Source organism: Haemaphysalis longicornis, unplaced genomic scaffold, assembly GCF_048455015.1.
Source record: "Haemaphysalis longicornis isolate Haplotype H1 unplaced genomic scaffold, Haemaphysalis longicornis Haplotype H1 scaffold_2, whole genome shotgun sequence".
NCBI lineage: Eukaryota > Metazoa > Arthropoda > Arachnida > Ixodida > Ixodidae > Haemaphysalis > Haemaphysalis longicornis.
In genome coordinates, this window is record NW_027526295.1 from 135,215,223 (window position 1) to 135,287,311 (window position 72,089).

Genomic DNA, 72,089 nt, shown 5'->3' on the forward strand with positions numbered 1-72,089 from the left:
TTAGTGAGCCTCCAAGTTTCTGCCCCGTAGGTGAGTACCGGTAAGATGCACCTTTTATACACTTTATTCTTCAGGGACAATGGTAGGCTGCTATTCATTATCTGAGAATGTCTGCCGTATGCACTCCACCCCATTCTGATCCTTCTAATTATCTCTGCCTCATAGTTGGGATCCGGGGTCACAACTTGGGCTAAGTAGATATATTCCTTTACCACTTCCACAACTTCGCCCCCTATCCCCAACAGTTGTGCTGTCCCGAGGTTATTGATCATTACTTTAGTTTTCTGCACATAATTTTCAGGCTCACGGTTCTACTCCGTTCGTCTAGTGCGGAAAGCATGCTTTGCAATTCGTCCCCCGAGTTACTTAGCAAAGCAACGTCATCAGCAAATCTGAGGTTACTGAGGTATTCTCCATTAACCCTTACTCCACCTGATCCAAATCCAACGTTCTAAATACTTCTTGCAAACATGCTGTGAATAACATTGGAGAGATTGTGTCTCCTTGTCTGACGCCCTTCCTTATAGGTATTTTACGGCTCTCCTTATGGAGGATAATGGTTAGCTGTGGACCCATTGTAGATATTCTCTAGTATTTTTACATAATGCTCATCTACTCCCTGGTTCCGTAATGCCTGAATAACTGCTAGGGTTTCGACCGAGTTGAATGCTTTCTCATAATGTATGAAGGCTATATATAGGGGTTCAGTATACTCAGCGCACTTCTCTATCACCTGATTGATCGTGTGAATATAGTCCATTGTTGAATAACCTTTACGGAACCCTGCTTGTTCTTAAGGTCGACTGAAATCTAAGGTTGCAGAAATTCTGTTAGCTATTACCTTGGTAAGTACCTTGTAGACGACTGACAGTAACCTGATCGGCCTGTATTTTATCAGAACCTTCATGTCAGTTTTCTTATGGATTAGGATGATGCTCGCATTCTTGAAAGATTCCCGTACGCTTGCGGTAATTAGGCATTGTGTATACAGGTTTGCCTGTTTTTCAAGTACAATTTCTCCTCCATCCTTCAAGAGGTCTGCTGTTGTCTGATACTCACCAGGTGCTTTGCCCCCTTTCATTTCTTTCAAAGCCATCCTTACTTCTTCGGTCGTTACTGGTGGGATGTCTATCTCCTCTGAACTACTTTCTCGTTCGGCATTATCCTGGATGTCCTGGCTACTGTACAGATCCCTGCAGAACTCCTCGGCCACTGTAATTATGTTATTCCTATTTGTGATGACATTGCCTTGCTTGTCTTTAAGTGCATACATCTGATTTTTCCCCACGCCAAGACGCCTCTTTACTGCTTTCAGGCTACCTCCGTTCTTTACAGCATATTCGATCCTCTCCATATTATAGTTCCGTATGTCAGCTGTCTTACACTTATTGATTAACTTAGAAAGCTCCGTTAGTTCTATTCTGTCAGCTGGGGTGGAGATTGTCATGGTTTGCCGTTTCCTAATTAGATATTTCGTCTTCTGGGAAAGTTTACCAGTATCCTGTCTAGTAATCGTGCCCCCGACTTCTACTGCACACTCCGTGATAATGCGTGTAAGGTTGTCGTTGGCTTCCTGGGTCGTAAATTCGGCTTCCTCCGTAAGAGCTGAGTATCGGTTCTGCAGCGCGATCCTGAATTCTTCTACTTTACGCCTTACTGTTAGCTCTGTAATCGGCTTCTTTCATACTAGCTTGTTACGGTCCCTCCTCAAATCTAGCTTAATTCGAGATATTACCATACGATGGTCACTACACCTTACCCTTCCGAGAACTTCCACATCCTTCACAACGCCAGGGTTATCGCATAAAATGAACTCTATTTCATTTTTATGGTCCCCATTCGGGCTCCTCCACGTCCACTTCCGGCTCTCCCATTTACAGAAGAAGGTATTTATTATGCGTAGGGCATTCCGTTCTGCAAACTCAACTAGTAGTTCCCCCCTGCTATTTCTACACCCCAGACCATCGTTCCCAACTGCCTTGTCTCCAGCCTGATGCTTGCCTACTTTAGCATTGAAATCTCCCATAACTACGGTCTACTGTGTTTTTACTTTAGCCATTGCCGATTCCACATCTTCATAGAAGCGTTCCACTACCTGGTCGTCATGGCTGAATGTGGGGGCATAGCCCTGTACCACCTTGAGTTTGTACCTTTTATTGAGCCTAATTACAAGACCTGCTGCCCTTTCGTTAATGCTATAGTATTCTTCCATGTTGCCAGCTATGCTTTTATTGATCAGAAATCCTACGCCCAGTTTTCTTCTGTCCTCTAGCCCACGGTAGCATAGAACGTGTCCATTTTTGAGCACCGTAAAGGTTTCACCTGTTGTCCTAACCTCACTAAGCCCTATGACATCCCATTTGATGCCCTTTAATTCCTCGAACAACACTTCTAGACGCGCTTGACTAGATAAGGTTCTCGTGTTAAACGTTGCCAGGTTCAGATTCCAATGGCGGCCTGTCAGGGTCCAGGTATTCTTAGTACACCCTGCTGCGTCACAGGTCTGACCGCCGCCGTGGTCAGCTGCTTCGCGGGCACTGGAGACTGAGGGCCATGGGTTAATTGGTGTATTGTTTGGCCGTGGGTTCTTTGACGTATGAATACGTTTGTTTATACCATGTCACAATTTAGCGATGGGATAGACGCGGTATTCATAACGCCCGGGACCATGTTTTGTTTCCGGCCACGGCAAGTGTTTTAACTGTTAAGCTGTTTAGCGAATCGGTATTTGTTCTGCCCGTAGTAAAAATAGCAAGAAAATACCGAATTCTTCTGAGCGCGCTCTTGTGTGCGTGCCTCGCGGCGACCGCCCCGCGTCCCCACGCACGCTTGTCAATCCATGCATATCCACTTAGCGAAATTGGCCAAGATTCGCAAGAAAAACTTTCGAGCGTTCATTGTAATCCTGGCAACACTTGCTCGAAACGGGAAAGAAACTTTATAGTATACGCCTAATGATAACGTGCGCTAAAAACTCCAAATGATATCCAATGATTTTCACTTACAAATAAATAAAAGAAGCTCCCACCTATAGCAACAACGATGGAGTAAAGGTTATTGCGGCAGCGAGAAGAAGCAAATCGGCTGTAGTCTTGGAGTTTAGCCGTCGTGATGGCCGCGAAGGTTGCCTACAGCTTCGCTACCTTGGAGTCTTAAGCGTTAGTGTGAGGTTCCTTCATTTTTTTTCTTTCAGTTTACCCGGGATTACACATTATCGTCGTCAGAGAAAGTTGGCCGTCCTGCAGGGTGTATTGGTATACAACGGCACCGCTGAGGACGCCAAAGATTCGCTTTAAAACCTAGTAAATGCACATTCCTCGTACGGCTATCAGCAACCCAAGATTGTCACTCTTGAAATGAATTGCCGCGAAGACGTCGTCGCCGCCGACAGAGTCAAGTTCACTTACGTCGCCTCCGTCCGACAAACCCAGGGCCTCACCCTTTCAGCGACTCCGCTCCGGACCCCTCAACTTAACCGATCAAAAACGTCACGTGGGAAGAACAACGGCCCCTACAGTTCTACGGGCAGGAGCCCTGTAGCGACCCGCGCGCCACGAAGCCGCCGCGCCGAAGACAACGACGAGGAAGCCAGGAGGTCGCGACGAGACTCAAGCCCACGCAGAAGCCCGGACGAAGACGTGCGCTCCTCACGAGAGCAGGCTTGCTCGGCCTTGTTTGCTAAAGCCACCACGCGACGGTCGTGCCGGGTGCCTTGGGCCGGGGGAGTTTTTTTTTTTGTGATTTTTTGATAATGCCAACGGTCAAGCTCAAGCTTAAACAGCTACACTGTAAATTCCCGAATCTGAATACCTCTATAATAGGGCGTAGGGTCAGCAGTGTTCTCACCGTAACTTCAGTAGCGCCGCAAAGCTTTCATCGTTTTCAGTGGCTCGAAAACCTGGCACCAGAGTCCCTCTTTTACCAGGATATACCCTAGGCAGGACCTGTCCGTTACTAGAGAACGAGAGATAGAGAGAATAAACTCTGAAAAATTATGCAGAAGTTCAGAGAGGTATCTACCAATGTGTACCATTCTTATGACGCCTGCATTGACTGTGAGCTTTTTACAGACCAATTGTTTTGTCTGTTTAAATCCTGTTTGACCAATTATTTACATTTACGCTATTGTAACGATTCCCTGAGGAACATTCGTGAAATCTGCATTATTGTGGAAATGGATGGCGCAACACGGTACGCCATCTTCGGTAACTTTTAAATTTTTTGTTATTCTCTACTTTTTCAAAATTTTGTTCGACCAATCATCTCTATTTACGATGTTATAAGGATTCCATTCGGAAGTTTCTGCGAAATCTGCTTTATTGTGTAAATGCAGGACGTTACACGCGTCTCCACTCCCCGTACTTTTTTGAATTTCTGTTATTATTCTCTGCTAAAGGTTCAGGTGTAGCATAGGGAGGGGGTAACGCACATGTGCGACAGCGCGACCACTATAGGGCTAACATCATGTTCTCATTTGAACCCATAGACAGCCCTTAGCGACAGTTCGACCTACAATGAGAATGATATTGTTCAGCATGCCTTACGGCTGTTAGCCTCGGACGTTATGCCTAATGTCGCATTTTTCTGTTTAGGACGTTTAGCCGAACGTCGCAATTTGAGTTTTATGAACCGGCATTTACTTGAGAAATGGCCGGGCATATGTTCCTTTCGTTTCAAATCTCGACACAAGCCGATAGTCTTTATCGAGTTTTGCCATGTAAATGCCTTCGTTCGCTTTCCCGCTCTCCTGTCATGTTGTTCCTCTTGCGTCGCGCCCCTCCCTAGGTTAAGACGCCCAACGTTTGATTAAATCATTTTAAATTTACCGCGTTCCACTTCTCCAGGCCGGGTGTCTTGATGCTAACGCTGCCGTACGGTGGAGACACGCGCGAATTAAGGCACCCTACTACAATGTTTATAGAACCGCGTTGCACTAGTCCACGTGCGTTCCAAGCACATGAAACCTATCTAGCGGAATCTTTCGTAACTGTTGCGGCTTGATTTCTTAAAATTCCGCTAGAAGCTATAGTGCCGCGGGCAACAGCAGGCGACGGCGGAGTGGATTTGTTTTCTCCAGTTGATGAAGTATTTTTGGGGGGAAAAATCAAGCATGTATGATTTTTTATAAAGGAACACTGCAATTATCACTTTTGTATTAATTTGTTGTGCTATATTTGCGGAATATCTCGTTCTTCTTCAACAATGTTGACAAGCATGAACATTACACCGGACTTAGACGGGTATATTTAGCTGTGACTATATAAGAATACTGCTCAAGCCTTGTTTTATTTTGGCCGGGTGGCTGAATCGAGTCACAGACAGACAGACAGACATGGAATTCGCGGGGGCGGCGTTCCGAACGCACGAGCAGCGTCGGCCACGGTCGGGCTAGAGCACGGCGGCAATACAGCGGCGGCATCCGCCGCTGTCCCCCCGCCATGAATCGGGAGAGAGAAATCGGAGGAACGTGTCTGGAAGGGTGAGACAGCGGAACCTAGCCATCCTGATGTGCTAGCTTGGGACTACACCACCTTGCGACACAAGTGCAGCCACCAAAACATGTGCGCGTAGTGATTCCCATTTATACCGAATTAAACTAGTTAGTTTGGTTAATTTGAGAACTGTGAGAAAGCTCCCGCACGGGGCACCTTGAGTATTCATGGTGACGGTACTGGCGATACCGCGGACCCCGAGCCCCCAAACATAAGCTGGATCCAACCGTGGCGATGTGTTTATAGGTGGAGGGTTAGAAACCACGAACGGTGGCCGTCGGAGCCCAGGTCAAGCTCCGGCGGATGGGCTCCCTGTCTGTTTACCAGGCAGGGAGCTCCGGGACCTCTCAGGCTATCAGGGTAAGGTTTGAGAAGAAAGAACCCCCGTCCCCTGCTTCTATACTATGATGTATGGCATTCTCTAAACCCCCCCCCCAAACGTGATCGGTCCCTGAAAAGGGGCCGCACCGAAGTATCTTTTCCATCCCTTCCAACAATCCACAGTCCGAAACCTGACAACTATCCTCGATTCTTGGTTATCGAGGCAGTTGACAAAACAAACCCTGTTTCTTCAATGTCCGTATTCCTGATCACTAAGTTCCTGGAAGGCATCCTCGGAAAATCGTTCGATGCTAAGAAACTCCGTACCGGAGAAGTCCTTGTCAATGTCAAGACGCAGCAACAAGCCACTAACCTCCTGTCGCAAACCTGCATGGCAGATCTGGCCATCCGAGTCACTCCCCATCGTAGCCTCAACAGCTCTCAGGGTGTGATCTCGGAGACCGATTTGTTGAACGAGACCGAAGCTGATCTGTTGGAAGGCCTGAAAGATCAGGGTGTAACTGCAGTGAGGCGTATCACCATCAGACGAGACAATAAGGAAATCCCCACAAAGCATATAATCCTGACATTCAACAAATCAAAACTTCCTGAGCACATCAATGCTGGCTTCATTAGGTGTGGTGTACGTCCGTACATACCTAACCCGCGCCGCTGCTACAAGTGCCAGCGATTCGGGCACGCTACAACTTCTTGTCGCGGCAAAACGACCTGCGCGAAATGCGCCGCACATGACCACCCTACTGAAAACTGTGACTCTACTACCTTCACCTGTGCAAACTGTCAGGGGCCGCACGCAGCATGGTCCCGCAGCTGTGAAAAGTTTCAATTAGAAAAGAAAATCATTAACATCAAGGTCACTGAAAACATCACCTTCCCAGAGGCGCGGAAGAGGTTCGCCTCTTTCCCTCTGGGGAGGTACGCCGAAGCAGCTCGCCGGGGGGCGGAGCGGCGCCTGGTTTCTGCGGGGACCCAGTACCGCGAGTCGGACTTGGTCCCACCCCCGCCCCCGACTGGGTTGCCTCAGGCAGCCCAACCCGCCTCCGCACCGCTCGCTGAGTCAGCAGCGGCTGTGGTGGCATCCACGTCCAGTGGGGATGCTGCTGCACCCACCGTTTCCCCCTCTCCACCGGCCCGAAGCACGCGCGTGGGCCCAAACGAGATGGAGGCGGAGGCAATCGCAGCGACCCCCTCCCACGCCTCACTGCCTGTGCCATCTGGGGTGCTCCCCACGTCTTCGGCACTGGCAGCGCAGGCAAAGAACACCCGAAAGGGTACCATGTCAAGGGGGCCCAGTCCGCTGGGCACCCCCCTGCCTTCAGATGACGACATGGACGTCGAGCCCTTCCGGCTTCCATCGCAGCGGAAGGAACGGGCTGCGACGTCCAGGTCAGTAGAGAAGGTCAGAAAACCCCTTCCAAGAGTGCAAGCCCCGAAAGACCCTACATAAATAGTCACACTCCAGTAGCTCTGAACACATAATAATGGGAAGAGAAAATATTGTTCAATGGAACTGCAGAGGCCTTCTGAATAATCTTGACGACATTTATGAGATTCTGCATGCCAATCAGCCAAGTATAATGTGTGTCCAGGAAACACATCTGAATTCCAAACACACAAATTTCTTGAATAGTTACCTGGTATACAGGAAAGACAGGGATGGCCGCACACACTCTTCTGGGGGTGTGGCCATAATCACCCGCAAATCTTTAGCATGCCACCCTATCACTTTAAACACTATCCTTGAGGCTGTAGCAATACGCTTAATAATATTTAATAGGTTGATAACGGTATGCTCCATATACATTCCTCCTGATGTTACACTTTTGAGCTCTGACTTCGAAGCGCTGGTTGACCAGCTGCCTGAACCATACATTCTAACAGGCGACCTTAATGCTCACAATTCTCTTTGGGGCTCTTCTCGAACGGATGCCCGAGGTCGCCTTATAGAGAAATTCCTTACATCTTCAGGAGCATGCCTTTTCAACAATAAACAGCCTACATACCATAACATAGGACACAACACATACTCATGTCTTGACTTGTCGATTGGCTCCGCAGTTCTCTTTCCTCTTCTCGAGTGGGGTGTGGGCACTGACCCATACGGTAGTGACCACTTCCCCACCTCACTCACATACATAGGTAAAGGCCCATGCAGTCCATCTTCCCATAATAGGTTCAATGAAGCACGAGCTAACTGGAATACATTTACAGAGACATCCAAACTACACCACACATCCATAGGACACCTACACGTCGAAGAAGCTACCCAACTCCTCACGGCGCACATCCTCGACGCCGCCGAAAAGTCCATTCCCCACGCCTCTGGTGCCCCGCGCAACCAGCGGAGGCCGTGGTGGAATGAGGACTGTAGGCGGGCGCGAGAGGCCCAGAACAAGGCGTGGGGTATCCTGCGCAGGTACCCCACGTCGGGAAACCTTTTATTGTTCAAAAGGGCTAAGGCGATGGGAAAACGTGTGCGCCGTGAGGCAAAACGAGAGAGTTGGCGCTCATTCGTAACATCCATAAACTCTTACACTGACTCTCGCAAAGTCTGGACACGAATACGCAAACTAAAAGGACAACAGACACACAGCCTGCCCCTGGTCAGTACAACAGGGGACAAACTGGAAGACCAGGCTAACACACTCGCACAACACTTCCAACACGTGTCCAGTTCAGCACACTACACTAGCACTTTCATGAAACACAAACAATTGGCTGAAAAGAAGTCTTTACGTGATAATGATAAGTCAACCTCCTCTTATAACTCGGAGTTTTCACTCCATGAGCTGAGGACCGCTCTGAGCACTTGTAAACCCTCAGCTCCAGGCCCAGACAACATCACATATACAATGATACAGCACCTACACTCAGACACTCTTCTAACACTCCTCCACCTATATAACAAGATTTGGCTTTCGGGGCACATTCCTCGCTCTTGGAGGGAGGCCACAGTAGTGGCTATCCTAAAGGAAGGGAAGGACCCTTCCTCTCCATCCAGTTACCGGCCCATTGCTTTGACAAGCTGCCTGTGCAAGCTCCTCGAGAAGATGATAAACCGTAGGCTCGTGTACTTTCTTGAGTACAATGGTCTTCTCGAGGGCTGCCAGGCAGGCTTCCGGGCGGGGCGATGCACAAATGATCAACTGGTTTCTCTAGAGGCCTACATAAAGGATGCATTCATTCATAAGCAATACTGTATGACAGTATTTTTTGACATTGAAAAGGCATATGATACAGCATGGCGCTACGGCATTCTTAGAGACCTAAAAGCTTTTGGTATCTCGGGTAACATGCTGAACACTCTTTGTAGTTACATGTCTTCACGAACATTTCGTGTCAGGGTCGGTTCGGCACTTTCAAATGTTCACGTGCAGGAGAATGGCGTGCCTCAAGGTGGCGTATTGAGCTGCACCTTGTTTATAGCTAAGATGAACTCTCTCCGAAAGGCACTGCCGCCAACCATATCCTGCTTGATGTATGTAGATGACGTTCAAATATCTTTCAAATCGTGTAACATATCCATTTGTGAACGTCAGGTCCAGCTTGGGGTAAATAAACTTTCTCGCTGGGCAGATGAAAATGGATTTAAACTTAATCCTTCTAAAAGTACCTGCGTTGTATTCTCAAAAAGGCGGGGCATCCTGCCCGATCCCGACGTAAAACTCTTTGGTGACTCGATTCCAGTAAAAAGAGAACACAAGTTTTTGGGTGTGGTGTTTGACGAGAAACTCTCATTCATACCCCACATAAAACGACTTAAACAAAAATGCCTAAAAACAATGAATATTCTAAAAGTCCTGTCTCACCAATCGTACGGTGCAGACAAACAACTCCTGCTTCGACTTTATGCCGCGTTGGTAGGGTCACGGTTGGACTACGGAAGCGTTGTGTATGGGTCAGCCACAAAAACAGCACTTAAAATGCTGGACCCAGTGCTTCACTTAGGGCTTCGCCTGTCTTGTGGGGCGTTTCGCACCAGTCCTGTCCACAGTCTTTATGCAGAGTGCGACAAATGGTGCTTAGCGTACCAGCGAACTTATGTTGACCTCCTATATGCCTCCAAAATCTCATCAATGAATAACCATCCCTTTAAACCGGTTTTTAATGATACGTCCACAACTAAACTCTTTTTAAACCGCCCATCTATTGCTGTTCCTTTCTCGCAGAGAGTGAGGGACGAGATGACTATTCATGACGTCTCCCTCTTAGACACATTCAAATCATCTCACACTGATCTTGTAGCACCATGGCATCTTCATCCTGTGGCATGTGACTTGTCTTTCGTACAATACAACAAGAACAGGACACCAAGAAGTGGGATTTTGCAGCATTTCATGCATCTACAGAATAAATACAGGGCTGCAGAGTTTTTCAGCGATGCATCTAAAACGTCCACTGCGGTGTCTTGTGCTGCGCATGGGCCTAATTTTGAAGCATGTAAAACAATGAATGTTAATACAAGTATTTTTACAGCAGAGGCATATGGCATATTTCTAGTTGTGAGTCACATAGTTGAACATCATATTCCTACATCCGTCATTTATACAGATTCGTTGAGCGTCGTCCGTGCATTATCATCCGGAAAGTCATCAAAAAACCATGTCATTAATCTTATCTTCAAAACGATTATGGTAGCTTATTCTTCAAACCTTGGGTTGACTGTGTGTTGGGTGCCAGGCCACTCTGGCATTGGCGGTAATGAAGTGGCGGATGAAATGGCCGCCAATACTGCACTCCGAAACACAGTCGACATGGCAACACTACCTTACACAGACCTCAAGCCACACATTAGACAACAACTCCGTAAAACTTGGCAAGCAGACTGGAGCGAACAGACAGACAACAAACTACACGTAATAAAACCACACTTGGGACAATACATTACTGACTCACACAACAGGCACATTGAACTTACCTTAGCTAGGTTACGGATAGGCCATACGCATGTAACGCACTCGCACCTGCTCACGGGATCTCCAAGACCCCTGTGTAGCAGGTGTGGGGAGGGCCTATCCGTAGTCCACATACTCATACAATGCAAGGCACTTGACACAACACGACACAAACACTTCAGAGAACTCTACAGACAACATATTCCCCTACACCCATCTCTGTTTCTAGGTGACGATGCCATGGTTTCTGTGAAACGCGTTTTTAAATATTTGTCAGATGTTAAGTTTTTAAACCTCATTTCCTTTCATGCATGTTGACAACCTGGCCCTTTACACCAGTCATCTTCATTACGTTGTGTTTTACTTTGTTTATTTTTACTAAAGTGTTCTTTTACTTCCATGTCACTTTCATGTAGTCACTTTTGTTTGGCGCTCTTTGCCCTTAGTCGGCCTTGCGCCATTAAACTCTAAACATCATCATCATCAACTGTGAGAAAGCTGAGAGAAATTTTATAATCGTTATTGAACAGAAACTGTTTCTATGTTCGTCTTTTGTAATACCTGTTAAAACATAACCCAATTGGGAATCACCAGTTTAGGAAACGGAGTCCCATTCGTAGCAAGCTGTGCGCAAAACGTAGCGTGTCTCTAGCGGCCAGATGCCTGTATGTCGTCTCTACGCTTTGTTTTGCCGCCCTGCAAACCACCCCTTAACGTATGCTAGCCGTAGGACGACTTAATTACGTCGAGTGCGGGCTACCCTGAAGGTGCTGCCGAGCAAGTTTATGAAGCCATGCGAAGGCACAGCGCAACGGACGTGAAGCTGCACCAAAACAGGCACAAAACAACCGCCTCTGAAGCGGATGACAAAGTCGCACCGCCGCCGCCGCCGCCGCCGCCGCTGGCGAGCAGGCATTCCCGCGCGGGGAACACTGGGTAAATTTTCGGCGCCATCTCTAGTGTGCTCCGTGAGTGAAACCCTCCGCGGTCTCCCTCCCTGCCCCCACCGCCGCCTCCGCCACGTTGGGGGTTCGTTACCCCGCACACCACGAAAGAACGGTTGGGTGGTAGAGCTAGAAAGCTTTGCTTTAAAATTACTCACTGTACGCCAAGCAGCAGTTACCCATTCTTGTCGAAGACCCCAAAGACAAACGATAGGCCTAAGTAGTGCATACCCGATAGTTGCTGCGTTTACACTAGACAAAGGGTGCATACCTCCAGAGTAGCATATAGCCGCAGTGTGGTTTTTCCCAACCAAGGAATCCATCAAGAGGAAGCTTCGCGTTCAATAATCCACATCGTTAGACTGAGGTGTGCCCCATTTTAATTGCAGATGTCCTCGTGTGGTGTTGTGGTCCCTCGGTAAGCAAATCATGTGGTTTTTTGAGCCAAATTCAACCGTTCTTCCCCAGTTCCACTCAATTTTTGAATTTAAGGGACGTCCGCTTGGGTAGTGCAGTGCAATTCCGATGAAGTCGACCGTTTTCTTTTCTCGTTTCGGGTGTTTTAAAAGGGGTCGCCGAGGAGATCGCAAGACTTCGCTTGTGTAACCAGATTCTTTAAGCAGAAATGTAAAGCTGGTTTTTCGTCTTTATTTATAAAATTTGTTCTTCAACACACTATTGTTTTGTTTCTAAGTTAATATAAGTGTGAGCCGGGCAAGGCGTGGCCAATCTCCTCATGTCTGCTTCTGCCAAAAAAGGTTGAAGAAAAAGAATTAGAGCAGCATCGCCGGACGACGCTTTGGCCACACCGCCTGTCCAGTCAGCAATAGAGGTAGGTTTTGCGATTATCAGGGTTTTCTCTTCCAGGGTCCGAGCTTAACCCCTTGCGAACCATACTTGCCCAACAGTTTGCGATTGAGGGCTGCACTCTCCATGCCTGCAGTGGTTCAGACGTTAACGCTTTAGGCTGCCACCTGAGGGCAAACACGCGGGTTGCATCCTAATCACGGTGGCCCTTTTTAATGTGTGAGGCTATACGCACAATGTTTCCCAAACCTACGTGAGTTCCGAACCCTATATTTCCTTCGTTTTCGAATTCTAAGCAATTCGTTTTGTGAAAGCTGCGTCGACAACTATCGAAAAGAACCATGCCAGCCTAGTCTCTCAAAAATAGTGCATTTAAGTGTAAAAAGTGGAGGGATTGGTTGAAAAAAAAGGGTTCCGGGTTTCAGCGCGGTGCTTTAGGTGCCTTGCCCAAATCGGCCTAAAAGATAATCCTTACTCAGCTAACAAAACTAATGCTCAGAAATACAAAAAAATTACTTGATTGCTTTCTAAAAAGTGGCTATTCGAAAAACACATAGCCTGCAAGATCTAGGACTCAGAGCGTCTGTACAGAAGACGGATGAATTTGACACCCTGAAGGCCAGCAGAATGCTAGGCGTTGTAACCGACGCCACAGAGCATAGGAGGCCGTACGTAGAGTCATTCTCAACGACTCACGATGCCGTGTCTTTGGTATTTTTGGATGGATGGGAACAAAAACAACGCCCATTTGTCTAGGTGTCGGTGCACGCTAAAGGCTTGCATATGTAACAATAATCTGTAGCCGTTAACTACAGCACCCACGAGAGGCCAGGCGTAGATTCGGTTCGTTAAACCTTTATATTTGACTTGAATCAAATTGTTGAGTTTATCTCTTTAGGCACCACACTTAAAACACAGTAGTTACCTGGCAATTCTACAATTGCAGTAAAAACGGAATACAATTACCACAGAAAACGCTTCAATGTAGCAATGACATGATAATTTCTTCCCATCAACCTAAATTCACGGAACTTAATGTTGAGTAATCTTGTGTTGCGTCTAAAATTGTTCTTTCGCACCCACACGTTACGAAATGCAGTAGACAAAAGATTGACGTACCAACAATTTATTAGAAACATGTATCTAAAGTTCAACAGCACGCAAAGAAGTTTCTTAAAGGCATGTAATGCTGAAGTCAATTATGCCTATTAAGTTGTACTTGTAGTACCTTATCCTAAATCACCGTAATTTTCTTAAATCAGCTTTTGGCAGTCATAGTAGTCATCGAGAGCTGTTGATGATTAATGATTGCTATTGGTTTCCTCTTTGTAGCGGCGTGATGACGTGTCCTCTTACCAAAAAGGATGATACACTTATGCTTTATACTCTTAATTTAATACTAGCGCTGCTTAGGGCAGCACAAAAGACTTATTAAGAACAAAATACCTTTTCTATCTATTACAGGGGGTAACTGTCCTAGGCAATATTCCCCTGTGTCCGTTTCGTCAATCATCATTCTAGTCTTCTTCTATTCGCCTGGACTGCGTGGAAGTTAACTTCATCTGTGCTACCCTTAAATCCGAGGGCTCCTGGAAGCCAAAAATTTCCCTTATCTGGATTTGGATGCATACCCTCGCATTCTAACACTATGTGCCGCATAGTTTGTTTCTTTCCTGCAGACCACGCATACCCCGTCATTTTATGAATACTTCCCACAAAGCTCTCAGTTTGTAAGCAGTTCGTAAACAACCTGCTCTATCCTGAAAAGGGAAAGCACTGCCCTGGAAATTATCCTAGAAATTTTCCTTTCTGATGTCAAATTTCTCAGCCCCGTACATCTGTGACGATGTTTTAGCTTCCATTTTTCTCTCCATTTGTAGTATTGCCATTTTTATCTCCATTTATAGTCATTCATTGGCTTGCCTTAGGAGTCAGGTGCACCTAATCACAGCTAACGTAAGGTTGCCCTAATTGATCATAGCATTCGGTATGGTTACTAATTTTTGAAAGACGTCACATTGTAGCCATGAATGATCGTATCACAAGCAACAGCAATTACGAGCAGCCACCGTATTTCATTTTTACCTACCAAGGCCACGCGCATCTATATCGAGGCAACCGTTACGTTAATAATCCACGCTTTATTTGTGGAGGGTGGTAGCCAGAGAACGGTCCCGCAATTAAAAAAATAACGCGTAACTTTGCAGCCCCGCAATGAGTGAAGAGGAAACTGTAAAGAAAAAAATTAAGCTGGACCTAGAGCCTGAAGTCGTCGCAGAGGTGAAAGTTCGCATGGCCAGCGGAAGCACCAGCGCGGGGAAGCTCTCTGCAGACAAGAAAGCCAACGAGGGAGACACAGACAGCAGCTGGTGCGCAGACACATCCAAACCAGTGTGCCGCATCTGCTTCGGAGGCGCAAACGAGTAATGCGGTCCACCCGTGTCTCCTTGCTTCTGTAAGGGTTCCATGGGGCTAACGCACAAGGCCTGCATCGAGCGATGGCTGCGTGTACGCAACACTGACCGGTGCAACGTCTGCCTCGTCAGCATGAATGTCCGCCGGACGATAGCCGTGAGTATTGTGAACACTGGGAGCTTAGGAATGATACCCTCAATCACGCGTTTGCATGCAGCGATGAAGTCGCAGGATATTGCATAAAACAATGGATAGCTGTAAAGAAGCAACGATATTCGGGTACTTTTTATGATTTTTAACCAGACCGAGAAAGTGTACACTCACACTTGCTTGATTGCTTCGGACGGACATAAAAAGCGGTTGTACTGTTCAAGCAAGCTGCGCATCCTAATGTGTTCCATTGTGCATGCATACGGACGATTGATAAACATATATGTTTATCAATCGTTTATCAAGGGACAGCTGCAACCTACAATGGGTGGTACAGGCACCGGGTGGTCCATTACGGAGTGCAATGAACGAAGTGCACGTTTGGAAAGCTCTTCTATTATCTTTAGGCGAGCTTACACCTCCTAAATTGCTAATTTAATAGAGAGAGCACGAATAGGATTAGTAGAGAGAGGGAAGAATAGGAACTGTTGTTGTGGAAAAGCGCCCATTGCACTCGCAAGACCTCATCTCTCGCTGCCCATGACTTTTTTTGGTTGTCTAGGTGCTAGTTTCTTTTCGTTACTCATTCGTTGTTTCCTTTCATCAAGGCGGGCTGAGGGGGTAGTTGTACTTCAAGCACACTGTTAATATAATCCACAATAGCTCCGATTCTTTCACTCAGGCTAACCGAACACGCCGGAAAGCCTCCGTACTCGCGGATATGAGAAGACACCTAAAATGTTAAGCCAAAGTTGCCAGGAAAGGCTATCGTTACAATGTTTCTTCGCGTGCGCTCGCAAGCAATACACTACAACAGGCCTGAAACCGGTGTGCGGTGTTTTTTTTAACTGTGAGGCTTAGCGTGGTTAGCCGTGACGGATCCATCTCGCAGCATTCCGTGCATTTTGACCCATAAAGCTGTACTGATCTTGCTTTCCACCTGCTTCTCTGCAGTGAACTACAATAAATGCATGGCCCACACAACGAATCTTCTAGACAATTCTTCAAATGCGCATGCCTACTCCGCGCACTCCTACTGCCCTCACATCACCCACGTTACAGCTGAAATGAATCCACCGTCATTCCCAGGCGTGTTTGTAAAACTTCAGCAGGATGTGGACGGTAAGGCTCCACCCTGACGTCTGCCAGGGAATTCGCTTTCAGCGGAATAGGCGTCGTGGCGGTAGGGGATCAGTTCTATAGATGGCATTCACATAAATATATAGCGGGTGATTTCGTCTCTTGGCAACACCGCAAAAGTCATGATAGTTCCCACCATGAGTGCGCCTGCGCCCTCATCACGCAGGAAAAAACAGTCTTAAGCGTCCGTCGTACCCGGCGTTACCACCGGGTTCTCGGTCGTAGGGTCAACAGATAAGAATAGTCCCAGTGACTTGGTGTGGTTATGCTCTACTGCTCTTGAGAACTTCGCATCACCACCGCAGAATGGAGCCGCGTTTTCGAAAGGGGCACGACGCACGAATTTCCTACGCAGCCGCCTTCGAACGCGGATATCGACACAGTGGCGCCCGAACCTTGCGCACGGAAAGGTTGATTATTACAAAAGCCCAATAACGCTTCCGAAGAAATTGTGGGCACCCACGCGCACGCCGATTGAGATAAAATGGTAGCGCAGCCGTGAGTGCATTGTTAGCTTAGAGATGTCGACATCCATCTGCAAGTGCCCGAGCGGCCGAAGGAGAAGGCGCTCGGCTAAAGCTGAGCAATCCGTGGCCAATACCAACGCACGGCAGCTGGCAAACAGCTGAATTTTGCCGATGACTTCACTCGCGTCTTGGGAGAGGTTGGGTGATGACGTCATTGTAACGTTTTTGAGCTCGGTGGGATACAATACTGCTGTTGCTGCTTCTGCTCCCCGCCGAAACGCTGCCTCACCTAGTGCTACAACAGCACTCACTTTGCAACGTTTGAGACACGACCAACTTGTACTCCCTCGTGAGTGTAGGTGGATATTGGGGTTGAATTACCGCACAAGGTTGTCACACCGATGATGGGAACAGCCACTCGCTTCGCATAACCAAAGTTATCCCTCACCTCCTAGGTTTTGGAATCATTCGAACATTTCTTGTTCAAAGAAAAAGCGTGCGAAGTGCGTCGCAGGCAGCTCAGCAGACTTGTAGGAGCTGCGGCCGCCGGCGCAGGGTATGGCCTGGGTGTGCGAGGTCGCCTTATCTACGGGCACACGCAGGCACCGGTATGGCGGCGCATTCAGACGGTTTTGCGGCTTGCGTGCATCGCCAGTGAATAAAACTTATAAGTAACGCAACTGAGCGCGTCAAAATGGCAGTGATCGAACTTCTGAGTTCTGATACTAATTTATGAATTTTTAATGCTTCGTTAGCAGCATTTTTTTCTAGACCCTCGTCAGCAAAGACAAAGCCCTTGATTATGCTTAGTTTAACATCCGCGGAATCCGTGGAGCAAGCGGAGATGTGTTTTCGCTCTGATAAAGAACGCAGAAAAAATGCACTGAAATGAAAAAAGAAAAAAAATTGGTGACCATGACGACGCTCCCTATTGCGATATTTCTGTGCAGGGTGTACTGCAGTCTTATGGGTTACGGCGCATACCTGCCGAGAGTCACGAAGTGATCCCCGCATCAGTGAACGCGCGTAAGCCTACCATATACACTGGCGTTGCCTTGTAGCACCTCGCCGTAGGACCATTTAGCACGCCCCTCACCATACCTTCATCCTCTGCTTTCCTTCTCGTTCTATTTTCGGCGGCCTCTTCGTTCTTCTAGTTATCTTGTAGTGCGGCGCTGCCGAAGGGAATGACTTGCGCTGTCTCTGCATACCGCCCTCCCCGTAACACTTTCGCCAGTTTCTTCCTCCTCTTCCGTGTTCATACTACCTTGCTTATCTTCGGTGTTCCCTTCGTTCTCTCGGTTACTACGAGTGATGATGGCGCAGGGAAAGCCCAGCAGCGGGCGCCTAAGAGCTTCGCCATACAAAAAAGAATTGTACTCATCAATACATACCAATGGCCCAAGCATCACCACCTAAGAGATTAAAAATTACGGTGGCTACCCACCACCAGAGAGAATAGAATTAAATTCCTACAGATATTACTATGGGAAAAGGAAGTTTCAAGGCAATTTCAGACATATGACTTCGTAAGCAGGGCGTGCTACCTGCGAGCGATTTCTTACACTTCCTTCTGAAAACAGGTCACAGCGTTTCTTCCAGAACAGCTGTTGGCGTAGCGTTCAAAATTGCAATCTCCGACGCATAAAACCACAGTGCTTTTTTAAAGAGCGATAGCGCGGGACAGTGAAAGACAGAAAAGACGGGCCTTTTCTGTCCGTCTCGCCTTAGAAATAACCCATCATGAGGCGGCACGTAGAAGTGAATGGGGCAACCACCGATCAAGTGTCCATTGAAAGCAGGCGCTGCAGAGGCAAGCCTGTCCGTGGCATGCATCCCTGCTCGTATGCTGTCTTTCCCGAATCTCCTTGTATGTGGTTGCTGGAGTGTGCTATGGGCGGCTTGTCAAGGAAGGGCCGCGAAAAACAAAAATTGACGTTCTCAATGAAATGCGCGCTGGTAACCAGCTTCCAAAATATTTCATCTCCAAGCGAACTCTTTGGTAGATACAGCTTCTCAATTTACCCTCTCGATTTAGGTCCATTTTAACATTCATACAGCCTACTGTACATAGGACGAAAAAAAAGTCGCCGCAACAATATAATTATGCCTGGTGTATGTCATTTTATGTCAACAATATCTCAATGAAAATGGTAGATTTGTCATAACATCGATTTGAAGGAATTTCAATCCTGTGAAAATGTAACCTTACCTAGTGAAACCAGTGCTGCCTGTTCTTCCCCGTTGTTTGATAGGGATGCTTTCTTTGTGGTGGGAGAAAACAATTCCCGGGTGTAATGTGTTTCTTTAGAATTTCCCATTTTATACCACTGTCGCCTATGTTACGCTATTTTTTCTCAAGTAATTGAAGATTGATTTAAAAACCCCCAATGGCAGTACACTATTCAAGCCGAGAGCCGTCAAATAAATGATGTGGCTTCGAACCATGAACTATTTTACAACAAATTTGCAGATGTGGTGAGCTATAGGGAAGAACTGTAATTTGACGCCGAAGCCACTAAATCAACTCACCCTCGCCATTTTCTCAAAGCGAACACTGCCTCACGTATCCTTGATTTATAACGATAGGAAACTCACTCGCTGCTTGTATCACAGGGAAGGGGAGGAAAAGGGCAGGGCGCTATACAGCAAAAAGCTGGTGGCGCAGTTACAGTGAGTTACCAGGCGGAGAACATATCGCACGCCCTCTTTATTTTATTTGCATATGAAGCAACAAAGTACCTCAGCAGATGCCAGTTATTCTAGAGAAATTTTAGGTTGGGGTTTTAAAGAACATTCACATAATGTAAAGTGTTGGAGCTGTTTCACTCTGTGATGGTGGATGACGAGCGAAAGTGTTTAGCGCCCACACAGTGGCAGTTGTTTGGAGTAGGGTGGTCTGATACCCCGCTGCCCCCAATTTTTGGGCGTCGGGTGAACTAATCCCACCACTGACGAGAGTTGTTTGTGACTTGGGTGGTCAAATCCCACCGCGTTCACCGCTCGTTGGGACTCCGGGGTCCGGGAATCAATCCTGGTAGCGTGACTGGTGACCGGAGACGTTGTCCAAGAGACTGGTGCTTTCTGATGAAGGAGAAAAACTTTATACACGTATTTAAATGATGAGTACAAGTTAGGATGGTGTGCTAGCAACGGCCACAGCAACAGGAGTAACTCTAACAGCAACCCCAAGAGCAGCACAAGCAACCGGAGGGCGACACTCGGCATCTTCCACCACCGGCTTTTTTTTCAAGCAAAAGTCCGTTGAGTCCTCCTAGGCGATTCAACTCTCAAATGTCTGGTCCAATCACAGACCCACAATCTCACACATTGGCACCGACGTCGTGCGACGCCTTTCTGGTGTCTTGCGCACGCCACCAGCGAGGGACAGGCCAGGCGACCACGAGGTAGAGGATGCGATGACGCCGCCGGTACGAGAAGACCCTTTTTCTCCGTACGAGGCGCGCCTGGCGGGGCTTGACCAACGATGATCACCGATTCCAGATTTCATGGTCCGCTCTTCTGAAGACATCTTGGTTGTTTCAGCACAATCGCCCGGGGCGGTGGTGGCTCAGGAAGTCGCGTGCCCGGACACACCTGCTCGTTTTTGCTAAAGTCGCTCAGAGGTGAAGGGGCACGGTTCACGCAGGGTCGATGAACCGCTGTTTTCATTGCGAATTGACACGTGGCGCGAGCCGATACCAACGAACGCGCTAATTAGCGCCGAGGTCCGTGCATGGAGGCGCCGGGTCCATGCTTTGGTGCGCCGGGTACGCCGCCCGGTCATAACACAGTGCAGAGTTTATGAAAAAGGTATGAGTAAATATCGTGTCTAGAGCGTCGACGGCGGTCACTTTTTAAAAAAACGTTTGCGCCTCGGTCGCGATACATACAAGAAATTGAAGCCATAAATGTTAACATTGTTTACCCTAGTAAGCAAAGTTTCTAGAGCGAACGTAAGTTCGGTTTGGGGGCGATATCACACAGTGAATGCGCACACAATGGTGCTTGGTAAGACAAACATTGACGCTTGAAGGGGCGGCCGGCGCTGTTGCCCCGAATGCGTTGTGAACTTGTGTCTATATAGCGCCTTCTTGTATGAGTATCTGTTGGAACGTTTCAGCGGCCTTACATTTTACCTTATCCCTCTCTGTTCACCACCTGCCTCGGAATGAACAAGCGAATTAATGGCTCCACCACGGAAGCCCACAAAGCACTGGCCTAACTTTGTTAACATTTTTCATGCTTTTTACTCCATCCCCCACTATTTCATCACCAGAAGCGTCTAATGACGCATGGGAGATTACACGCTTCTCAGCCGAAGTTGTCGGTGCCACGAATTGGTTCGCTCAATGGACAAAGCGGGGAAGGTGGCTTTCGTGCACACCGTGAAGTTGCACAATATGCTTGGTTTACCTTGGCTGACCTTGAACATCCGTGGTACGCTGCCAGGCGTTACCGGTGCTCGACGTGGACTAATAAACTTCGCATAAAAACACGAACAGTATAATTCGGTCACTCGGTTGTTTTATCCGACCTTGCAGTTAAGCCTTGCTATTAAGTTCGAACACCCGTCCGCTTTCTTAAACTGTCCTTATTCATTGAAACCGCAGGGTTGATTCTCCCAAAACTGTAACTAGCAGTCACTGACCCTTAGGGCCCCTTGTGACGACTTTGCAGCCACTGTACAAGTTTTTCGGTGACCCTGAACACCGAAAGGACGTAACTCGCATGGCCATCAACCTTCTTGCCTGCTTGTGTCTGCTTCTTTAAAAAACTTGGTGTACTTCGTTATAATGATGACTGGGAGAAGGCGGAAAAATCTTTGGTGGATGACAAAGCCTCCATTAAAAATTCATATGACATAAGTGCCTTATATATATATATATGGTAATTTTATAGTATATTCACAGAACGTATTCCGAAGTATTTAGGCAGCCTTTAAACCTCCTTGTCATGTTTGGGGATTTTGATACCTTGTAAGGGTGGCGATTACTTTGGAATATGCGATGGAATTTCAACGACGGACTATGTACTTGTGTTTGGCAGACAAGCAATCATAGAGACGAGGAAATAACCGGTATGTCACTAATCGGATGAGTCCGCAAGCAGTTCAAAGATATTGCTTGATAAACATTTACGGAACAAGAGCGTTGATTAAGGGTTTGGGTGTCTGGTGTCGAGAATGTGTCCCTAATAATAAAGGCATATCTGTTTATATGACGAAAACACTCAGCTCTGGCACCCAGTATGGTTCGGGGCACATATCGGAAATGTGTAGGCGTTTCGCGATTTGTTTCTAGCTGTATGTTGGGCTAGATGACCTTGCTGACAAAATAGTCGTTCTGAAAACATCCACTTGTTTCCATTGCATAGCGAATGCAGCGGCTGCAAATTTTCACGAGTTTCCAGCCACACGATAGAATTTATTTGCCACAATGGCCGTGATGTAATTCTTGATCCCTACATGCGTTCTAATAAAGTTGTACCCTTACCGCAGCGCTAAAAGAAGCTTGAGCAGGGCGGAGATTCTGCCATCAGTGGGCAGGGCTGGGGTGGTGCGGCAGTATTTTCAACCCTGCCAGAACCGCTCCGTTCAGAATGAAAGCGAAAAAAACGCTCGGCCACTGCAGTAATAGCGCTCTGTTGCAGTGCATTGCTCTTTGCACCCTGAAACGCCGATGTCGGAGGTGAACCACCGAACACATAAGCATACGTGAACCCATCCGTATGGAAAATCTGGTGAAATTCTCCGCAGAGCTAGTTGCCCATGCAGCGGTCAAACTCTATTGTTTTCTACCATGCTGTATAGGCGCGAAGTATTGTGAGCCTAAAAGGTTTTGTTATGCAACGGTGAGGTGACACGCTTGGTTCGACGACTCGTTTCGACGTGGGAACATGACCGTGGAGGGATTGCCCTCATCCTGCTGTGCTGAAGAAAAAGACGCGGCACGTCACACGATGGGAGGACGTGGAAGAATACGAGGCGGCCCCAGCCGTAGAGCAAGAGGTGGCCAGGCGAGAACAGAGGAGAACGCCGGGAGTAGTGGTCCTAGCAGGTTTAAGGAGCGCGACGTACAGGTTGAAGATTCGAAGGTCATCGGCTTTTTGGGACCCGAGCTCAAGAACGGTCTACCCGGTGCCTTGGCATCGTCAGGCCGAGGCGCGACTCCTGAATCGTGCAGGTGGCGTGCTCTACCCTTGGATGACCCGGCGCCTGCTGCCCGTCGGCGACCACCAGTGCACGGTTGTCTCCTACCCACTGCCATGCTAAGGGGTACCCGATCATTGAGCGGGTGCCGAGCAGGCTGTTGTCAACGAAGACAACGATGCAGTTCCTCGTCGACGTTACGGAAAGAGCGACGCCGTCATCGTAGCCAAGCAACGCCACCCCTCGCATCGTCACCAGCACCCACGACACCCTGCGTACAACGCGTCATCGCTCTGGACTTTGGGTGGGGAATTTTCTTTGTATTATCTTTAGAACGGGTGGTTCTCAGAGTAATGTACAGGTTGTTTTGCTTTGAGCTGTAATTGCCTGCCTTGTGCGTGTTTGGCTTAAGTATACAAGTTTTTGTATCGTTGTCATGCGCCCTCGTCTAATTGTTGGCACTGTGGCACGTCCCAGACACTAAAGAATAGCTGGAAAAAACCTGCGAGGGAGTTTCCCCTCACCGCAACCATGTTCTCGGTGTCAAGTTTTAAAGCGAACCTTATATGTCTGGCAAACGAATAAATACCGCGGCTCCGGTGCGCAGAAAACTCCAGCACAAATTCTATGACCATGCGATGAACAAAAACAGGTTCTAGAGGAGTTCAAAGGGGCGAGATATTGGCTGTGTTTAGAGATTACGTTGCTACTCTTGCCTATACCGACACTGGCACAGGGAACGGCACACCGGAAGGAGTGCTACAGCAGTCTCTTGCTGCCAAGCTCGCAGCACTAAACAACTGCGTGGCGCAAAGCTCAAGTTGCAACGGCTGGTTCGGGCGGTGGCAGTGTGGGTAGAGCATCATCCATGTGGCAGTCTTTAAAGCGCAACTCAGCGAATCTAAGTGAATGAGGACAGCATACTTGCCGAACCAACGCTTATTTTTATTGTAAACAACGTGACCGGGAATAGCAATTCGTTCATTCTAAATACATCACCAATGTTTACAGACAACGATCCGGTTTGGTTTTCATAATGCACTCACCACAAGCACTGTTTCAAAACCATTTCGCAGAGCTTTTTGTTTTAATTTTGAGTTTGACTTTTTTGAGGCCCGCATGTTCATTTCTACGTCGTTTTTCGAAACAGTATTGGTTAGAAGCGTTCTGAAGGCAAAAAAGTGCTTTTAAAATCACCGCCCGTTGATTCCTGCAAATCACCTTACAGAAAAAGCAGTACGCACGAGACAGAACCCAAAAAAATGAGCCTTAACCGAACTGGTTATGGTGGCTGTTACGACAATAAATGGAACACATTAAAAAAATTTTCTGATTGGACGCTGATCCGTTCACGTTGAAATTTCAGACAAAGGTCGTATTTCGCTGTCTATTTTGTTTGACACCAAAAAGTACGGCAGTACTCACCTTTTTATTGGGAAAAGAAATAAAATTGATTTTCGCATATGGGAAAATGGAGGTCGAGTTTGGGCATGCGAGCCAATGCAAGCGGGTCTTGGAATCACGGCCCCACTTGATGTATGTAGAGTGAAACGGACAATCTTGATTCACGATAGGAAGGAGCCAAATGAGGTAGCAGCGGATCAGAAAATCTCGCAGTTCATCGTTGCTAATAAATGTTGGATTTGTTTCCTCATCTGCTTTCACGGTTTCTGTTTTCCGGCTATCTCATTTGGCCCCTTCCTACCATGGAAGACCCCAAATGAAGAAGCAGACGATCACAAAACCTGCTTCAGATTTTCTGATCGTCTGCTACCAAATTTGGCTCCTTGCTCTTTTAAAGAAGCGTGGATCCCCATCGTTCGTTTTACTTTGCATACCCCAGGTGACTCCTCTGTTCCACAATCCGCTTGGACTCGCTCACACGTCAAAATCGGCCGCCATTTTTCCCATACGCGAAATTCCTTTTTTTATTTTTATATAAAACAGGTAAATACGTCGCTGTTCTCGGTGTCAAACAAAAAAGACCACAAAATGCGACCTTCGTGTCAAGTTTGAGCGCGAATTAGTTCACCCCCCAAAAATTTAAATTGTTCCAATTATCCTCCTAACACCCTGTACATGTATAAGTAAAGTTTTGTTCTGTCGTCTGAATTCTGGGTTAGGCAATCTGTATACTGAAACCAAAGTATGAAGAAGATTCACGGTAATAGCTTGATTCTATTCGTAGTCTTCGTTGCAGTTCTCGTCAAACACCAGCGATGAAAGCTCGCAGATGTCTTGAAATTGATCCATACAGTTTTGCGAAACGTCGTCTTTTACTTCTTTTGTTGTAACGAGAATGCATTCTGTGAAAGAGAGCATGTGCGCGTCAAAATACTGTTACAGGATTGATATTACCTATTCATTCACAAAAGATGCTGTAGAAATCAACATGGGCCTACTTCATTGCGTGTTCAAGTTGAATGTTCTTTTCTAGAAATCAAGACACATAATAAAAACGGCTGCATTGAATGCTTTCATTTCTGTATATGTGTAAAGCCAGTTTCAGTTTTTTTTGTCTGTGTGGGCTGTAAGAACTTTTGCCGCACCAATAATTACAATGTATAAACATCGCTAAATATATTTCAAGGTACGGAAGTTATGCCCAACTGAGTTGACGGTGTATTTATCTAACTGCACTTATAGAAAACACTTGCAACTAGGACGAAAACATTCAAACCAGTAAAGCACAGACGGCTGAGGGAAATGCATGATATACAATACAGCGGAAATCCTTCAGTTCTTTGTCAGTCTGCATGTCTTCGTGCAAGTGCAAGCTGCGTTCGTGCCCATTCTGGACACACTGGCGCTAATTTGCAATTTGCTCTCAGGCGTTATGGTATTTCCTGCTGTATAGAAGTATGCTAATTTTTGCGTGTACCTTGTGCATGCCTCATCTGGAGTCTTACCTTGCCTGCCGTTGAAAGGTGCTTCGAATATTGCACACGTAGCGTAGTCAGTGTATGAAAACGTGCTTATAAATGGGTGGTCCTCATCTGCGAGAAATGAAAATTAGCATGAGTGCTGCGAGGTTGCAATGCGATAAAACAATGCGGCTTGGTTTTGAACTGAAAGGACAAAGGGCTTTTCCTTGAAGCATAAGTAGCGAAAGGAATCAGGTGGTGTTTGTCTAGGTGTGGAAAGTGGTAATATTTGGTGGGGCACATACATAGTAAAATGTTCCTAATTGAAGGAAGTATGTATAGTGTGGCTAGGCATGTATTATTAAAATGCATTGAAATGTGGAGGAATTCTTTTTGAAGATACGTACTTACATCCAAGAATTAAAAAATAAAATGAGGTAATATTTGTTCACAATGCTTCATGTGGGTTTGTGTTATTTACCATCGTCGATCGTAGTAACCAGTTGATCTGGTGTTTCTCCAGCTTTAAAATTCCACTTCTGGGAGTGCCTGTAAATAGAGAACATTCGGCGTCAAGTGCTGCAAGAACATTTTGGAAAATTTCTACAGCTGACTGCGGGTTAAGATATAGTAAATACTCAGGCATTAGTGAGGAATCCCCGAACGTGCCATAATAACATCATCATCCTTTCCTCAATGTGCTTTCTGTTTCTTCTTTGCTATAACATGAGTAACATGTGGCTAATGTTTTTGTTGTTCTTATTTCGACGGACCACGTGAAGTAGCCGTATCTCTGAACTTGTAGAACTTGACAAGTAATGTGAAACTTGCTGTTCGCCAATTTCATTTTAAGTACTGATTGATTACAATAACGCTCAAACTCGAACTTCGGGCCTTATGTTTGGCCAGCACACACCATAATTCGCATTGCTCGCGTGCCCTCTGTTGCGGAAACGCCGCATAACGACACTTCTCAGCATACGTGGCATGATCGGGATATTGTTGCAAGCCATACAAGAGCTCATTTCGTACAAACGCAATTTGATTTTCGCCTAATGGCTAGTTCCGTAATTACCTTTCCCCCCCCGAAGCTATTCATGAATGACTGAGTACATGTGTCCAACATAAGTTTTTAACTGAACCGCCAAAACACATTCTCTGGGTTCATATTCAGTTCGCGAAAGGCATGAAATCACCGTTGCGTAGGGATTTAATATTCGTGTTAAAATTTGGAGGAACTCAGTACAAATATAAACATTGATTTTTTCTATTGAACAACTCCGCTTTCCTAGAGGACGTTCTGAGACACTTTGGCGTCAGTGTGAAGCTCTTTCGCCTGTTTATTGTTATTAGCCTTCCCCAATTTTTCGCCCCGACTGCCATTTCGCACTGAATTCTATAACCTATAAATGATCGCCTTTTAGTTCGTATCGTGCCGAAAACTACGCCAGTCAAGCTCAATATTCATTATCATCATTTGCACAAACGATCCCTTATACATCTACTGTAAAGGTGTACAAAAATTGGCCGCGTATCTGCTTCTTTCATTGCAAATGTCGTCAAAAGAAGATAGCCTTTGTATACATTTGACAACGAAATGCCCCCCTTTGCTTTCCCGCTATCCTCTCATGCTGTTCCTGTACCGTCGCGCACATTCTAAAGTAAACACACTAAATGTTTTCGCAAGGCGATTTGAATTTACCTCGTTCCACTGCACTGCAGCACCGCAGCGCTGCAGTGCGGTGGAGGCTCGCGTGAATGGAGGCGGCCAACTAGAAGGTTTATATAGCCGCGTGGCCGTGCTCCACGTGCGTTCCAAGCAGAACGTGCAACCTAGCTAGTAGAGCCTGTCATTGCCGTTGCCGCGTGATTTTTCATTGGCCTCCAGAAGGAGGCGTTTTTTTGCAGTAGATGTAGAATATCATTTGCTATCGAAAAACCAAGCATCCATGAATTTTAATAAAGGAACACTCTAAATATCCCTTGTGTACTAATTTTCTGTCTTATATTTGCGTAATGTCTTGTTCTTGTTCAACAAAGTTGACAAGTATGAACATATAAACTGGGCATAGACGTTTACATGTGGCTATGAGTATATAAGATTATTACGCAATGTCAATTTTACTTTGGCTGGGTGGCTGAATCGAGTCACAGACAGACAGACATACTGACAGACCAAAATTTCTGGGGTTTAGTAGCCCAAGAAAGACTATCGTCTTTAAAAAAGCTGCTACCTTTACAAGAATTCACTACCATAGTGCTGCAGGTGCTGCCCACAGGCCCACCACAGCGACGTATGCCCCACGCCGGACAATATTGCAGGCAACAAGGTGCGGCGTCCAAAGACCACCGTGCAAACATTTCTGTAACCCCACGTGCAAATTTTGCCAACGCGATCAGCTCACAGACAGCAATGCCTGGAAGCAGCGGTTTCGTGAACACTATCTTCTTCTGAAAAAAAAAATGGAAAAGAGAGTCCCCCTCAACCTAAACCGAGACTAAACGCTGTTCCCGCGGCACAACCTGAGGTTGTTGATTGGTCCTGAGCTCGGCATGAATATCGGCAATGGCCGACGGAAGCTGTTCCAAGCCGCCAAGTGAGAAGCAAAATTTTCAAACTTAATTGCGCAGATCTTACTGACCCGAGCACGGCAGTGTTTTTTAAGTGCGAATGCACTTTATAAGCGACCCCAAACCTTCCACCGCCGGCGGTGGCGGCGGCGTCCGCAGTCTTCCTCTCCCTAGCAACGGCGTGGAGCGGAGAGGAGCGTCGATAGCAACGGCGCAGTGACGTCACTTCACCACGTGCCCGCGCTCGCTCCGCCTCCTCGCCGTGGCTGCGCGGGTGCGCGCCGCTCCCCGCACCGCTCCTCGCGCCGTGACGTCATGGTATGACGTCACAGCGCGCCTCCTCTCCCCAGCAGCTGCCGCGCGCCTCTCTCTCCACCGTGACGTCACACTCTCTCCTCTCCCCCTCGCTCGGCTGCAGCTGCCGTGCGCCGCTGTCCCTCTCCCCTTGCGCTCGCCTCCTCTCTCAGCCACCTGGCTCGGCGCGCTCGGCGCGGCGTACCCCCCTATATATGCAGCGATAAATTGCCAGACCTCCGTGGGTCGGCTCGCGCGCGCTCACGGGCGAATGCCAACGGATTTTAACTTTACTCCCCCTCATAGCATCACCCCCTGCATTCGCACTTAACCATGTTCCCCCTCGGGGAAATGCTTGGGAGTTTTTTCTCCCACTGCTCAGTCCCCCGAAATGCCAGTGCGGGGAATGTGATAAGCTACAAGAATAAATCAAGAGCACACATAGCCGAGTTAAAATCGTGTAAAGTTGTCATGACAAAGCAAATTGAATTTGCCAACAACACAATCACTCTACACCCGCCGTCACACCGTTGAAACCTATACACCGGACGCAATGCTTGGGAGCTTCACACGAAACAATGTCACGAAAACGAAAACAAGATTACATCAGACACCCCAAATAGAGGCATAAAAGATACCAAACATCATCACCGATGAAAGGGTTCAAACCAGTTTCGAGAAGCTCACCGAAATTGTGCGAGTCCATTGCAAACACTGACAACCCACATTGGGAAAATGACTGATGAAATCACGCAGGTATGGTCGTATATGCAAAGCACGCAGATAAGAAATGAGCACCTCGATTTTTAACAGAAAACAGGAGCTGGACGCCAATTCAGAAAATACAAGCTGTACCTTCACTGAGATGCGACTGATACAAATACAAAAAAAAAACTTTTAAACAACAATGAACGCTAACCCCCTTAACGATTCAGTCCAGTCTACTTACTCGGCAATGAAAGCGGCGCAGTTCAAACAAAAGAATGGAAACCTCCAAAAATACGTATCCTCTCGGACAAACTCCGCCGTCCCCTCCGCGACATCACAGCTGTACACGAAATAAACCACGGTACCAAAACTTCGGATATAAAAATTTATTCATTCATTGAAAAAACCATTGATTTATTGATTATTTGTGTGGTTTTTACGTGCCGACGCTACACAGATGATGGGACACGCCGTAGTAAAGGGCTCGGGATTATTTTGACCACCTGGGGATCCTTAACGTACGTCGGTATTTCGAACACACATTTCTTTTTGCTTTTCGTTTCCATCCGAAACGCGGCCGCCGCCAGGGGAATTGAAACCACGTCCTTGTGCTCAGCCCAGATAAAAAAAAAAGTTTAGGTGGAGAGTGGCGGGGAAATATATACTCTCACCGAAAAACACATCATAGCGGTCCAGTTGTGTGCTTATTTGCTTTCGTAATGTGTGTAGGAGTTTTTGTGTATTCGTTTCCTTTCCCTTTCGCACATCTCAAGTTCGAGGGGAGTAGCAAGCCAAGTTCGCTGCCAGGCTGACTTCTCTTCATTAATAAAGGCATTCCTTCTCCTCCTGATTATGTAGCCCACGTCTTCACTCTCACGAACTCTCGGCTACTTCGGCATACGGGTAAAGAAACTATTTTAGACTTGATCAAAGACAAAAATTCGTACATCTGGTTGGAGACCTCTGGTCTGGAATTATTTCATCCGAGAAGAGGGAAACTCCGCAAGGAGCGCTCTTGTTCTCGTTATAGTTCAACATAAATAATTCTCCAATTGAAGCTGTCTGAAATCCGTAGTATCGATCACTGAATATATGCCGAAGACAACCCTATATGCAATAACAAAAAATCTACAGGAATTATGCAAACCGCCTCCAACAGGCCGCCAAAGTAGTCCAGGGCTATACAAAACAGGGTGAGGACAAAACTGCGTCCCTCCAAAATCCTAGGTAATAATAGTGCAAAAGAGGCCACGCGACACTGCCGTGGACCTAATCATTACACTGGACGGACATACTACCCTCCCTTTCTCGACTATTAGGTTCCGGGGCATGACTCATCAAGGAAATTGCAAAAACCACCAGCACACGCAAAAATGAAGGAAACTCACACTAACGCGTATGATGTGAAGGTAGCGAAGCTGTACGCAAGATTCACGACCATCAGGATGGTCAAAGCCCAAGATTGCAGCCGGTTTGCTTCATCTGAGCAGGCACAACGACCTTTAAACTGTCATTGTTGGTATACGTGTGAGCTTCCCTCATTTTTTTGGAAGTGATAACCATTGGACTTCCCCTTGGAGGGGCATACGCTATGACCTGTCTTTCTCGTTCCGAGAAATTTTTCCCGCGATGGCGGCTAACGCTAGAGTTTTTTTGGCAAATCTTGGCCAACCTCCAAAGTGGGTATGCCTGGCTTGCAAACGTGCGCCGATGACGCTGGGCGGTCACCGCGAGGCCACGCACATACGAGCCCTCAGCATTTTTCCGGTATTTTTAACTTCCGGCAGTTGCTGCAATCCTGGACAATCTCTCTAAGTGAGTTTGATTGGCTTGACAAACATGATCAGGGGACGGTGAACCGTCGTCGCGAGGCACACGCAGGCCAGCGCTAGGCATTTTCTTCGGATTAACGGCATCGTATTTCCAAACTTTTCGCTGCACAAAGCCACCACGTGACATGTGTCTTCGCGCGATGGAGGACGGTAATGCAACGTGGTTATTGGCTGCACCCCAAACCTAAAGTGACCTAAAACATACCTAATGACCTATATTAACAAAAGCGACGCGTAGGTTTGAGTTTAGAAAAAAAATTACATATAGGAAAAAAATAGGCAATGGAAGAAAAACTAACAGGTATACCTGCTGGGGCTCGAACCCACACCGTCATGGCCAGTACTCTGTGCTCTATGTTGAGGCTACACAGCCAGAACTGTGGGTTGGTTTACGCAGGCGCTCAAAACAATAGCGCGCGCAGTGACATCACAGTTGTCACGTGGGTGATCTGTGCAGGGAAGCGGTTGGAACTGCCCGGCGGTCGGCGCGAGGCCCGCGCTCATGTGCACGCGCTCGGCAATTTCTTGGTATTTTAGATGCGAAGCATTTCATGCTCAGGGCTGTGTCTCTCCCTCCCTCATTGTCGTTGTCCGCCGTCCCCACTCTACCGCGAATGCGCGTCTCTTCAGACCCGTCAGCGTTTGGGCTGACGTCAGCGCAATGCACCATAAAAAGAAATAGTTATACGGTGCCCGGTTTCGATCCCACGACTCTCTGTCCGCAACGGGAGGTACGTGGTGCTCTTCCCACTGCGCTACAAAGCGTGACGGGACCATGTGCTACCAACGGGCCTGATGTCCTTCACTCATTCAAACTAAGTCAAGAAGATACTGATACAACGAAGGCACGCGAAACTGAACGTCTACGTAAACGGCGAACTGAAAACTAATGGGAAATTGAGTCGACCCCATCGCTTCTTCTCATACTACTCTGGGTTCCTCTATGGGAAGATGGTGTTATTTTTTTTACTGCCTTTCAGCCACGTATCGTCGATAAAGCCCCGTTCCAGCATCTTACTTCGCGCCATTGGGATAGTTTGGAAACCGCAAACAGGGAAGAAATGGGAGGGATCACCGGCCTTCGTAGCATGACCTACATTCCGAACCTGCAAGGGGAGCCAAAAATTAAAACTTTGAAATCTATGGTTGGACGGACTTCCGTCTGGTCGGGGTGGTTCATGATACAACAGGAATAAAAACACCGACCAAAAATACATTTCGTAAAATAAAAGACGTTTCGGCTCCCACACGGGAGCCTTGTTCACAATGAATTCGTCACTACATCACACCACGTTTTATGTACGTCTGGGAATGTGCCGTAGGCAGTGGGAGCAACCTGGAGGCACATTGCCCTGCGTTTGATTCAATGTTCGCTCCATTGTCTGTATGATCAATGGTTCCAGATGAAGTCGTGACGTCAGGTTCTTCTCTTTCGCAAGAGTGCGTGCCGCGCCCCAGTTTATCTCGTGGCCCGAAGTGTCAGCATGCTGAGCCAGAGCGTTTGAAGCCACGTGGCGTTTTCTGAGTTCGTAGTCATGTTGCTTTATCCGTTTCTCAAAGTTGCCGGTCTCTCCTATGTAGCTGTACTCGCTATCGGCACAAGGGACGGAGTATACCACTCCTAGGAATTTTTTCTTAGATAATTTGTCTTTTACATTAACCAGGGCATCCTTCAGCTTGGAAGTAGGCCTTTTGCGAGTAGGCTTTGCTGCCGGTCGTCTGGGTGGGCCTCTGGCTAATAGCCATTGGTTGCCATTCCAGACGAACCAAGAGCGTGGTGATCCGCCTCATCGGTCCGAGGCACGTTTCGTCATTGATAACGGGTGGTCAACACATCGTCCACCGGCCCGAGGGCAACCAAGAAAGACATCCTCAAATTGCAGACACAGGGCACTGGACCGCCCGGAGAGGTGACAGATTCCCTCCGGGCATCCCAAAGTCCACACCTGCAGGGTACACTCTGCTAACCCAACAGTCGCACGAGTTTGAACAAGAAGGCCCGCCTCTCCAGGCTCCAGCGGGTGATCCGTCCGTGGGTTGGGTGGGGCCCACGGGGTGATTCGTCCGCAGGAACCCAGACCGACTTGAAAGGTTCACCCGTGGATCGTAGGGGGAGGCAGCACCGACGCCCTCGCGCTCCAACGACGGCGCCGATGACCAACAAACCAACCCACTCGCAGAGGTCCAACCGGTCTCCTCTCAAGGTGTGACAGAAAGACGGAAAGCAAAACCCCCACCTCTCCCGGCGGGGGGGTGCGCAGGTCCGCGGTAATTACCCGGACTGCTAAAGTATCAGGTACTCAGATTTCCACCCCTGCAACTGCCGTCCAATGCCGCGCAGCCATTGGGTGACCTCTATTTGCCTAGCTTCACCCCCTTTCAGAAGTTCCACCGTGTACCAGTGGGAACCTCGTGAAGGTTGGGGCCACAGGGAGGGACAGTTCTATAACCCTGTATAACTCGACAATCGCGCTCTCCAGAAGCAGGGTTACAGGGGTATGCCTGTGCCCCCAACCAAATGGACCAACACCCTTTAGGCCCCCGCATGGGTTACAGAGGTGTGCAATTGCCTCCTGCCCGTGTCTCAATCATATTTAATGAAACCGACGAGACACAAGGTGTGTACCGTCAAGTGATGTAGTTATAGGCAACTTTGACACCCCGGCCTCCTCCCACGCTGGACTACAGGAGCGCGTTGCTGCTCGTGGCCATTGGGTAATTCTGTTATCCCTGCTTCCGCGCGGATTAGCAAGAGAGTCATAGTTGCTGCACCGGTTTTTTTTTGCTGCACCGGTTTACCTTTGAGCCATTGCTGCGGTTAACAGTTACGACCCCTTCCACTGGGGCAAAGTCGGGTAACTTCCTAAGCACGGGATCCCCTGTTCAGGGGGTGCTTGTACCAATTTTGTATACTGGTTGGTGCCCAGCGGTACCGAAGTACCTACCACTTTCTTGTAACCCAGTGATACGGTCCGGCGTGGTATTACGGTTTCCAGGAACCCCGCGAGGTAGGCGCCTGTTCCCACTTTCAAACTGGTGGGTGGCCAGCGGCTGAGGTCGGAAAGCAGCAGCCTCCCACGTATGCCGCAGTGGTAGAGCGGGTCCAAGCCGTACCTAGTGGGTGCTTGTGCCCTTTCGACTGGTGGGTGCCCAGCGGTCCGTGACCCGGCCCGAAGTGGTTCGCGGGACCTCCCACATGGCCTGCCACGGCTGCTTGTGGTCAAGTTCCAAGCGTTTATTCGCACGTCCAAGGCGTCCAGAGGCTCCGAGACGCTTGTAACCTTTAAAGATACCGGTGGGCATCCAGCGACCCAGGATTCGAACCGAACCTGGTACCTCCCGCGTACGATACGTGTGGTTTAGCACTCGACCATCGCCGTCGGTAAAAGTTCCTGCGTTTTTGCAGCCACCCCTTTCCATAGGGGCGATTTCTCGTGCAAGCCGGGTGAACTTCCGAAGCGTTGTATTCCCACACTATGGCCGAGCGCCAGACCGGGGAGTCACTTGTACCTATTTTACCACTAGGTGCCTGGCGCCACCAGGGAACACGAATACACATGGTGCCTGCCACATCCACGGTGCACGCTCAACTCGCAATCGCTTGGGGCAGGACATGCCGCCAGACTCTTTCACCCCTGGCAATGGCGCAATGCGGCATGATGGTCGGGGGCCCCGCCAGATGGACAAGGGTCAGGGGCCCCTCGATAGGGTAAAGGCAGCTTTCTAGGCGTGGATTCCCCTTTCAAGGGTCCACACTCAACCAGGGACGCCCGTACCCTGTAAAGAAACCGGTGGGTGATCGGCGGTACCAGGATTCGAACCGAGAACCTCCGGCATACGAGGCGAGTGCTGTACCTCTGAGCCATCGCTGCGGTAAAAGTTACGACTCCTTCCACTGGGGCATTTCCCGATAAAGTTGGGTAACTTCCCAAGCACTGGATTCCCTGTTCAAGAGGTGCTTGTACCAATTTTATACTGGTTGGTGCCCAGCGGTACCTAAGTACCCACTACTTTCTTGTAACCAATGATACGGTACGGCGTGGTATTACAGTTTCCAGGAACTCCCGAGATAGGCGCCTGTTCCCACTTTCAAACTGGTGGGTGGCCAGCGGCTGAAGTCGCCGAGCAGCAGCCTCCCAAGTATGCCGCAGTGGTAGACCGGGTCCAAAGCCCTTTATCTTCTGCCAATGCAGTACAGGGGCGCTTGTACCCTTTTTGAAACGTTCCTGCGTTTTTGCAGCCGCCTCTTTCCATAGGGGCGATTTCCCGAGCAAGCCGGGTGAACTTCCCTAGCGCTGTAGTCCCACACCAGGGCCGCGCACCAGGCCGGGGAGTCGCTTGTACCTATTTTACCGGTAGGTGCCCGGTGCCACCAAGGAACACGAATTCACATGGTTCCTTCTACAGCAACACGGACGCTCAACTCGCAATCGCCTGTGGCAGGACATGCCGCCAGACTCTTTCACCCCCGGCAATGGCGCAACGCAGCATGATGCTCGGGGGCCCCGCCAGATGAACAAGAGTCAGGGGCCCCTTGATAGGGTAAACGCAGCTTTCCAGACGTGAAATCCAGTTTCAAGGGTCCACACTTGACCAGGGACGCCTGTACCCATTAAAGAAGCCGGTGGGTGTCCGGCGGTACTAGGATTCGAACCCAGTGCCTCCCGCATACCAGGCGAGTGCTGTACCGTTGAGCCATCGCTTCGGTCTGAGCCATCACTTGCGCTATCTGCACGCCGTACGTGTGCATGACACGGGAAATGGTCCCGCTGATTCCGTGAAGGTACGGAACAGGTGCACGTTTCGGTCTTGAAGAGCCCGAAGGAAGCAACGGGCGAGACAGCTGGCGTTCCACCGACGAAATAAAGGAAGGGGGGTAGCTGCAGGCACCCAGGTCCTGACGAACACTTGCAGAGTCAATGGCGAGGCCGTTCTGCTCAGTGCAAGTTCTCTTGGCCCGTTGCAACAGGGTGGTAACCACGGACCTCTTGTGAGAGGCTGGATGCACAGAAGTGGAGTACAGGTAGCGGCCCGTGTGCGTCGGCTTCCTGTACACGCTGAGAGATTTGGCCAAATCCGCTTCACGACGACATCCAGCAATGACAGTTGGCAATTGACCTCCTCGTCCACAGTGGTCTGTATTGCAGCTTGCATGCTATATAAGTGCGAGGTAAAATGAGTCAAGGCAGTTCTTCGTATTACACAAAAGCAGTCGTCAACGTAGTGCACGAATATTTTAGAGGCTGGAGGGAACATTGCGAGCACCCGGCTCTCGAGGGATTCCATGGTTAAATTCGCGGCCGTGACTGAAATGGACGCACCCATAGCCATTTCTTGCTCCTGTTTGAAGAATTCCTGCTAGAAGCTGAAATACGTGTTCGACGAGCAGAAATGCAGAAGTTTCGTCAGATCGGCAGCTTCAATGGGGCACCTTTCGGGCAACGTATCATCAGCTTCGATGGCGTCCTTGCAAACTGACACACCCAGATCAACGAGAAGACTTGTGAAGGGTAATTTCACATCAAAGGAAACCATCACGTCCTCGTCGTCAAGTGCCGCGTCGCGAACCTTCTCAATAAAATATTAAGAATTGCGTACATGCGTACTCGTTCTTCCAACCAGAGAGAGGGGACAGGATACGGTGCAAGAAACCAGAGAGTCTGTGAAGGGTCGAAAGGTATAGTCGACAATTGGGCACAGGGGCACTTCGGGCTTGTGAATTTTCGGGAGGCCGTATATTGCTGGGGCAGAACCATTCTGACAAAAAAGCGAATAATAGAGCCACATGTGTTGCGGGAGAACGAACTGGAAAACATTGGACAGCAGCTACTGGACCACCTTTTGAAGTTTTGCAGTGGGATCACGGGCCAGGCGGATGTACAACAGGGGCCAGGCGGATAAAACAACATGACTACGACGTCTGAAAACGCCACGTGGCTTCAAACGCTCTGGCTGAGCATGCTGACACTTCGGGCCACGAGATAAACTGGGGCGCGGTACGCATTCTTGCAAAAGAGAATAACTTTACGTCACAACTTCATCTGGAATCATTGATCATACAGACAACGGAGCGAACATTGAACCGATCGCAGGGCAATCTGCCTCCAGTTTACTCCCACTGCCTACGTCACATTCTTAGACGTACATAAAACGTGTTGTGATGTACTGGCGAATTCATTGTGACAAGGCTCCTGTGTGGGTGCCGAAACGTCTTTGATTTTACGAAATATATTTTTTGGTCAGTGTTTTTATTCCCTTTGTATCACAAATTAGAACATTGGGCGAACTTGTACACCAGTGTCGATAAGCTCGTCTTCTAAAACCTGAAACGGTTCCTGCCGCTGATGCACTAGCGCTCTACGGTGATACCGCATCCCCTCTGATACACCTTCCAGGTGAGCCACCGCCATAGTACCGGCGACAGGTGACCGAGAACCGGCCTCTCCGGTGTCTAAAAAGTATTCGCCAAGGGCTGCAGACCAACCCACCACTCCCTATCGACACACCACAAGGCCTCCACGCCCATCTGGATGCAGGCGTGGAAAATGGCATAGTCCACACGAGCCTTGTTTACCCTGCTATGCCGTCTGTAAACCAGGCATGCTTTTATGTTACAGAGGCACCACTCCCCTCGGTTTTGGCAGATCTGGTAACCATCTCTGATGGCTTGTGTGCCCTCGTCCCTCTCATTTGTGTTGCCCCACCACATATCCTGATCATCTACGCCGGTTCAACACAGGCTACTCGCGAGATACGGCGTGTAGACAGAACATTGGGCATTTCATGCGATGTGCACTGGATACGGCAATCGTTCTCATGCCCTGTTCGCATCCTCTGGACCCGCCGTAGCGCGCCTGCAACACGTCGAGGCCGACTTTGCTGCTCATATAATCAGCAAGTTATATGCCCTATCCCGCTTCTGCAGTTGTCACCACACTGCCACGGCCGCTCGAAGGAAACAAGCAATCGAGCGGACATGGTAGGACGCTCTGATAATAAAAAAAGTCTCTCTTCGGCGTTGCACACGTGCCCTTCTTCCTCCGCGTGGGACTGACATTTCTGTGGGCTTAACCCACCGTAAGGAGGCCACGCCCCAGATAATCCACCAAGGCGTTACACTGACGCCTGCAGTTCGTGCAACGTGGATTTCCTGCCTTGCGGTCATCTATGCAGCCTGCCCCTATTGCTCTGTTTCCGCTGCGAAAGCGACATTGAACCACCACCTGGGTACAAGTCTAGGAATCCAACTAGCCCGAACCCGGAACATGGTAGCCCAAGGACATCGACCAGGCCACCCGGTAGATATTCATCGGTGGACGCATGGTCCTCTTTACAAGCATCTTGGACTTCCTTCCTGAGCGTGGCCTATACGGCATACTGTAGGGCATGAAGCAGCTTGTTTCCCGTCAATTCGTTTTTTTAAATGCGGAGCATTTCTTAGGCTCGCCTGGTCCTGCGTCGTTGATGGCGGCGCCGTCCACACGCCCACTGCGCATGCGCAACTCTCCTCCTTACACCCACAGCTCCGCGATACTACACTATAAAAAAATATTTAGCGGCGCCCGGTTTCGATCCCACGACTCTCTGGCCGCAACGGGAGGTACGCGGTGCTCTTCCCACTACGCTAAAAATCCGGGACAGGAGCAAGTGCTACGAACGCGCCTAATGTCCTTGACTCATTCAAACTACGTCAAGAAGCTACTGATACAACGAAGGCACGCGAAGCTGAACGTCAACGGAAACGACGAACTGAATACTTTAGAGGGGGATGCTGAATTTCCCGTGGGAAAGCTGTGGCGGGAAGCGCCACGCGCCTTGCAGCTCAACCAGCCTCGTCCGCAGCGCATCTGATGCTGATTGTGGCAGGATGCCCCTAGGGATTGGCCAACCAAAGAATCCATCACGAGATAGGTTCGCGTTCAACCACCGTTGTCATCTTCCCGTAGGGGAACCGCCGAAGAACAAGAAGAACGAGAAGACAAAGCTGCGAAGAGGAGGGTGTGTACATTGCTCTGAGCCGGTGCACCAATGTCAACAACCTTTACCTCACGAAAGCTGACAGAGACTACCGATTCTACCACAGAGACAACATCGACAAGAACATGATGGACGAGTTTCGGCGCCTCGAGAAGCACCGCCTACTCACTGTAACACAACAGCACTTGTGCGCCTTTGCCACCGGTGTTGACCCAGACGCGGAATTTCCTCTGGCGCTAGTAAAAACCAGATCACTCAACATAACGGCAACACAATGGAACCACACGAAACCGCCACGATGCTTCGCATCCTCATCAGGGTTCCCCACGGGAAGATGGTGTAATTTTTTAACTTACAAGTCTTTTGATGCCCTGGGACGAAGAGGTGCAATAAGAAACTTTTCACACAAAAAATTACAATTTGCTAAAGCGTTCGCTCCTAAAACAACCAGCAACCAATGCGCAATTAGTACGAACGCTCAGAGGGATTGCGAATCAAAACATGGCGTGAAAGAGCAAGTCATGCTACTTTTGTTCCAGTCGTTCTTCATATCTCAAATAACTTGCGCTGCCCGAATCCACACCTTTCAGAAGCGAGCAATGCACAATATAAGCACAATTGTCCGCAAGACTTAAAAACAAGCCCTAGATTTGCCCAGAAGTACATAAACTGTCCGACTTCTAGGAATTGGGCTGCACAAGAATCTAGAAAAATCGACCGAAGCCCACCTTACTGCGCCAACCACACGCCCTGTCATTACCCCCACTAGACGCCTCATACTACTACGCCTAGGCTACGAAGCCCCACAAACCACTAAAACGATGTCGACATTCCATTGGACATGCATTGAAGCTGTAGAATCCCCCACATCCATCCTCACAAACATGTAAGAAAATGACCAGCCAGGATCCAAGCACTCGATAAATTGTACGGAGACTCTAGCTCCAGGGTTTACACGGATGCAGTGGACTACGCACGAGCGGCCGCCAAAAGTGCCGTTGTAGGAACCCCCTCTGCACCCTCCACGCGGAAGAAACAGAGATCGCGTTAACAATACTGCATACTCGAGTGATTTCAATAATCGCTGGTTCTCAAACGTCGTGCCGCACTTACGTAGCGGGAAGAACACCAAAAAAAAATTCGGCCACCTCCGAATTTCTTCGATCCGAAGGCTAAGGAAACAGCGAAGCTGGTGCTCTTCACTAGCGTTAACATGGCTTTTCTTTTGTGTGCCCCTTTCTTAACAGATAGATGGTCACAAACCGAAGCTTTCTCTAAACAAACGGAGTTGGATCAAAGATCGCAGTCCACTCTCCTTAAATCCCAACTACCAAAGTCTGAAGACAAAGTTCACTTCAGTAGAGCCAAATTCCAAAGCCAACGGCCGCCCTATTGGCCCACAAGAGATGATGTGAGCTGCGAATGCAGTGCTAGCGCAATCGAATGGACGCAGGATCTATAATGTGAGTACCCTTGCTCGATTCCCCTTGCGGGATGCGTTTTTCTTCGTGAGTGCGCACTCTCCGAACCTGCTGCTGGGCCTCGTGCCTCCTTTCCACTTTCCGTCGAACTTACTTCTTGGCCTAGCGGATTGCTAACGAAAAAATTCGCTCGGTGCAGTAGGGAGAGGAAAAAATGCGGGGCCACGAAAACGAACCGACATCTTTTATCGTTAGTAAGTCGTAGGCGGAGATAATTAGTTGCAACAAATTTCTGAAAACAAAAGAAAATATTAAGAAAAACAAATAAAAAGAAAATTCCCCAAAACAATCGGGCCAATTAAAAATAATAATCTTATACAGCTCCCTCATTAGCCAAACAATCACCAAAAAATTCCGCGTAATAGCGTTCAAAATCCGCAAAAAACACATGGCAAAAATGGCGAACCCTGTAATCCCCTGGATTTCTATAAAAATGCGGAAATGGCGAAAACACTCGGTGTAATCGTTATAATAGCGTAAAGGGAAATAATTGGTGACAGAATTTGGGAAAACCACAAAGTAAGAAAAAGGTAATATTGTTAATAAAATCATAAGAAAAAATCTAACATGCATCCGGTAGATCTCTCCCAAAAACCGAGGAATAAAGAGAACGTTATGCCAAAGAACATTAAAAATATGAATAAAAATAGCCTAGAAGGTCCAACTTTGCAGTACTTACGCGTTTCCAAAATAAAAATAAAATTAGCGAAGAAAAGGCAACTTATCACGATAATGATAAAAATGTAAATCATTGCGGAAAGAAACAATGATAAACTTGAGAAGAATAAAATATACTAACGCTTTTTGCTACTCGTTCTAGACAAGCGGCTTAAGAATTCTATGCTAGACAAATCTGTCAACTTCGGGAGTTTTTTTTTTTCTACAGCAGCGTTTTGTTCTGCGATATTATTCTCGAACTATCAGCGTAAGCTGAACGAAATACGTATAACTTAGCGTAATTTGGAAAGCACTATTGCGTGATGATACTGAGAAAATGTAACATTGAAAAATCCCACAGCTCTGCGTTATGCTACGCAAACGCCGTGAAACCTAGGTAGTGTGAGGAAATATGCGTGATATCTTTGTTCGTGATCCAGATCGGTAATTTTTTAGTTATTACGTTTCAAGGCTTTCGCTTACATACGCATTGTATGCATTACTGTATATGGTGAAAAGCGATGTCACCAGACGTAAATGCTAGAACTATTATCGGTTACAACTCCAATATATCTGTGACGTCGGGGTAGGTGTAGGGGCAATATTACCCGGCCGGTTGTGTTAAGGGATTAATAGATTTCAGTGGACGTTTAAATATAGAACACATATGTGAATGGACGTATGCACACCTACTCGTTAGGTCTGTTAACAATTTACGGCATTGACACCTTGCCTATACCACAGCCAGAATGGAGACGCAATGTGATGCAGAAGGTAAGATTGAGCTTACCTCTGTGGGCTACCAGGCCTGCCAAATTCGAATAGAAAGGTTGCTGTCCGAGCGTTCGTATCAAGCTCGGTTTGCTTTGCAACCAAGCAGTCGAGGTCCCCATCGGCATCTTGGTCGTAAATAGCCAAGCCGTACGTATGCATTTCGAGTACCTAAAACAAATAAAAAAACAGGGATAAATATATGGTGTTACAAACTTTCAGTTAGGTCCAGAACCGTGACCTATGTGTCAAGAATGAAAATAGATGAAACAGACTGATCAGTAGACAGAGAAATATTTATATAAACACTAGTTAAGATTTTTAAAAAAATATGTGTTTAATTACTTAGCGAAAAGTACAGTTGTTTACTTGAAATTAATTGCTTTTTACAACCGTAATCATACAAAAAAAGCTTCCGACAATCCGAACTGTCGTGAAAAATTCAACAGGAATAATTCTAGAGGCGCAAGAAACCAGCTAACATAACCTGCGATAATCATTTTCTGGACACACCAGTTATCCCTTCCATACAGCCCAATAAAAAGTCTGCCTGAAATTTTTATTGTGTTGCCACATAGTTCGTAGCATTTATCCTTGATTCGATTTCGTTGTGCTTTTAGGTCTACCATGTGTGGTTGGAGTCGCGTTAAGCGCAGGCGCTGGTGCGACTCTTTCCTCTCAATGCTTCCTCTTCGACTTGGCGTGTCATGGGTTAGACCCATCCATGGTCTCCCATTGCACATTATTTCACTTAACGGGTCTAGATCGAGATAGGAAGAACCGTAAGTGTCCTCTCTTTCAACTTATGATTCAGCTCGCCTTCCTTGTGGGACCCAGTATTCTGACCCCTAGAAGAAGAATGGACCTTCAAAATGTTTAAAGGCGCAGTCACCATGAAGGACCTATTCATTTCACAATGTAATCTTAGTGATTCCTCCAACACGGCTACACAAAAACGGGCTCATTTTAAGAGCAACTCTTTCAAAGCAGAGAGAGAGCGAGGGAGGAACTTAACGAAGCTGTTCCCCCAGTAGAAAAAGGGGCGCAGGCGACGCTGGACCCCAGTGGAAGCGTAGAGCAATCGCTTTTGCCAAATCCAATGAACATCGCCGGCACACCATTGTTGTTTTGTCCGGCTGTCTACTTCCACAAATTCGGCATTAGCTCGACGAGCACACGCAAGTTCATGGTCGCGCTCACACTTGCGTTCTTGCATGGCTGCCCGCAATTCGGGAGAGCGGACCTAGCGCTCGCGACCCATTATGGCCAGAATACATGCAGCGATTATGCGTCAAAAAGACGACAAACAACGCCCGGCGGCGCGCGCCCGACGCCCGGCGGTGGAAAAAAAGTCGTACGAAAAGTTCTTCATGGGTCAGAAAAGTTCGTCGGTGGCGGAGCGGCAGCGAAGTGAGAAACCGCAGAAACCAATCAGGTGTTCGGATTTTCCCTCCATGGCGTGTACAAACCGCGCAGGATGCTAGCTTTGGAAGTGGGTGATAGACGTAAGCTTCGCTCGTCCCTACTCGAGGTAAAAAACGGGACTGGAAATCTCAGATTGTTGAAGGAAAATCAGGTCGCAACAAGTAAAGTCCGCGTGAATCCGATAGCTGGAGCCGCAAGAGAAACACGGTACCGTCCCAACTGCCGTGGCTTGTGTCACCGAGGTAGGCATGTACGATAGCTTTTATCAGGTTAAAGGCAATCCGGGTACCTGTCCTGTATTATACAGCAACAAGGTGCTGGTCTGCGGGATCGGCGAGTGAGGAACAGGCGGTGTCACTGCGGGGGCCTCTCAAACGCTACAAAAAGGACTAGAAGAAGCCAGCCGTGTGTATTGAAAGCCCAGTTTAACATGCTGTATTTTGCCAAAAGGCGACATCTCTTGGTATATCGCCGACGTAGAATGCCGGCTTTATGTTCTGAGAGGCACTATAGTTCGAATCTTTCTTCGCGGGTGTTCGTTATTTTTTGTACTTTTAGTACTTTTAAGAACTGCAAACGAATGTTTAAGTAGAAAAAAATGATCCCGATTCACGCAGGATCGTTCACCGAATTACAACCCAAGCGGGAAGCATAATAACTTAGTCTGCTTACTGAACGCCACCCTTGATTCTGAGCATGGAGGGTCTGGGCATGGAGGTAGGGCAGCACGACGAACATACGGCGTTCTGCCGCGGTAGATTTTCCGCCGGGAGTACTTCGTAGTGAAAGTTTGCGCCATGTATTGTGGCTTTTACGCGGCCGGCAATTCACTTACTGCCCAGCGAAGCGCGCAGAAAACTCCCCCGACTGTAGGAGTATGGCGTGATCCGCCGCGCCACTTGTGATATTGACGACCTCTCTCCAGAATCAGGGAGCGCCTCCAATTCGTACGCCGACATCCGTCTATTGCGAGAGCGCTAGCGAAAGCTGCGAGCAAGGAGGGGGAGAGGGTAGCGTAAGGAGGAGGCAATTCTTATCGACCGACGGCACCGACGGCACCTGTGGGGCAATTCAAACTTTACTTGAATAAAACATAAGTAACAACGGGAGCATCTTGGCGGCAGAAAGCCTAAGTGTTTCCGTGACTACTGGAGTACACCGTGTTCTGAATACATGTGAGCGAGTGTTCGTGCATGTGAGTCCCTACGTGTATGTGCGTGCGGTTGTATGTTTGCGTGTGCTCGTCAGCATGGGCGTCGGAAGGGGAGGGGGGCGCAAATGAAGCACTTGGTGCCACCACTTCCACGGGCCAGCCCCAGCACAACTGCACCGCCCCCTCACTCTCTCATTCTTACCCTTGGATAGAATGGATTTGCCCCACTCAAGGCGAAATCCTGCCAACGGCCATGATTGTTTGTGTGGTTTACGCGGAACGTTTATACAAAATATATGTGGCACAACAATGAGGGTACTGCTTTGTCTCTGTGCAAATGAAAAAAGCCTGGTGCCGACCGTACCGAAGACCCCTGCCGTAAAAGGGCAGCGAAAGCAAAGTACAACCTGTGTACAGGAAAAGACTCGTGCTATTCGAGTCGTGCAACTTCGTTTTGGGCTCCAAGGACGTTGTTTAACCCAAAAAGCATCGTAAGACTTCCTATTTTTACGCAACGAAACGTCGACACCTACACAAAAGAAAAATTCGAAAAACTTATCAGTGCAGGAACTCCATGATAGCCTTCCGGTTGCACAATCCGGCGGCACGCGAAGCACGACTAAATATGCGAAAGTAACAAAGAAAACTCGATGAGTTGGTAAGGGTGCATTGTGAAAAGAAGCGCAAAAAAGTTACAGGGACATCTACATTTTCATCCTAAGACGTAGGGCACGAAAGCGATACTTCGACTCCCGCAAGCGTTTCTGTACGTAGCTGGTGCATTTCCGATCTAAACTTCACGAGCACGAAAGCTTATCGAAGACAAAAAGACTACCGACCATGTTTTTTAATCCCTGGTCCCAGGAGGGACCAAGGCTCTCTACGCTTCTGTGGCTTAAATTTGAGCGTGAAATCTCCCAAATGCGAGGTGTTGGTCAGTTTAAGCAATAGGTGAGTGGCACTGTATCAAAATGTTTATTTCGTGATGTCTAGGCCGGGCTGAAGAATTTCACTGTTTCTAAAAATAGAGAGAGAGAAGATCTGTGTTCAGGAAGATATTGTGGTGGTTTATGAAAAGTGTTTAAAGAGATGGCAGGGAGCTGAAAGGTGGAACCTGAGTCTACGGCACCAGATGCAGCAGCTCCTTGCCTTGACCTATGAATCAGCTAACGCTAATCTTGAGGCAACCAGCGGGTCAAATCTGCCTCCCATGCTTCGAATAAGGGGAATATGTTATGTTTGAGTTGCTGTCCCCTTGCCATACCCTTGGGAATGGGTAGGTTTGGCGCAAGACGGTGAATGTTTGTCTATTTAGGACAGTTCTAAGTAAATATCTGATGTTTGTACCGAACAGCTTACCGCACATGGATTGTCAGATAACGCTGGTCGTTTTTAGTCTACAGAGTTTGTGGTTCTTCGCAATTCAGACCTCGCCGTTGGAGGCATAGGATGAGGACTCGTTCTCCACGTTTTTGGAAGAGGGCAGTGTGGTGGTGGTTTTCACGAGCACGGTAGCGAGTTCGTGTGACTCTTGACTCGTGTGTCTCGTGTGACTCGTGTGACTCGTGTGTCGTCCGTTTTCTGACCATTGGATGCGACTGTCCAGGTAACTTTTGTTAGCTTTCTGCATTATGCATGGAAATATACCACCTAAGCGCTTGGTATTCTGCCTCCAGAAAACTGCATAATGCATTTTGTGAGTTCGTATTGACGTTATGCATTTCTTTTGTACTTCCACTAATCGTATTCCGAGGAGAATGGATCCAAGTTTCACTTTGTTCTTGTATGCGGGAGGGTCATGCAGTCACAAAGATTTCCCGAGTAGTCAACCGAGTAGGGCCTTGCTGGAACCTCACTCGGTGTGGCCTCGGCAGGCGCAGAAGACCGCTCTGATGCTGTGCCCTTTTGCACCACAACGGAGAAGGATCGCGTATGCGCCATTGAGAGTCGCCTCCTCGCCTCGTGAAATTTTAGGTTCTCCGTCACCTGGAGTGTGATTATTTCTTTTTAATTTTTTCATGCTAGGTAAGCACGGTAGTATGATGACTGGTTGCCCTTGCAGTTCACACAGAGTTGTTGTGCAGATTCGCAGTTGTCGGCAAGTTGTTCGTTATAGGCATATTTGGTGCATGTCTCCCTGCCCCGACAGCTCAGAGTGCCGTGACCGTAGCGTTGGCATTTGTAGCATCGGTATGGGTTTGGTATGTAGGGTCTAAGTTTCCTCTTTTTGTAACTTACGTCTACAGATTCTGGAAGGATGCTTGATGAGAAGGTGAGGACGATGTGCTTAGCCACCATTTCTTTGTTCTCCATTTTGATATTGATTCTGTAGACATTTGTGTCACTTTGTTCTTTCAGCCCTTCTAGAAGCTCCTCCTAGGACAAGAACATTAGGTCGTCATCTGAGATGACTACGCGGACTGTATTTAGTGATCGGTGCTCGCTGACAGTTACAGAGATCTCTCCAAAAGACGTTACCTGTGGCAGTTTATCACACTGATTTTGGTAGATTAGTTATAGGAGGAGGTCTCCGTTGGCTAGCTTCTGATGAGATGCCTTTACCAATTGTGGCTGTTAGCATTTCTGCAACTGCAAATGGTGAGACAAGTTGGGCAGTTTTGTCGGGGTCGTTACTGTGCACCACATTGAAGCGTTGCAAGTTGACATTTTCCGCAAAAACGTTTGTGGTTCCATCGGAGCTCCTAGTTTAGGAGAGGGATCTGTTCATCAAAAAAAGAAGCCACAAAATGAAAAATATGTTCGGCCAGGCTGCCAGCCGCCCACAATGAAGCCCAACAAGGGGACGGGACAGAAACGTACGACAATTCCTGCCTTCGCCAGCGGTACACCACGAATATAACCAAATATGGCTGAACTCAGGGTCGTTCGCCACATAAGGTTAACCCTAGTCAGGAAAAACTTAAGCTGTGAAGCAATGAGATGACAGGAAAGTTGTTAGAAAGAAGACAGGAAAATGAAAGATGGAGGGGAGGACTGGAAGATGCTACCGCGGATTCCTGCCGGGCGTTTCAACCCGGAGGCACCGTCTACGAGAAGCGGAGGCCAAAGGGGTGTGTTGCCTTTGCCAAGGGGCCTTAAAGATCTCAGCACTCATCGTGGGCTCAACCACAAGAATCTCTTTTCCCCGGACACGGCGCCGCCACGCGCGGCTGCACGTGGGTGTTAGGGGTCCGTGGTGGCGCACAGCAAACGCAAACATCTGCAGTAACAGATGCCACCTACAGCGTAACCTCTGTTCCACCTGAGTAACACGTTATCAAGCTTGTAAGAAAGTTATGAAATTTTGGGTGGACACTTTAATTTGCCCAGTGTAGAATGACAGTCCACCAGTCCGATACTGCGCAATTCATTTCTCTTGTACTCAGCGTTTCACGAAATGATCAATGCGCATTTGTTATTACAGCTCGTAGAAACGCCCACTCAAATCGGTGCTAGCAGCCCAACTTTGCTAGATCTATTGTTTTTAATAACCCTGATCTTGTGTCGCCTGTGCTCGCAATTCCCGGTATTAGCGATCATGACGTTGTTATCGCAAACGTACACTGCCCTGTCAAGAACAACCGGCCCACAGAGCAACGAAATGTCTTGTGAAAGAAGGCAACAACAGCTCGCTGTCGCGCGCACTAGACGCATTTTTTCCAGAATGCCAGCTGCATAGTTTATCTTTTGGCATGAACGAACAGTGGAGTTTGTTTAAAACGAAATTCCTGTCCCTGACACAAGCATTCATTCCTTCAAGCATTATGTCAGCGAAGCGCCGCACTAATAAATCGTGGCTCAGCAGGGAACTTCGTTCTTTGATCAGCAAAAAGAATGGGCTGTTTAGAAAGTATTGTTTTTGCCCCAGCCCGAGCTCCGACCTATAATAAAAAAAGATCGGCGAAGTAGTCATTAAATAAATGCGCAAAGCGCATAAAACTTATCTAGACTCTCTGAGCGAAAAACTAAAAACCAACCCTGAAGTGATGTGGAAATATGACAAAAGGAAAAATAAACGCTAGTATTCCTGACGTCACGGGTGGCATTATATACGCAGGAAACACAAAGGGCAAAGCCGAAAGCTTTAACGTGTACTTTCAATCCATGTTTAATAGGCAAGCTTACTCCAATACTCCGCAAAATTTGACCGGCTATACGCAAATGCTACACATAGTAATATCCCAACACGGCATCATGCCTCACTTACAAAAATTATACGTGCAGTCAGCTTCTCGCCCAGACGGCATTTCTAACTTTATCTTAAAGCACTGTGCAGTGTCCATAGCCCCATTTCTAACCCTCATGTTCCTAACATCCCTGCTACTGGGTGTTCAAGCGTCTGACTGGAAGAGTGCAAATGTAAATCAGTTATTTAAAAGCGGTGACAAAAGAAAGCTTTTTAACTATAGGCATGCTGCACCGCACACAGGCAGCGGTGAGCACAGCACTTTTCCTACTAATGTTGGCTGCAACGCACGTTAGGGCATCGCTAAAGGAGTGGCGACTCCTCGACCCGTTTTACCCAAGCCTGCAGCATGCTGTGCCAACAATCTATGGGGTTGACACTGAGACGTGGTGTAAAGAAAGACGGCCATGATGAATGCATCGGTTCCTCCAAGCCATTTGTATTATCCGCAATCTGGCTGGTCGGCTACAATAGCAGCGAGTGACGTATTTTCGCCTGCGCCACTAAAGCTGTTCGTTCTTTCTCGGCCTTGTTATCATGACGTTACGTTAGATGACTTCTTCGTGTGGGCGCCCGTGCGCGACTAGTGATAGTCCCGGCTGTTGGTGTCTGGGACAGAGTGCCGACACTTACGAAATATGGGGGCTACGAACCGAGCCCGTGATATGCGTGGCATCTTTCACAGCAGAAATGGCCCCCCGACCCAACAGGATATTTAAAACGGCGCTGCTTCTTCCGAGGCAAGCATCAGCGCAACGTGCCTATAGGCCTATCTCGCTGACAAGCGTTTGCTGTGAGGAACTTAAACACATAATTTATACACACCTAATGACTAATTCAAAGCAATAATTTCTTCTCCCCAATGCAACATGGTTTTAGGGCGGGGTTCTCGTGCGCTTTCAGCCTATTGAATTTGGACATGACATCGCAACTCACATTAACGAGGCACTCAGGTTGACTGTATATTTCAAGATTTTCGCAAAGCAATTGATTCCGTTCCATTTTCTTTGTTACTGCGCACGTTATCTGTTCTTGACATGCCGAGCGAACTGTTGAAGTGGGTGGATGCCTGTCTTTTAGGGAGAAAACAGTGCGTGTGGTTGAAGGCGTGAGTTCGTCAAGTACTTCGGTGTTGTCCGGTGTCCCGCAGGAATCCGTTTTAGTCCCACTTCTTTTTTTAATAGTTATTAATGATATTGTCTACTGCATTTCTAATCGTACTAGATTGTACGCTGATGACTGCTGCACCTATCGTGATGTAACCAACTTAGCAGACGCTGAGTTGTTGCAACATGATCGTAACTCTGTTTTTTCTTGGTGCCAGACGTGGGGGATGACGCTCAATCTGACTAAATGTAATCTGGTAACGTTCAGTAACAAACGCCACCCGCTACTTGTTGACTACTACATGGGCGCAGCATGTTTGCCGGCAGCCACAGAGTTTAAATACCTCGGAATCTTCTTCTGCAGCAACCTTTCCTGGAACCATCACGTCCATATTTTAACAATAAAAGCGAGCCGTGTCTTTAATTTCTTAAAGCGCAATTTTAGGCAAGCTCCGAATATGGTCAAGGAGACTTTGTATAGTCCAATTGTGCGCCCTTTTTTGGAATATGGTTGTAGTGTCTGGAACCGTTCACAAAGACAAACGTTGAGGCACTGGAAAGAATAGAGGCTCGTGCCACTTCGTAACAGGCGACTACGATTTCTCTAAAGCATCAACTCACATTCGCAGAAGATTGAGTGGCCTCTAATCGCAAAAAGCCGGAAATACCTGTGACTCTCGTTGTTTTTTATATATTCCGCTCATGAACAAGGATCAACAATAAAACGTATTTAAAACAACCAACGTACGTGGCCCCTACCACTGATCACTGTTTGATGATTCGCGAGTTTATATCCGGGATTACCACATTTAGGCCCACCTTCTTTCACAGAACAATGCCTGACTGGAACACTTTGACGGAAGAAATTGCCTGCGCTCCCCCGTCTTGTTTTGTAAAGCGTTTGCAAAATTATATGTTTACGTAATATCCTACCGTTTTGTTTGATAGGCCTACACCTTGTTAACACTGATAAGGTGCTTGTTGCCTTGATATGGATTTTTCTCTTTATATACCTTTTTTAAAGTGTTGTTTTTTTAACATTGCATCCGTAATTCCACAGGTTTGATGCATAATTATTGTTTAAGGAGAAGCAATCTGTTTGGTTTGTATGACAAGTGTATTTGTATATTTGTATTTCCCTTTTGCTTCCCCTCCCTCTACACTAATGCCCGCGAGGGTGATATAGGTATCTGGATAAATAAATAAATAAATATAAAATATTGTGACCCACGAGGATCTCCCACCGGCCTCAGTCGAAGGAAGCAGTAGGCCTAGCATAGGGAAGCATGGAGCCGCAGCTAATTATCGGCAAATCGCTAATTTGGCAAGCGGACACGGACCAAATATGTCGACCGCTATGAAAATGAGGTTGATGGCAAAGGAATTTCGCCGGATCAGGGCACTAGAGCATAGGTGTGGAAAATCGTCGGCGAGAAGTTCAAGCACAACGGCCTCGGGAAGCTAAGCCTACCGCTCAGAAGCCACGCAAGCCAAGATAGCGCCGAAGCCGCCGCTGACTTCTGAAACACGCGTGGCGATTAACTAGAAGGTGCCACCGGCAAGCGCCTATATAATAGGACAAAGAGAGCAAACGAGGGAGAGCTGCTCAAGAGTGCGCTAATCCTAGACCTCCGTGAGAAGACACAAAGATTGTAAACCGGCCACGCGGCGGGCTCCGAGTGAGCGATGTACCCCAGGACAAAATCAGCTAAGGCATTACTGCAGCGCCGCAAGTCGACGCAATTTCAGGAAGGGAATACATTATTACTGCAAAGCAGTTTATGCCTAACCCCCTTCCCCCCCTACCTGTTTTCATTCCGGTGTCATCGAATAAACTTGGTGCTGCTCCGGGGCTCCTCCTCACCACCGCTGACACCTCTTTGACATATATTTTCCCCCTCGCCTGTATTTTCCCCCTCGGCAGCTAGCGGCGGTAGTGCGGATATCAGATGATTGCGAACAATAAACCGAAGCACGGATGGCCGTACAAAATGCACTGACCATTGCTTTACTCCTAAACGTAAAATTTGTAAGCAGCGCGAGCTGCAGTGTTGTCGCTCATGGTGCATTTTTGCTACATCTCAGGAAGTGTTCGCCTGGACACCGAACGCACGGCGGCTTGGGCTACTCTGCTGCTACCTCGCAGTGTGTCGCCGCCCGGCCAGCATGTTTTAAATCGTGCTTGAACCTTCCATGCGTATGTCACGTGGTTCTGATTAGCCAAGCACAAGGGAGCGGCGAGCATGCCGTTGCGTATCGTGTTTGAACCTCCCGAGTAAACGTTACCTTGGTTGGAGTAGCGAGAATGGAACAGCGTCTGAGGAAAGTGACAGGGGAGGGCGCTCCTTGCTGGCGATACATGAAACATTACTGAGAGAAATGCAGTGAGCGAGATGACGACGTAGCCTGGCGTGTCGCACTCCTCTTCACCCTTTTCTAGATGCTCCTCTCCGTTTTCTTTCTTTCGTCGCCGCTGCGTTCGTTCACTCGGTTACGCGGACACAAACAGACGCCGCTCCCGCGAAGCCAACGTAACCGCTGCAAAAGGCTGGTCCCTAAAACGACAGAAACCCGCCGTCACCGTTTCCACTCAAATTCACTTGGCCAAGTAGGTGCAAATCCCTCCATGTAGAAGAGAAACTTTTCTAGTTGGAGCGCCGGCTTGATCCTATTATTCTTTTTCAGTTTAGAAGGTCTTCCGAGCGGCATTTTCGCCGGTGTCTTTCACGCCTCAGTGTGCGTCATCACCGGTTGCCGGTGTATGAGTGCAAGGTTTGCGGGTGGAAAAGAGGGACGTGCGCACACACCTAGGTTTTATGCTGCTACCGATGAAATGCCGGTTATGCTCGTATTTAAATGTCGAAATTACATGTTTCAATGCGGATGTCGCCGGCCCTCCTGAATCGAGTGGTTCGTGTGTGGGTTGATGTGTTACACAAGACATCTTACACACACCGTGGGATGCATACCAGGGAGAAGGAAAACGAACAGCCACATGTTTGTACGCACCCGCCGTGGTGGCTCAGTGGCTAAGGCGTTGCGCTGCTGAGCACGAGGTCGCGGGTTCGATTCCCGGCCGCGGCGGCCGCTTTTCTGATGGAGGCGAAAAGCAAAAACGCCCGTGTGTACGAGATTTTGGCGCACGATAAAGATCCCCAGGTGGTCAAAATTAATACGGAGCCCTCCACTACTGCGCGCCTCATCGCCTGCGTTGCGTCGGCGCGTTAAACCCCACAATCAATCAATCAATCAACATGTTTGTACGCGCAAATAGAGCTGAAGGGCTTCCAGATTTTAAATCGTTATGGGACGGATGCATGCCGTTCGTTTCGAGGAAGAAGAGCAAGAATCGAAGCGTTAGCCCGAACAAAACCACGGATGGGTGCTAAAACAACTGAAAGCTGCTAGCACCGCCGTTACCGCCTCAATTTCAGCTTGTGCAGTAGCGCCGAATCCCTCCCGGATGAACAGCAAACTGCCCGCTTCGAACGCCGGCGTGAGCCAATATCACTTCTTCAGAGGGCTTCTAGGGGATATTTTCGATGGCGTCTGTCACTTCTAAGCGCGCGCACATGACCGGTTGGCGGTTTATGCATCCGAAGGTTTGTAGTGAAATATACGTGGAGAAAGGGGGATGCATGCACGCGCAGCTATAGGTTTCATGCCCGTACTAATGGATGGCATGTCCGTTGCGCTGGTGCGAATTTTAAACGCGGACGTTAAACGGCCCAACAAGACTTGCCTGGAGTCCTCAGGGGTATAGCGGATGGGGTTTGTGTGTTGGGCTATGTTCAAATTACCGACGCAAAACCCGTATCATGATCTATTGACGTAAAAAAGGCCTTGTCAAGCAGTTAGGTTGAATGAGACGTGAAATTACGACATTCTGTAATGTTATTACGACAGTTAAGGCAACAGTCTGTACCTGGCACTACAAAAACAGTAAGATGCATACGACGCGGGAGGGACACAGGCAGTTTAATGTTTATCTGCAAGAACAAAGTTTCAATCCGCCAGAGGTTCATTCAGCTAATTGGCTAGAAAATATGCTCCATCGGAAATTACGATAAAGGTGTTTTGTTTTGTGCACTCCGGGACTGCATCCAGCTTTGCAGGTGATCCTTCTTCACAGAGTGGAAAGGCACTAATTTTTTGTCCAAAACATCAGCAGAACATATTGATCCTGAGTACCTTGAATTGGGAGGACGCCAAAACATTTCATTTACGAATCCGCGCCCCGTGGAACAGTTAAAAGAGTGATCCGGGGCATCGCGGTAGAAGACACCGCCCAAATATTTCGAGAACTAGTGGTGCGCAAGCACAATCCGCCGGCGTTGGAGGCGAACCGCATTGGCAAGACGAGGATCCTGGTAATCGCCTTCGAAGGTACCAAGGTTCCGATCTACGTGCGTTACGGGAACATGCGGTTGAATGCTCCCGGCAGCACAATCAAATCGACGTCTGCTACCGGTGTGACCACAGTACGACGCTCTATAAACGGCCTATTAAGCGTTTATTAAACCGCTCCGAATCTTGTTGCTTACCTTGAAGGAATCGATTACGTCTCGTGGTGGCTCGAGCTTCTCTTCAGACGAAACGTAAGGAACGGTTACTGAAAAACCGTAAAAGCTCACCAGAATGACGACTGCAAGGAAACCCATGTTATCACTACGCCGTCCCACGCAGCACTAAGGCGGCTCTTACCCTGCAATTGCATTTCCGGGTTCCCTACTACAGTTATGTGTTTGGAGATAAGTCTAACTGCCTGTCACAAAGGAATTTGGTTGAAACCTGCGCACATGTTGCCATGCAGCACTCTGAACAGATGATGTGAAAAGGAAAAAGGAATGATAGTGACGGAAATTTCGTAATGCGGATCGAATTTTTTTTTGAAGAACAATCACTTTTTCCTTCTCTGCGTTTTGCTACATTTGTGTATTGTGTGAATAACAGCTCAACTGTTTGATTGCTGGCTATAGTGAATTGATTTATCAAAAAATTTTAGATGTATTTGAGGAACAGCGCTCAAGAAGGCAGACGGGTGTATAGAAATGGTATATTCTTTGATATTATATTAGGAATGAGCGCCAACAAGGGAATAGTGTGGGAAAGAAGCATAATAATTATGAACAACGCGTATGTCAGTAATGTAATCGTAAAAGAATTAAATATTTGTTTTTTTATGCGGACTTCTTTATACAATAATTTTGATGGGTCTTTTTCTTCGGAAGTTTTTGATCATGAAAAAAAGGGTTGAGGCCTGCAGTGGCAGACCGTTTCAATTCTTTGAATGTTCACTTCTTGAAACCACACTCTTTTTTCGGCTTTGATTTGATTTCGACTTTGCTGCCGACGGAGGGAATTTGAACCAAACATACAACCTTAATTGTACGTCATCCACAAGGTGAAGCAGGACATCCCCTTCGGGCTCATCCCGCTGCCATCTCTACTACCCCGCATCAAAGGCTTTGACGGATACTTGGAATACTACCGGCCCCAAAACGAACTGATTGCAACTCCCGTACACCTAAACGCAAAAACAGCGAGAGAAACCACGAAATAAACAGCCACCAAACAGCGAGAGAAACCACCAAATAAGACCGCACGTAGAAAGCAAAACGCACAGTGAAGTGTTAATCTAACGAAGGGGGAAAACAACATGCGAGGAATGAAATGTTAAGAGGACTGAATTCAGGCCAGCAAAGTAACCGCATGCGTAATACAAGAACAAAGGTAGAAGTAATGCTCAGGCTAGAGGACAAGGACGAGAAATAGGAAATGAGGCAGCGAAATGGCCAACGGATTTACTACATAAAACACAAAGTGAAACGTTGCTCACAAATTAGGGAAAGCAAAAACGTCAGCAGAACGCACCTTACACGAGCGTTCGATCACGCAGCCACAGTTTCTTCTCCTTTGTATCTGTTGCACTCGAATGAATTGGGTGCGGCTGGGGGAGCGTCCACACCTTGGTTGTTGCACCAACCGCGTTGTTTGGCGGTCGACGAGGCGTCGAATGGTCCTGCTGCTACCCGTGCGGGTAACCAACAACGAGAGACCCACACGCATAACCACAAGCGCGGGCTTCAAGACGCTTCTCTTCTCCTGTCCGAGTTTGCGATTCTTACTTCCAGCACATGCTAACTGGCTGCCCGGCGCCCTTTCTTCGATCTTTATTGTTACTTCTGACCACTAAGTTTCTGCGGGCGGAAGCAGTAGTTTTTTATTGTTCTACACTGCAGAGACGCGTCAAGAATTAGGAGGCCAATATGTTTGTCCGCCGCAACAGTTGCGCCGTTTTCACGTCTCGTTGACCACTTTTCCACGCAAATGAGCACTGCGGACACTTATGAGGAAGAGTACTTGCCAGGCCCGACAGCGTCTCAGTTCCGTTTGAGTGCATGGCGCTCCTCGGGGCATCGGTTGTCGGTGTCATATCTTCTAACTGGCCGCCCTGCCAGCAGTATTTTCACCACCACAAATGTCTGGGGTAGTGACTGCCACTAGGAACCCCTTTGAGGAGGCTCGACCACAATTCGACAAAGATTAATGAGGAGCAAAGCAGATTTCCACTGCCTGACAGAAAGCAGTGCTGCTACATCAGTGGCGCTCAGACTAGACCCTTCACTACTGGCTAGCCAATCTGCCTTCTCTGGGCCTACACTGACCAAGCCCGCCCCCACTTCACCGGCGCGTGGCGTAAAGTCCAGCGTATCTGGCTGACCGGTGGTCTGGCGAACCGAGTGCACTACCTTTGGCTACATATACGAGGTTCCGCAGACAATTCCCATCCACGAGGAAAAAATAGCGGGTTCGCCATAACGCCTTCACGGGACGCTGCAGCCAGTGAGACGAATTTAGCTGACCTGGTCATAGGATCACGATGGAAAATCTTTCTTAGCACCGCAATTTTGTTGAAAGTGTGCAGCCTTACTGTGAATGGTCCAGCCACGCCCCTTGGCCCCCCCAGCCTGCTCTCCACCTCATGTGGCTGTCATTCATCGATTCCTGACCATGCAATGGTTACCAGACCCCGTTTCTGAACTGCCTCCTAAACAGCTGTCTGAACCCAGTGGCTTTGCGAGGTTGGGCCGGCTTCACAATCGATACAAAGATAACAATGGCGTTAAGTTGACCAATGTGGGGTTTTGCAATACTCTTACAATTCGAGGAGTGCTGGGCACGCCGTGTAGGAGGAAAAAAGTTTGTCCCATATTTCACTCATTTTCGCCAAAGTAAGATGGCTCAGTTGTTGAAGATATTCAAGGTAGCAATGGCAGGACGCGAAAGTCTGCTGTCCCTTCTTTTCCTCGCCTTAATAATTACGCAGTTCTCTGTCCAGACATACGTCCAGTTTTTTTTAAGTGGCTTGCATTTTGCAAGCAAAACCTTGTTGTCCTGGGTGAGGGGCTCATTGACAAAAATTAAAAATTCCTCGGGGGCCATAAAGCCAAGTGCAGAAGGCGTGGGGCGAGCCGTAGGTGCTTTGGCGACAAAGTAAAAGCGCTTGTCAATGGAACGGAAGCGGGCAATGATCTTCATTTGGCTGGGGGCGTGAGTAGGAACTCTGTCTGTGAATGATGTGTAAGTAATCTGAAGTTACTGGACAATCAACCTTCTCTCCAATAAGCTCGAGAATTTTGGTGCAATTTTCTCCTTTTGTGACGGGAGCATTCCGAATCTCAAAACGTGAACACTGCTGTGGATGTGCTGCGCGAGCCGAAAGCCGGTCATTAGGCTCTGCCAAACGTTCGTTATTCGCCACAAGAAGTTCGTTTTCCTCGCTGTCAGCTTCAAATTTCGTGTTCATAAAATCCATCGATTTTTTTACTTCGTCGATTTCATTCTTTGTGTGATTGAATTCTTCAGGCTCGGCTGGCATCATCGCACTCTTAACAGCACTCAGGCCTTCAGTGAGCTCTAAGGTTTTTCCACCAATGATTTGAAATTCTCGAACTCATTAGAAAGGGTTGCAAGGTACGGGTCATGACAGACTGAGTGATCTGGCAACTGCAGCTCCAAATCAAAAACACCGGAACAGGTTTTTACCTGAATTACCGAAGGTTGTCGAATATTGCAGTTGGGGGTAAGCCGCAGGGTCGGGCCATGACCGACTGAGCGATCTAACAACTGCAGCTCCAAATCGAAAACACCGGAATAGGTTTTTACCTGAATTACAGCAAGTTGTCGATTAGTGCAGTTGGGGGCGAGCCACAGTATCAGATCGCGTGTCAGTCAATGTAGACAGTCCAGGCGTGGGGCTGGTTTTAAGGCCCCGCCCGCTGCTGAAGTGTCACCTTGCTACCACGGCAGGAAGCTCACGGCAGAAGAAATCGGTTACGTGGTGCACCAAGCGATGCGCCGGATGGCCGGAGCAGGCACACGACGCGATGAGACAGCACGTCGGCGGGAAGTGGGGTACGGGGCAATGTTTCTGAATTACAGAAGGTTGTCAATTATTGCGGGGGGGGGGGGGGGGAGCGAGGCCCAGTGCCGGATCGCCTGTCAGTCAATCTGCGTTTACTTTTCGTTTTCTGAATACAAAACGTATTCACTGTCTCATAAAAATATCAACGGCTCTTGATCTTGAATTAGGTTTCTTTTGACTAAAAAACTCAGCAGAAACTAGAAGTGAATAGAAACCCAAAATTTATTTTTCAAAGGTATTGCAGTGGCAATCACATTATCTTGGATTATGGCGTCGGTACATAGTTGGGTGGAACCGGGTAGAAATTTCCATAGATTTCAGTGATGCGTTGTCGAATGGCAGACGCTGAATTGTTGTAACCTGGGCGACGAAGGTCACTTGGCTTGTTGCCACTCAACTTTACGAAGAACCACCGGGGAAGAACTCGCTACGGTGGGGGTGGTAGAGTGTAAGAGTATGCGTAAACTAATATTGCTCGTGCAGAATCCCATAATGAAGCCTACAATTGGCGAGCTCAGCGACGTTGATCAATAAGTTCATCCAACGTGTTCAATAGGGCATGCTCCTAGAGAGCAGTTATAAGGTTATGCATGGGAGCACAGTAATTGCTCTCATAGCATCTTGGTTAACCGTTGCTAGTTTATTACGCTGCATTGCGTCAAATTTGAGAACTAAGCAGAGTAGCCTAGGGGCGATTGTAAGCAAAACTGCTCTGACTATTCGTCGGGCCACGTGTGAGCTGGCGATATGGCGTACCTGTGTTACCTTTTGAGCAGCTTGGTGCTTACCGTAGAAAAGCGGGGTTGTCGCCGTTTCTGAATGATGTGTCATCAATCCCAGCACTTTGATTGTTGGATTTTCTTTCAGTGGTTGTCCAGCCAGTTGAAGGCGTGTGAGACAAGCAGCAAATTTTTGGTGGCCCAAGCTATTCGCCACGCATGTATATGTTTTTTTATTGTTGAAAGCTGGAAGGCAAAAGAAGAGGCAACGGCTTCGTTGACATCGACGGCCGGTTGCAGTGCGCTAGATTGAGTTGCCAGGTTATGTTGATAGCTCTAGACAGTGATGCTGTTGGCTTAGATCACAAATTTACACCTGGTATACCACGTTGGCACCATGCCGATGGAGTGAAAGCCATGTTAAACAAAGTCAGAGCTACCGAAGAGTCCTTGGGTATCCCGCGTAGACGAAAAAATGACCCACCCGCTTTTTTGTGAAGTCGTATGGAAATGTCCTGTCTTGAATAAATGACTGGAACAGCTGCAGCACCCGTCTGGGTAGGTGGAAAATATTGCCACGTAGCCAAATCCGACGCAGCTGTCTTGTACGAAATCCAAGTTTATCGAGCGAGATTTTGCTCATCCAACCACTAAAAAAATACACAAGCGTCGAAGCAGCAGTCAACAAAGTGACGTGTGCAGAGGAGCGGCAGTGAATCAAAAGCCGCGTAGTCTGCTCTGTGGGCAGGCATTTATCTTTCGGCGCGAGCGTTCCTAGAACCGTCTGATTACATCGAGAACGCCCCAGATAAAAAAAACTAATCTTTTATTTACAGTGTTTTCTATTTAACTCTCTAGAGCTTCATCTTAGGCTGTGAGGTGGGCCGTAGTGGAGGGCTCCGGAGTAATTTTCACCGCCTGTTGATGTTTAACGTGCGGCAGAATATCGATACGCGGGTGTTCTTGCGTTTAGCCTCCACCTCAAAAGGACCCACCACGCCCGTCATGGAGCCTGCGTTGTATAATTGGCTCAGCTCTAAAACGCTTTCGCCGCGATCCACCACTGCGGGTTCTTGGTAACGTTTATTCCGCAGAAAAGCGCCTATTACACGCGCTGTGTTACGAGCAGAACAAGACTTGGGACACTGCGTTGTTACCCACGGTATGAGATTTGGTTTCGGGGGCGCATGAGTCAACATAATCCAGCCCACGAGAGCTTGTCTACGGGATGGAATTTCAATCACGACTTCATGTCATTAATGGGAATTGCAGAGAAAAGGGAAGTGATACAATGGTGGTGGAATGCATCTGTAAGTTATTGTAGCCCTTCTACGACACCCAGCTTCTTATAGAGTCTAACATCCTTAAGGTACAAATAAAAGTAAAAAGTGATAGGCGAAGAACAGCAGCCTGTTCCCCTTCCACGAAAGGAATAATTATTATTCTACGCAGTTCAATAGCGCGTAAATGGAAATGTACGTAGAAGGCCCCAGGACGTACGACAAACTTTTGGGTTACAAATTACGTTGTTCAAATGGCTCTTAGCATGATCAAAGTGAGGCTACACAATTATAACCTAATGAAGCCGTATCTGTACAGCGAGTGAATGTTTCGAGGCGAGTGTGAAGGCAACCAAGAAGAATTGGGGCGAAGCTGGCAAAAATACAACCAGACCTTAGTGGAGTTTCGGTTAATCAAACTCTTGTTTGTACCGTGGACAGAGCTGTTCTAAGGAAAAGACGGCCCATGGACATCGGAAATGCAATAACGAGACATCCACAGTTGCTTTCGAAGGTGCGTGTCGCATAACGATGATGGCAAAAGAGATTGAGTTTCCATGTTAAGGTAGCACGGCGTATATAGAACCTGTAGATGCGCACCACGACACCACTCATGAGACAGACCTTCGATTTGAGGTTGACGCCTAAGAAAGCCAGACCGGAGGGCAGCAATTTCATGTGGACATCAAAAATTTTGGAAGCCAACAGTAAAGAGTGGTGTTCATGTATATAATATCATGAGATTACGCTGTGACAGTGACTACAGTAAACCTCATACCACACCAGGAGGTCACCCATAAAAATTGAGCAATCCAAGCAGATTTCAGTCCTCACATTAGTGCAAGGTTATTGGAAGTGCCACAGTGAGTGAACTAGATCGCCAATTCTCTGCCTTAGCAAAGCCTATCGGCCGTTGCTGACCCTTCATTCGCCCTTCTTGACTACAATATGTAATCTTTGCATTGTGGCAGTAAGGGACCAAATTCTAACCGGAACGGAAACGTTCGCAGTTGAGTATTTGGATGCATCGCAGTATTTTACAAGTCCAAGCCTGAGCAGATAAATCAGTAAATCATCTGGGCGAAGCTTTGAGTAGGCTAGAGACGGCTGAGCCACATTAAAGACTCACAGTTGCAGGTTAAGTCGCTCATAGGTAGCCCACCCGGGCACAGAATAGTCCAAGGTCGCCGAAGCTGACAGGAGGTAAACCTATTGCCGACCCGAGAGTCCCCCTCCAACAAACCGAAACAGACATGGGCCCATTCCTAGGGATGGTGGGTAGTTGCTAGCACTATGTGAAATTTTTTTCAGTGAATGTCAGCCCTCTTACAGACGCCACAAAAAGACTTCCACAATTGGTTAAAATGGATGGTAGATAAAAAAGCCTTTGTTCTTTTTTGAAGGCAGCAGTGACATGTCACCCATTCCTATTCAATCCAAACCACTGGAAGCCTTTTTTTTTGCACTGTGATAGCAAAGAAAAACGCTGGGTGTAGGTTTAAGCCAAAATGATGAACATGTTCGTCATCGTGCACCCATCCTGTGCGTGATTCGAAAGTTATGTTCTCGCGAACAACCCTACAGTGTCATCAAAAAAGAATTCGAATGCCTGATATGGGCGGTGGAGAAAGTAATGTTTTCCGTCGGGGTCAGAATTTGTATTTATTGCCGTTCATCGGCCACACAGGAGGCTTCAACAAGTGCAAAATAAACAATGCAGAATGTTGTGTTGGAGCCTCATATGACAACCGTAGGTGTTAATGGTATAATATTCCTGCTCACAAATGCAGGTGGTTTTAGCAGCGCATTGGCAGCAGTGGCAGCGCAGCAAGCACGTCGCTTACGCACAAAGTTGTCTTTGCAGTGTCTTTTCCTGGCCGCTGTGTCTATCAACGAACGCCGTATCCGCGTCGCAGCTTCGTCTAGAGCCCCTGCTTGTGACCACTGCAAACCTGCACGTGGCGACTGGAATGGGTGCGCAGTGACCACCTGAGCGCACTGCATCATCGGCGAAAAACCACCACAGGGCATCGCTACCTTCTTTGAACATCAACATAGCAACAAGCCGGCAACGCGGGCCCACTCCTTTGGCAGCAGCGGCAGCACAGCAAGCACATCACTGACGCACGAAATGGTCTTTGTAGGTCAGTTTTGAATTCCTTTTTTGTCGGTACCATTTCCGCTACTGCCGCTGCTGTTGCCAAAGTGGACCAGTATCATATTACCTGAAATCACCAGCCTATTAAAATAATTTCAGCAAGAATTTCGCGCAATGCGCGCTGAACTTGAAATGGAGTTTAGGAAGGTGAATCGCGAAATGAAAGCAAGCTTTGACGTCTTCAACAAGCAGTTTGAAGATTTGACGAAGCACTGCTCTCAGCTTGAAAAAGAAAACCTTGAACTGAAAGTGCGAAACGTTTCCTCAGCAGAAGATTGCGCGCAGCTAAAGAAGGATGAAGCCGAGAGTGAGCGGCGCAAAACCCAGCTTGCGCAGTATTCGCGCAACAGAAATATTGAAGTAAAAAACGCCCCCTTTGTAAAGGGCGAAAACCTTGCCGGAATCCTTGAGAAGCTTGAGGAATCGATAAGTGAACCAATCACCCCATGTGACGTAGATATGTGCCACCGCGTACATTCAAAAGATTCCTCGTGCCCACACATTATTGTACAATTACACAGTCGAGACACGGTTCATAAAAACGTTCGTAAGATGTGCCTGTATGCAACTGACTGTGGCGGTACTGAGACTGCTCCTGGGACCGCTCCTATGTCAGTGAGCCCCTTCGCCCGCAGCTCACGAAGGTTTTGGGTTTGACGATAGTGGAAAATAAAAAGCAAAGCTAACAGTTTGCCTGGTCAAAAGGAGAAAAAATTACGTCCACCTCCCCTCGCGGCAACCCTGGTGTGATACGACTCTGAAGGGTGTTCCATTGTGCGTTTCTGTTGGGTCGATTACTCGAATTGCGTGCGCAATCGTCAGGTAATGAGAGCGAGAGAGAGAGAGAGAGAGAGAGAGAGAGAGAGAGAGAGAGAGAGAGAGAGAGAGAGCAAGGGTAGCGCGGACGACCGTCGACTGAGACACCGGCCGGAGCGCGGCACTCCGCTTATATGCGGAGCGCGCCCGGAGGAGAGGAGACCGCGGAGAGAGAGGGCGCTGCACATGCGCTTAGCGCGATTGCGCCGCGCGCAGCGCCGCCCACCGGTGGAGTGTGAGTGCGCTGCGCCACGCGCCCGCAGATGTTGGGCGAGAGTTTTCGCTATCAGAGAGGGGAGAGGGGTGAGCGGAGGGGAGTCGCAGCTGTGCGGACGCGGACGATGACGACGGACGCAGGACAGGGCCGCCGGCAAGAGATGCTCCTCTCAGCGTCGCATCTAAAATATTTGCACAAAAGACCGAAAAGTCTAAAATCCTTCACACCACATGTATCGACGACCTAAGCAAGATGTAGTACAACAGGCACCACAGGTTTTTCCGGCTGCGCACAAGGGTCTCGAGACTCTGTCAGATTTCTCAGTTATTTCTAAAAAACAAAATCTTTCTTGCCTTCACTTGAAATGCCCAATCCGCACGAAACAAAGACGGCTTAATTACCACCCTTCTCGATAGTTTCAACAGTCACTTCGATGTTGTAATGATTGCAGCAAAGACCTTCGTCTACCTTCTTTTACATCATACATTGTAAACCGAATCGGAAAAAAGGGTGGTGGAGTACTGATGTTAGTACAAAAACAGTTATCAGTGTGAAATATTTGATCATTTTTCGCAAATTACCGATAAATATGTAATACTCACTCTGCAGTGTAACTATGACAGATTGTGTGTGGTATTCCGCCCCGTTAGAGGAAACGTGACCATCTTTCTTTCATTTCATGACACCTACCTTAGTAGGGTTAATGAAAACAGCTACAGGTTAGTATTAGGTGGCGATCTAAACATAAATATACTGCGTCCATCGTCGCAACATACCAATCTTTATACCACTCCTGATGGTAACGCTTTTAAAAACTTTATTACTGAACTATTTCGCATCCAGCCTACTGCGACGTCCTTGATCGATGTTTGTATCGCAATGCAGAATGTGAGCCTCTCGGTACCCGAGTTTTAGAGACGAACATAAGTGACCATCTACACATTTACTTGGTACTAAATCACTCCAAACATGCTACAAGTATGTGAAAGCGTGCATCATTTACCTATCGGAACATAAATAATACGAGTAGAGAACATTTCAGAAATGGGCTATCTAAAATTGACTGGGAAAGCCCTCTTTGGTATACTGATGCAGAATCGGCATTTCAATCTTTTATTCGCCTATTTGTAACAGATTATAATAACTGTTTCTTTACAAAACAAGAATTACGCCTTGTAACGCTCGAAAACTGTGGGAGACATCACAATGCTTGCAAACAATACGTGAAAATAAAACGCCCTGTATAGTCGTTTCAATCAATGGTAAAGTAATCTTGACTGGAAGGTTTTCGTTGAAGCCGAACAAACAGCCTTCTGCGCAGAAGCAAGAAAGTTTATTTCGAAAAACTTTTCTATAGTCACGCAGTCGGGAGACCAGATATTATCCGTAAAAATGTAAACGCATTTGTAAATCGTTCTCGCTCCCACGATTCAGTCACGTCTCAGATAACCATGAACGGGAAACATGTCTCCAGAACAGAGTTGTGAGATAGGTTTAATGATTTCTTCGCTTCTATTGGAAACAGCACACATAACCCAAACTGCAAGCATTACATGCCCCCTGGAACACTTGATACCACGTACTTGTATCCTGTAAAGTATATCTGCTGATGTAGACGATGTACAATTAGCTGCAGTGAAACATGTAATTTATATCGTAGCTCCCGGCTTGGAATGTATAATTAACAAAATGTTCCCATCTGGCATTTTCTCAAGAAGACTACAAATTGCAAAGTTATCGACTGTTTTTAAAAGGGGGGGCAAAAACAACATATCAGATTTAAGACCGCTTTCTATACTCCCAGTGCATTGAGGGCATTGAAGGGTATTGAAGGGCATTGAAAAACTGTTACATTTCCGCATGACTAGCCTCTTAACAAAACACAAGATTAACACCTTTTCAATTTCGATTTACCAAATGCCGTTCAACAAAAAGTGCACATCTATGACAAAAAGAAAATATTTTACAGTATTTTGAACGTGAGCAGTAGACACTGGGAATATTTTTCAACTACTTAAAAGCATTCGAGACGATAAACAATCCAACCCTCATTAAAATTGGCTCATTAGGGTTTCCGCGGTATATTTCTAGCTCTGTTGCAAAGTTATCTCAAGCACAGGAAGCCATACGTAATAATAAATGGTTTCAGTTCAAACTTTAAAAGATCTCATGGCGGTGTTCCTGAGGGAAGCATTCTGGGGCCGCTGATTTTTAGCATATATAATAATGATATTGAAACTATTGCAGAAAACACTAAATTCATTGTATATGCTGATGACACCAGCTTATTTGTTTCCGGACAGGACTTAAGATAGCTTAAAATACTGCAGGCAGTGCACTTGCACAACTGAACAACTGGAGTACAGTAAATTCATTATACCAAATGCTTCAAAGACAAAGGTAGTGTTATTTAGCCCAAAAAACAAAGCAATAAATGTGCACGTATGCCTTTTTTTCGGTACTTCTTGCGTGGAACTGGTTCCTGTAGTCTAAAGCCTTGGTGTTCCTTTCAATGAAACTATGCTTTGGAATGATCACACTGCGCTAGTTATTACTAAACTGTCCAGGACAGTCAGCATTCTATACCGTGTAAGCTTTCTTACAAAACTATAAATTGCTCTCCTATAACTCTTTTTTTCACTCCCCCTTCACATACGAATTTTGGGTATGGGGAAACACTACCGCCGGCAACCTAACAAAGCTTCATCGACTACAAAAAGGCTATTCGCATAATTGCAGCTTCCCGCTCTGACATCCTTACTGGGCCTATTTTTGATGAACTTGGACAGTTGCCTGTACACAAACTGTACCAAACAATACTCATGTCACGTTATCACACTGGTATAAAAGGAAGTAATCGGTACCTACAGGAATTGGCGACCCTTATACCCCTAAATAAAGCCTACACCACACGAAATAAAGGTACCTAAAAAATATCCCGCACATGCGCCAACTACGGTTGTCAAGCGTTAATGCACATAATTCCAAGCACGCAGAACCCGTTAGGAAAATGGTATTTTCAATGCCCCATATGTCACATTCGCTCAATTATTGTACATCTGTTTGTCATCTTTGCTTGTTTTTATGTACATCTTTTTGTATATGTGTTGTCGTTTATTTTGTTTGTTACATAATGTATGGGGGCCAAACCGTTCTCATCGTTAATTTTTTTTCTATGGATCAAAGTATGATGTAATAAGCTACCGCGCGCTGTTCTTTGTTCTTCGCTCTGCCATAGTATCACTGGCGTAGGACTTGATCTACTCTGGAAAATGACTTTTTGCCTGCACCCTCGCGTCACTGCTTCTTCTGTAAGTGTGTGGTGCTAAATAAACTTGTGAAACTTGTGAAACTTCTCTTCAGCGTAAGCCGGCAATGATGCAGAAATACAACTATTCTGAACTATTCTAGAGCAATGCGTAACTATGTATTTGTACGTCAGTACGGGATTTGTGGACCCTAATGACATACATATTACCGGTTTAGTAGACAGCTTAACGTCTATGTAAACAATTGTCAAGGGCCCAATGGTTTGGGTGTTTAATAATGAATAAAAAAATTTAAAAATTAGCTGTAAATAGTCGCTTTTTACAACAAATGGAAATGTTCAAAAGGCACCCGCAACATATCAATGAATTCTGTTTTTATGAGAGGATGTAAAGGCCGCCTGCAGTGGCCAGGTGTCTAATGTCTTTATGTACGCCACCAGTTTTTCATGTTTGTGAATTTTGCCGAAGCTTTGTAAAGGAGTATTTCAATATAGTGGCGGCATTCGTGCTTGAATATATTTCTCATTCAATTTCTAGCAACCCGGCAAAATGCTCCTGAGGAGAACTGCAAGCGCGGCCTTCTTTATGGTGTTGCCATGATGCTACAGCAGTTTATAATACACTTTTGTATACCACGTATAATTAGCCATTTATCCAGAGGATCTCGAATTCGAGGTGCGAATGATGGCAATTCGTCATTGTTAAGGCTTGTTCACTAGTTCCACCAAGCTCGTAGTTTATCCATACAGCTTAGGAGTCCGTGAGAATAGTGACTGTTACCTCTTTTGTGGCCGAGTAATTTTTTCTTCGGTGTGAGTTCAAGCTAAAGGTATTGACAGAGGTAATACGTTGGCATCCAGAATTGTCAGCACTGGGAAGGCGAGCTGAATTTTTGTGATACGGCGGTGTGTGTGAATAGTGGAAAAGGGTAGGTGCCAGCCTTTCTTTATGACTACTGTTTCATTTCGTCAGTGCTCTGCTACATTGAGGGGAATCCTCTCTGGTGTTTCGTGTAAAATGTAAAGTGTGCTGTGCGTGATACCTCGCAATAGAACTACTGGCGCCATAAGTTTGCTGATGAGTTCTTTGAGGGCTTATCGTCTGCTGCATACTTCATGTGTATGGTGGTTGAGCTTTATTGAAATCTTGTACAGAGGTCAATGGTGTACATTCTGTAGCCAATTAGCGAAATAGCGTGTCTTAAGTTGCGGAGTCGGTGTACATTGAGTGCTGGTGGGGGCCCATGGCAAGTTGTGGTCCTGGGATAGCATAGTCTAGCTTCCATTTGTGGTGGGTGCGTGGTGGTAGTACAGCTTCATTATGAGGTCCCAGAAAAGAGCTCTTTGCATTGAGGCAGGGAATATCGTTATCTGTGCATCATTGTCGTTTGCCCTGCTGCACTGTTATTCATGCAGTGGGAGCGCGTTCTGTGGGCAAAATGGCTGAAGCTTGTTCTTTTCCGCGAGAAAACGCTGCTTCCGTGGCGAAAAAAAAATAGTATTTTATCGTTTCTTCCTTAGAAAGAATCGGTAACGTTTCGTGGAAGCTTATGCTTCCTTTTAACCCAAACGCACGGTAGGGTGACCGAAAAAAACGTAGGGACTCATCACAAACGAAGGAAACAAGCTGCCCCGTGACTCCGGTACGGCGTTCCGCAAAACCCTAAGACGGCCTCACCCCGCAAATTTGCTGACGGGCTGAACACCCCGGGAACCTGTTTGGGTGGAAGTACTCGCGCGTGCTGCAGAATAATTGGGTTCAATAGCCTGTAAAACCAGTTTCCAATACGTAGTGGTGAAACAGCTAACAAAAAACCAGGACAGAAAGACTAAGACACAACACGAGCGCTGACTATCAACTAATGTGTTTATTACACAAGGGAAATATATAAGAACGTGTGTGACCATACCAATCTTGACGTATTGTTATTGTAAATTCATTGTATATGCTGACGACACCAGCTTATTTTTTTCCGGACAGGCCTTAAGATGGCCTAAAATACTGGAGGCACTGCACTTGCACAACTGAACAACTGGAGCACAATAAATCCATTAATAATAAACGCTTCAAAGACAAAGGCAGTGCTATTTAGTCCAAAACACAAAGCAATAAATGTGCACGTATGCCTTATTCTCGGTACTTCTTGCGTGGAACTGGTTCCAGTAGTCAAAAGCCTTGGTGTTCCTTTCCATAAAACTATGCTGTGGAATGCTTTGGAATAACAATCTTGGCGGGGTACTTGGCAGGGCGCTGTTTGTACGTTCCTTCAAAAGCAATTGCGCGTTTTGGCGATCGAAGCTCCTTTTCTTGTGACTGGCTCTGAGCAAGTAGTGGAATATTTGTTTGCTCAAAAACTTAGCGAATGTTCTGCTTTTACTATTGATGTGGTAGACCTCTTTTACTCTATTCCCCATGGCAGTTAACTCACTTGTGTTAAACTGTGTATTACGACAGTTGTGGTATGTCTCTTGGAAGCTTTCTGGAACTGTTGAAGTTTTACTTGAAGTCTACCTTAGTTTCTAGGGGGGAGAAGGTTTACATCCAAAAGTCTGGTGTGTGTATTGGGTAGCGTGTGGCTCCTGTAATTAGCAATATGTTTTTGAGCAGCCTGGACTCTGTCCTGAACAAGCATCTGAAAGGCCTAATTTTCAAGGCTTTCAGATATGTCGATGACTATCTCTTGCTCGTACAGACGTGCAGTTTTCAGAAACATGCTATTAAGGTCATGAAGGTGTTTCAGAATAACAGTCATCGTCTGGCGTTTACAAGTGAGGTTCCCCAAGATGGCGCCATCCAGTTTTTGGACTTGAAGCTCACCTTCCAGGATAAGCGCGTCTGCTGGATGCATGGCCCAAGGTCTAAAAAGCCACTGTTGAGTTATTCGTCTTGCCTCTCTAAAATGGTAAAAACAGGAATTTCTGTCAATAGCCTGAACTCGTCTGTCATTAACTTTTGCGTCCACACCATGGGTACTACTTTTGCGCATCAGATGGATAGAATGAGAAAGCTGGCTTCTCAGATCATACCCTTGTGTTTGCTGCAAAAAAGGCGTTAACGAAGTTAAGGCAGCACGGAAGATATGCAATTAAAAAAGAATCGCGGAGGCGGTGTGCTATTATACCCTATCTTCATGCAATTTCGCATAGAATGAAAAAGATAGCAGGCAGGTTTGATGTTGACGTGGTATTCTCGGCGAAGAATAAATGGGAGAGGCTTATACCCCCAACCCACAATACGCTATTCAGAAAAGGTGTTTCCCAAAGGAAGGGGTGTGGTATTAAACACAAGGCTCAGTTTGTTAAATACCGATGCAATGTCGTGTACTGTATTCCTTTGAAATGCAAAAGGAGGTACATCGGGCAAACTGGGCGATGCCTCAGTGAGCGCTTGCGTGAACATCGAAACACCCTCAAGGGCATGCCTACGTCACATTTATGATCTCACTCTAAAAGTTGCGGCTGCTATCTGTTGCCTAATAAAACTACAGTCTTGATGACTCACAAAGACAGGAGAACAAGGGAGATAGCGGAAGCCTTTTATACGAAAAAGAATTCAGAAGATTGTCTTAGCTGCCCGTCCATATCGCTACTGGACTGCGAAGTAGACTATCTGAACAGATGTTGTATGACTGTTGATCTGTGCACTTGTGAGATATACGTCAAGATTGTTATGGTCACACATGTTCTAATATATTTTCCTTGTGTAATAAACACTTCAGTTGATAGTCAGCGCTCGTGTTATGTGTTCTTCTTTCTGTCCTGGGTTTTAGCGCGCTGTTTCACCAGTATGAATCTGTACCAACTGGCCCAATTCGCGACAGTTTCCGATAGGCGCGCTTAGAAAATTGCCTAAACTTTTAATGATATGGCCGGTATTCGCAAGTGTAGCGGGGCTGTGCAAAGACCACCTGCAAGCACAGTTCGCTGTTGCCTACCACTTACGAAAACGACAACCGGTTCTATAGTTATTTATCCAGCCCTTGGCAGCAGTGACAGCATCAGCAAACGCTGGCGAGCGATAGCCTTCTTTTCGAAGCTTAGTATTTTTTAAGTAGCGTAAATCAGTCAATGTGGATGTTGCACGTTGCCGATGTTTTCAGTCTTGCTACTGCAACAGTAATTGCTACATGTATTTCCTACTACGATAGGTTGTTCAAATGTAAGCCCTAAATGTCAACCTCAGCTGTAAGTATACTATTATTTAAGACGACTTCTATGTATCTTGCCGATTGTGCACCCAATATTTGTACCGTATTGCCACGAACATGTCTTGTTTATGTTTATTTCCACCACCTGGCCGCGCCTGACTGTCGCCCTTTTTTTGTGCTGAGCGCGTTTGCTGTCTTTCTCATGTGCCGCCCCGGGCAATGCGATTTAAAAGAGGTAGTGTTTTACTCTGACGCCACTACATCAGACTATTCTTCCTTTATTACAATGTTGCCTATCTAATTCATCGGTTCCGGAAAGAATACTGCTTAGAGATAAATGTCCGTAAGAGAATCCCCGTAGCATGTTATTTTGATATGTTCGTATCGAAGCTTCTGTGTTGTTTAGTTTTTTTTTCGATCACAAGTCCGTTTCAATTACCCCACTCCCTCCGGAACCGTGATTTAAGATTTCCTTCCCATTAGCTGACTCCGAAATGAGAAGAGATATAGATGGGCTTTCTATGTCGTGTTATAAGGCAGGGTCTGTTTGCCTTACTCACTCTTCACGCTCGAAAACTTGTAGTGCTGAAAATCATCTGCCGAAACCCGTCGTTGAATTTGTATGCGGGGCTGCCATGGACATACGCTGGAAATGCGCTGAAGCAGTACGACCAGCATGTAAGGAATTCTGGCGAACCCCATCGGCGCCTCTGGAATCACAAGTGACGCTTTAAGAGAAACAGCCTGCGCCGTAGTCCGAGAACATCTGCCAAATCTGTTGACAAGAAGGATGAAAAGTTGGGGTAGTTGGTTCATATTGACCATATCTCACAGGCAGCGCAAGAAGGACGGGACAAAAGAAGAATTAACGACGACACAGTGCTGAACTCTCTTCTGAATTTTATTAAAACACAAACATCTATATATATACTCCACTCAGAAGAGCCACGTGGCTTCCTATCTTCTTATCCGCGACTGCAGCAGAAGTAAGGCGTTCATTGACTGCACATGCCAAATCCCATGCGCACTGCACTAGACAGTAATACAAACTCACTTTATCACCTTGGCAAACGCGATTGCAACAGACAAAATGCACGTGTGAAGGACCACACTTATGCGCACCGCGACCAGTCAAACACATATTCACTTTCAGCTAACGACATTGAAGAAACGCTGGCGCACTTGTCTCTATTGTTTCGAATTTGATGCGCTTCTATAATTTTTTGT

General features: G+C 47.3%; 1 protein-coding gene across 1 annotated transcript; it reads right to left on the reverse strand.

Moving 5' to 3' along the window:
- Positions 1-23,727: 23,727 nt before the first annotated feature.
- Positions 23,728-54,551, reverse strand: LOC144169249 (uncharacterized). The gene is made up of 5 exons (XM_077698307.1): positions 54,373-54,551; positions 41,978-42,129; positions 26,149-26,216; positions 25,713-25,799; positions 23,728-25,109 (listed from the first exon to the last, which is right to left on the reverse strand). Exons 1-5 carry the CDS (start codon positions 54,487-54,489, stop codon positions 24,982-24,984), a joined length of 552 nt encoding a protein of 183 aa, XP_077554433.1. The 5' UTR covers positions 54,490-54,551; the 3' UTR covers positions 23,728-24,981.
- Positions 54,552-72,089: the final 17,538 nt, after the last annotated feature.

What these genes read in the sequence shown, in the direction of transcription:
- LOC144169249 (XM_077698307.1), bottom strand. Translation starts at nt 54,489, where the DNA reads ATGGGTTTCCTTGCAGTCGTCATTCTGGTGAGCTTTTACGGTTTTTCA. An exon ending in AGGCCTGGTAGCCCACAGAG is followed by an intron (nt 26,217 to 41,977) that starts GTAAGCTCAATC and finishes CTCTATTTACAG; the next exon opens with GCACTCCCAGAAGTGGAATT. An exon ending in ACCTTTCAACGGCAGGCAAG is followed by an intron (nt 25,110 to 25,712) that starts GTAAGACTCCAG and finishes TCTCTTTCACAG; the next exon opens with AATGCATTCTCGTTACAACA.